The following is a 72,089-nucleotide window of genomic DNA, read 5'->3' on the forward strand; positions in this document are numbered from 1 at the left end:
ATCAAGTTCCAAATTCATAATTCAACGTATCCTAGGTCGTCTAGCCTAAGTTTTCACAAGAAATTATATATTAAATATGAGAAATCAAAACCATACCTTGGCCGATTTTCTTATATAACCCAAAAATAACCCCACTAAGCAAGCTCACAAACTCCACCATCAGGATTTAGCATCCAAAGCTCCCAATCAAGTTTCCATCTCCTTAATTAAGCTCCAATACACATATATACATCACCTATTTCATATCATTGCATCCATACATACACACTTAATACCCAAACACATATAACCCAGAACTCCAATAGACTTTGAGAGTTCTCACCTCACTGACGGAGAATTGGGTCAAGACCCGGCAAGCTCACTAAGCTAGTTTGATCCTAAACATTAATACCAGCAATATCTCAACATCCAATTCATCAAATTTTCGAAAATTAGGGAAGGAATAAATGAGTTTAAAATTGATACTTTCTTACCTAATTATGTACCGGACTTTGTAGAGCTCGACGCTGTGGATGCGTGGCTGCAAACAGTGCGGCGATCGGAGCTCGGAATGAGAAGTTATGGGAGATGGAATCAAGAATAAGGGTTTACAAAGCTCTCCTCCCCCATGGCTGAGTTCTTCAGCATTTTGCATGAAGAAGAGAAAGAATGAGCAGAAGCTCATTGGGTTAGTGGAGTGTGGGTTGGGCCTTGGGACCAATACGCGTCCGATTCGGCCTGTTCAACCTAATTTTGGGATAAATTCTTTAAAATTAGTGTCAAAAGTATTATTTTAATTAGTTCTATCTCATTAAACTATAAAATTCATATTTCTAATTTTTTTATCAAAAATTAATTTATTAACTAATTATTCGCTAATTTTACAGAATTTACAAGAGAGAGGAGAGAAAAAAGAAGAGAGAGAACTGGTTTGGTGGCTTTGAGCTTTTTTTTATTCTGATGGAAAAGTATTGGTATGATCAACAACTATTTTCTTAAAGTTTATAAGTCTGAAACTTGTTATTGGGCCTATTTTACTTTCTATTAATTTCTGCACAATTAACAAATTAATCACACACTTAATTGAATTTTTAACCCAATAATAATGTTTATCCATCATCAATTAATTTATTATTTATTTAAACTCAAAAATGTCCTCCTTGATGACAAACATTATAAAATAAATTATAAAAGTATAAGAGTTTTTAAAGAACTTCCTTTTGATGATTCAATCTTTAATTTGAACTCTCCCTTTCTTTCATTCACTTGACTCCCTCTGAATATGGGCTTTTCTTCAACCTGTGATTATCATTCAAGCAATTTTCATACAGAAAAATATACTCACAAACAAAGCTAATTATCAAAATAATCCCACTAGCTATTTTTTTGAACCATCCTGATAGTTTGTTTTTAAAAAAAATTGCAAGCTATTAATCACCATTCAGTATCAACCAATCATAAATAAAAAAATCAGAAAATATAAATATCCTAACAATTCATTTTTTCAAACTCACTCCCCCTTTTATTATCAAGGAGGGTTAGTTCTCCTTACACAAAAATTTTGTTAGACATTAAAAGTGTATCTATTATAGTTAAAATCCTACAAAGTCACTATTATAGTTATCTAAAACAAACTAAAAAGTATTAAAGTAACATAATTTAAACACCAGTAACCAGATTTTCAAAATCAGCAGTAGTGACAAGGAGCTAGACATCTGATCCCTCATCCTCGATTCCCAAAATATCTTTTTCTTCATGCTCAGACATCATTTGGTCATCTTCTAATAATTTAATATATTTTAGAAATACTTCAACTCTGTTTTGGGACTTTCTTAAAGAGTTTTTATTTTGAATTGCAAGTCTCCTAACTTGTTGGCTAGAGTTGATCATGTGCTTGGTCAAGTTCACAAACTCCTGAAGAACATCTTTTAAAATTCTATTGACCAAGTACTTGTTGGAAGTTAATGTACCGGTAGTAGACAGAGGAGAGATACTTTCATCTTCTTCTTCTTTCATAACTGTATCTCTAGCAACCTTGGTTCCTTTTTTCTTTGTCTATTTGACTGCACCACCATCTTTAAGAGATGAAATTCTATTCTCTTAGGTATCATCGTTCAGTTCAACACTAAAGTGCTCAAAAAAATAAGTAAAAAACATGCCATATGATAGTGAAATTTTTTTATCACTTTTGATGCAATCATACATATGATGCATCATAATATACACAAAATAAATTTTAGCTTTGTTAATAATGGCATAGAAAACCAAGGTGTCGCAAAGAGTAACTCGTTGATATGAACCACTTTGAGGCAAGAGAATGTGAGTTATGATACAGTGTAGCTGGGCTTTGATAGAACCTAGGGAATGGTGGTTAGGAGTAATACCATCCATGAGAGAAATATTCTCACATATTGTTCATGCCCTGGGTCGAGCTGTATGACCCGGGCTAATTGACGGCAAGTCGACCAACCTCTTCAGGTCAGGATCACCCGACCTCTTTCAAAGAGTTCCGCCAAATCACTACAAAGGCCCAAGTAGGCCCAAACAAAGGAACACGGCCCAAATTTAGAGGCAGCCCAAGTCTAGAAAGACAAGGCGGTTCCCCTAAAAAAGATAAGATGACTTCACTCAAAGATAAGATAAAGATAACTATCTTATCTCCAGAAAGGTCACTCCACACTATTATAAATACACTGAAGCACCTAGGTATAACTCATACACTGATTCTACTAAAAACCTGCCTAAAGCACTGGTGCACGAAATTGTGATCTTTACTTTTCACAACTCAAACAATCCCCGGTAATGGCTCCAAAAACTTGGTGCTCAATACCATGGTCTAAACATAATTTCACAACTTCGCACAACTAACCAGCAAGTGCACTGGGTCGTCCAAGTAATAAACCTTACGCGAGTAAGGGTCGATCCCACGGAGATTGTTGGTATGAAGCAAGCTATGGTCACCTTGTAAATTTCAGTCAGGCAGATTCAAATGGTTATGGATGATATATGAATAAAGCATAAAATAAGGATAGAGATACTTATGTAATTCATTGGTGAGAATTTCAGATAAGCGTATGGAGATGCTTTGTCCCTTCCGTCTCTCTGCTTTCCTACTGTCTTCTTCCAATCCTTCTTACTCCTATCCATGGCAAGCTGTATGTTGGGCATCACCATTGTCAGTGGCTACAGTCCCATCCTCTCAGTGAAAATGTTCAACGCGCTCTATCACAGCACGGCTAATCATCTGTCGGTTCTCAATCAGGTTGGAATAGAATCCAGTGATTCTTTTGTGTCTGTCACTAACGCCCAGCCTTCAGGAGTTTGAAGCTCGTCACAGTCATTTGATCATTGAATCCTACTCAGAATACCACAGACAAGGTTTAGACCTTCCGGATTCTCTTGAATGCCGCCATCAATTCTAGCTTATACCACGAAGATTCTTATTAAGGAATCCAAGAGATAAACATTCAAGCCTTGTTTGCTTGTAGAACGGGAGTGGTTGTCAGGCACGCATTCATAAGTGAGAATGATGATGAGCGTCACATAATCATCACATTCATCATGTTCTTGGGTGCGAATGAATATCTTAGAACAAGAATAAGCTGAACTGAATAGAAGAACAATAGTAATTGCATTAATACTCGAGGTACAGCAGAGCTCCACACCTTAATCTATGGTGTGTAGAAACTCCACCGTTGAAAATACATAAGAACAAAAGTGATCATTGGCTTCGGACCCAGAGAGGGAACCAGAAGAACCAAGATCAAAATACAATAGCAAAAGGTCCTATTTGTAGAGAACTAGTAGCCTAGGGTTTACAGAAATGAGTAAATGACATAAAAATCCACTTCCGGACCCACTTGGTGTGTGCTTGGACTGAGCATTGAAGCATTTTCGTGTAGAGACTTTTCTTGGAGTTAAACGCCAGCTTTTGTGCCAGTTTGGGCGTTTAACTCCCATTCCTATGCCAGTTCCGGCGTTTAACGCCGGGCAGTTTTGAGCTGATTTGGAACGCCGGTTTGGGCTATCAAATCTCGAGCAAAGTATGGACTATTATACATCGCTGGAAAGCCCAGGATGTATACTTTCCAACGCAGTTGAGAGCGTGCCAATTGGGCTTCTGTAGCTCCAGAAATCCACTTCGAGTGCAGGGAGGTCAGAATCTAACAGCATCTGCAGTCCTTTTCAGCCTCTGAATCAGATTTTTGCTCAGGTCCCTCAATTTCAGCCAGAAAATACCTGAAATCACAGAAAAAGACACAAACTCATAGTAAAGTCCAGAAAAGTGAATTTTAACTAAAAACTAATAAAAATATAATAAAAACTAACTAAAACATACTAAAAACAATGCCAAAAAGCGTATAAATTATCCGCTCATCACAACACCAAACTTAAATTGTTGCTTGTCCCCAAGCAACTGAAAATCAAATAAGATAAAAAGAAGAGAATATGCAATGAATTCCAAAAACATCTATGAAGATCAGTATTAATTAGATGAGCGGGGCTTTTAGCTTTTTGCCTCTGAACTGTTTTGGCATCTCACTTTATCCTTTGAAATTCAGAATGATTGGCTTCTATAGGAACTCAGAATCCAGATAATGTTATTGATTCTCCTAGTTAAGTTTGATGATTCTTGAACACAGCTACTTTATGAGTCTTGGCCGTGGCCCAAAGCACTATATCTTCCAGTATTACCACCGGATACATACATGCCACAGACACATAATTGGGTGAACCTTTTCAGATTGTGACTCAGCTTTGCTAGAGTCCCCAATTAGAGGTGTCCAAGGTTCTTAAGCACACTCTTTTTGCCTTGGATCACAACTTCATTATTTTTTTTCTTTTTCTTTTTCCCCTTTTTCTTTTTCGTTTTTTTTTGTATTCACTGCTTTTTCTTGCTTCAAGAATTATTTTTATGATTTTTTAGATCCTCAGTAACATGTCTCCTTTTTTCATCATTCTTTCAAGAGCCAACATTCATGAACAACAAATTCAAAAGACATATGCACTGTTCAAGCATACATTCAGAAGTCAAAGTATTGCCACCACATCAAAATAATTAATCTGTTATAAAATTCAAAATTCATGCAATTCTTCTCTTTTTCAATTAAGAACATTTTTCATTTAAGAAACGTGATGGATTCATAGGACATTCATAACTTTAAGGCATAGAGACTAAGACACTAATGATCATAAGACACAAACATAGATAAACATAAGCATAAAAATTCGAAAAACAGGAAAATAAAGGACAAGGAAATTAAAGAACGGGTCACCTTAGTGATGGCGGCTTGTTCTTCCTCTTGAAGATCTTATGGAGTGCTTGAGCTCCTCAATGTCTCTTCCTTGCCTTTGTTGCTCCTCTCTCATGATTCTTTGATCTTCTCTAATTTCATGGAGGAGGATGGAATGTTCTTGGTGCTCCACCCTTAGTTGTCCCATGTTGGAACTCAATTCTCCTAGGGAGGTGTTGATTTGCTCCCAATAGTTTTGAGGAGGAAAGTGCATCCCTTGAGGTATCTCAGGGATTTCATGATGAGTGGGATCTCTTGTTTGCTCCATCCTTTTCTTAGTGATGGGCTTGTCCTCATCAATGAGGATGTCTCCCTCTATGTCAATTCCAACTGAATAACAGAGGTGACAAATAAGATGAGGAAAGGCTAATCTTGCCAAGGTAGAGGACTTGTTCGCCACCTTATAAAGTTCTTAGGCTATAACCTCATGAACTTCTACTTCCTCTCCAGTCATGATGCTATGAATCATGATAGCTCGGTCTATAGTAACTTCGGACCGGTTGCTAGTGGGAATGATTGAGCGTTGGATAAACTCCAACCATCCCCTAGCCACGGGCTTGAGGTCATGCCTTCTTAGTTGAACCGGCTTCCCTCTTGAATCTCTCTTCCATTGGGCGCCCTCTTCACAAATGTCTGTGAGGACTTGGTCCAACCTTTGATCAAAGTTGACCCTTCTAGTGTAAGGGTGTTCATCTTCTTGCATCATGGGCAAGTTGAATGCCAACCTTACATTTTCTGGACTAAAATCTAAGCATTCCCCCCGAACCATTGTAAGCCAATTCTTTGGGTTCGGGTTCACACTTTGATCATGGTTCTTGGTGATCCATTCATTGGCATAGAACTTTTGAACCATTAAGATTCCGACTTGTTGAATGGGGTTGGTAAGAACTTCCCAACCTCTTCTTCGGATCTCATGTCGGATCTCCGGATATTCACTCTTTTTGAGTTTGAAAGGGACCTCGGGGATCACCTTCTTCATGGCCACAACTTCATAGAAGTGGTCTTGATGCACCCTTGAGATGAATCTCTCCATCTCCTATGACTCGGAGGTGGAAGCTTTTGCCTTCCCTTCCCTCTTTCTAGAGGTTTCTCCGGTCTTAGGTGCCATAAATGGTTATGGAAAAACAAAAAGCAATACTTTTACCACACCAAACTTAGAAGGTTTGCTCTTCCTCGAGCAAAAGAAGAAAGAAGAGAGTAGAAGAAGAAGAAATAGAGGAGATGGAGGTGGCTTAGTGGTTCGGCCAAAGGGGAGAAGTAGTGTTTAGGTTGTGTGAAAATGAAGGAGTGAAGATGGATTTATATAGGGGTGGAGAGAGGGGTAGGGTTCGGTCATGTATGGGTGGGTTTGGGAGGGAAAGTGGTTTGAATTTGAATGGTGAGGTAGGTGGGGTTTTATGAAGGATGGATGTGAGTGGTGAAGAGAATAGTGGGATTTGATAGGTGAGGGGTTTTTGGGGAAGAGGTGTTGAGGTGATTGGTGAATGGGTGAAGAAGAGAGAGAGTGGTGGGGTATGTGGGGATCCTGTGGGGTCCACAGATCCTGAGGTGTCAAGAAAAATTCATCCATGCATCAAGTGGCGAGCAAAAATGCTCTTTATGCCAATTCTGGCGTTAAACGCCGGGCTGGTGCCCATTTCTGGCATTTAACGCCAGCTTCTTGCCCTTTCCTGGCGTTTAACGCCAGTCTGGTGCCCCTTTCTGGAGTTAAACGCCCAGAATGGTGCCAGACTGGGCGTTAAACGCCCATTTGCTGCCCTTACTGGCGTTTAAACGCCAGCAAGGTTTTCCTCCAGGGTGTGCTGTTTTTCTTTCTATTTTTCATTCTGTTTTTGCTTTTTCAATTGATTTTGTGACTTTCCATGATCATCAACCTACAGAAAACATAAAATAACAAAGAAAAATAGATAAATATAACATTAGGTTGCCTCCCAACAAGTGCTTTTTTAATGTCAGTAGCTTGACAGTGGGCTCTCATAGAGCCTCACAGATGGTCAGAACAATGTTGGAACCTCCCAACACCAAACTTAGAATTTGAATGTGGGGGTTCAACACCAAACTTAGAAGTTGGTTGTGGCCTCCCAACACCAAACTTAGAGTTTGACTGTGGGGGCTCTGTTTGACTCTGTTTTGAGAGAAGCTCTTCATGCTTCCTCTCCATGGTAACAGAGGGATATCCTTGAGCCTTAAACACAAAGGATTCTTCATTCACTTGAATGATCAATTCTCCTCTGTCAACATCAATCACAGCTTTTGCTGTGGCAAGGAAGGGTCTGCCAAGGATGATGGATTCATTCATGCACTTCCCAATCTCTAGGACTATGAAATCAGCAGGGATGTAATGGTCTTCAATCTTTACCAGAATATCCTCTACAAGTCCATAAGCTTGTTTTCTTGAATTTTCTGCCATCTCTGGTGAGATTCTTGCAGCTTGTACCTCAAAGATCCCTAGCTTCTCATTACAGAGAGAGGCATGAGGTTTATACTTGACCCTAAGTCACACAGAGCCTTCTTAAAGGTCATGGTGCCTATGGTACAAGGTATTGAGAACTTCCCAGGATCCTGTCTCTTTTGAGGTAATCTCTGCCTAGACAAGTCATCCAGTTCTTTGGTGAGCAAAGGGGGTTCATCCTCCCAAGTCTCATTACCAAATAACTTGTCATTTAGCTTCATGATTGCTCCAAGGTACTTGGCAACTTGCTCTTCAGTGACATATTCGTACTCTTCAGAGGAAGAATACTCATCAGAGCTCATGAATGATAGAAGTAAATCCAATGGAATCTCTATGGTCTCATTATGAGCCTCAGATTCCCATGGTTCCTCATTAGGGAACTCATTGGAGGCCAGTGGACGTCCATTGAGGTCTTCCTCAATGGCGATCACCGCCTCTTCCTCCTCTCCAAGTTTGGCCATGTGGGTCATGTTAATGACCTTGCATTCTCCTTTTGGATTCTCTTCTGTATTGCTTGGAAGAGTACTAGGAGGGAGTTCAGTAATTTTCTTGCTCAGCTGTCCCACTTGTGCCTCCAAATTCCTAATGGAAGACCTTGTTTCAGTCATAAAACTTTGAGTGGTTTTGATTAGATCAGAGACCATGGTTGCTAAGTCAGAGTGGTTCTGCTTAGAATTCTCTATCTGTTGCTGAGAAGATGATGGAAAAGGCTTGCCATTGCTAAACTTGTTTCTTCCACCATTATTGTTGTTGAAACCTTGTTGAGGTCTCTGTTGATCCTTCCATGAGAGATTTGGATGATTTCTCCATGAAGGATTATAGGTGTTTTCATAGGGTTCTCCCATGTAATTCACCTCTTCCATTGAATGGTTCTCATGATCATAAGCTTCTTCTTCAGATGAAGCGTCCTTAGTACTGCCTGGTGCAGCTTGCATTCCAGATAGACTTTGAGAAATCATATTGACTTGCTGAGTCAATATTTTGTTCTGAGCCAGTATGGCATTCAGAGTATCAATCTCAAGAACTCCTTTCTTCTGATTCGTCCCATTGTTCACAGGATTCCTTTCAGAAGTGTACATGAATTGGTTATTTGCAACCATTTCAATGAGCTCTTGAGCTTCTGCAGGCGTCTTCTTTAGATGAAGAGATCCTCCAGCAGAGCTATCCAATGACATCATGGACAGTTCAGACAGATCATCATAGAAGATACCTATGATGCTCCATTCAGAAAGCATGTCAGAGGGACACTTTCTGATCAATTGTTTGTATCTTTCCCAAGCTTCATAGAGGGATTCACCTTCCTTCTGTCTGAAGGTTTGGACTTCCACTCTAAGCTTACTCAATTTTTGAGGTGGAAAGAACTTTGCCAAGAAGGCATTGACTAGCTTTTTCCAAGAGTTCAGGCTTTCTTTAGGTTGTGAGTCCAACCATATCCTAGCTCTGTCTCTTACAGCAAAAGGGAATAGCATAAGTCTATAGACCTCAGGGTCAACCCCATTGGTCTTGACAGTGTCATAGATTTGCAAGAATTCAGCTAAAAACTGATGAGGATCTTCCAATGGAAGTCCATAGAACTTGCAATTCTGTTGCATTAGAGAAACTAGTTGAGGCCTAAGCTCAAAGTTGTTTACTCCAATGGCAGAGATAGAGATGCTTTTCCCATAGAAGTTGGGAGTAGGTGCAGTAAAGTCACCCAGCACCTTCCTTGCATTGTTGGCATTGTTGTTGTTTTTGGCTGCCATGGGTTCTTCTTCTTTGAAGATTTCTGTTAGGTCCTCTACAGAGAGTTGTGCCTTAGCTTCTCTTAGCCTTCGCTTCAAGGTCCTTTCAGGTTCAGGGTCAGCCTCAACAAGAATGCTTTTGTCTTTGCTCCTGCTCATATGAAAGAGAAGAGAACAAGAAAATATGGAATCCTCTATGTCACAGTATAGAGATTCCTTGAGGTGTCAGAGGAAAAGAAGAATAGAAGGAAGAGGTAGAAGAATTCGAACTTATCAAGAAAGATGGTGTTCGAATTGTGCATTGAGGAGGAGTGTTAGTCCATAAATAGAAGGATGTGAGAAGAGGGGAAGAATTTTTGAAAATAAATTAAAAAGATTTTAAAAATATTTTGAAAAAGACTAATTGATTTTCGAAAACTAAGAGTGGAAAATAAATCAAGTGATTTTTGAAAAAGATTTTGAAATAAGAAATTAAAAAGATATGATTGAAAACTATTTTGAAAAAGATGTGATTAAAAAGATATGATTGAAAAGATGTGTTTTTTTTTAAAAGATATGATTGAGAAGATATGATTTGAAAAACAATTTAAAAAGATTTGATTTTAATAATTAATGACTTGGCTAATAAGAAAGATATGATTCATACATTAAACCTTTCTCAATAGAAAAGGCAACATGCTTGAAATGTTGAATCAAATAATTAATTGTTAGCAAGTATCTTTGAAAATGAAAGAAATTGATTTTGAAAATATATGATTGAAAAGATATGATTTGAAAAAGATTTGATTTTGAAAAAATTTTGAAAACTTGAAAAAAATTGGCATTAAAAACAAAATCTTCCCTCTTGTGCCATCCTGGCGTTAAACGCCCAGAATGGTGCACATTCTGGCGTTTAACGCCCAAAACACTACCCTTTTGGGCGTTAAACGCCCAGCCAGGCACCCTGGCTGGCGTTTAAACGCCAGTTTTCCTTCCTCACTTGGTGTTTTGAACGCCCAGCTTTTTCTGTGTAATTCCTCTGCTGTATGTTCTGAATCTTCAATTCTCTGTATTATTGACTAGAAAAGACACAAATTAAAAAATTTTTTAGATTTTTAATAATCAAAATGCAACTAAAATCAAATAAACAATGCATGCAAGACACCAAACTTAGAAGTTTGTATACTATTGACACTAACAAAATGAGAATGCATATGAGAAACAACAAAACACTCAAGACAAGAGAACTTAAAGATCAGAACAAGGAAATCATCAAGAACAACTTAAAGATCAATTAAGACACATGAATGAATTCGAAAAATGCAAGAAGAACAGAAACATGCAATTGACACCAAACTTAAAATGAGATACTAGACTCAACAAGAAACATAAAATATTTTTGGTTTTTATGATTTTGTAATTTTTTGTGCTTTTTTGAAAATTGATTGAAAAAAAGAAAATAAGGGTATCAAAATTCTTAATGAGAATTCCAGGAATCATGCAATGTTAGTCTAAAGCTTCAGTCTAAAGAAATTAGACATGGCTAGCCAAGCTTCAGCAGGACATTGCATTCAAGAGCTAAATTGATGAGAATCAATCAGCTTTGGTGATGAAAATAACATCACCTTGAAACACTAGAATTCATTCTTAAGAACTCTAAAGAAAAATACCTAATCTAAGCAACAAGATGAACCGTCAGTTGTCCAAACTCGAAACAATCCCCGGCAATGGCGCCAAAAACTTGGTGCACGAAATTGTGATATCTACTTTTCACAACTCAAATAATCCCCGGTAATGGCTCCAAAAACTTGGTGCTCAATACCATGGTCTAAACATAATTTCACAACTTCGCACAGCTAACCAGCAAGTGCACTGGGTCGTCCAAGTAATAAACCTTACGCGAGTAAGGGTCGATCCCACGGAGATTGTTGGTATGAAGCAAGCTATGGTCACCTTGTAAATCTCAGTCAGGCAGATTCAAATAGTTATGGATGATATATGAATAAAGCATAAAATAAGGATAGAGATACTTATGTAATTCATTGGTGACAATTTTAGATAAGCGTATGAAGATGCTTTGTCCCTTCCGTCTCTCTGATTTCCTACTGTCTTCTTCCAATCCTTCTTACTCCTTTCAATGGCAAGCTGTATGTTGGGCATCACCGCTGTCAGTGGCTACAGTCCCGTTCTCTCAGTGAAAATGTTCAACGCGCTCTGTCACAGCACGGCTAATCATCTGTCGGTTCTCAATCAGGTTGGAATAGAATCTAGTGATTCTTTTGCGTCTGTCACTAACGCCCAGCCTTCAGAAGTTTGAAGCTCGTCACAGTCATTCGATCATTGAATCCTACTCAGAATACCACAGACAAGGTTTAGACCTTCTGGATTCTCTTGAATGCCGCCATCAATTCTAGCTTATACCACGAAGATTCTGATTAAGGAATCCAAGAGATAAACATTCAAGCCATGTTTGCTTGTAGAACGGGAGTGGTTGTCAGGCACGTGTTCATAAGTGAGAATGATGATGAGCGTCACATAATCATCACATTCATCATGTTCTTGGGTGCGAATGAATATCTTAGAACAAGAATAAGCTGAATTGAATAGAAGAACAATAGTAATTGCATTAATACTCGAGGTACAGCAGAGCTCCACACCTTAATCTATGGTATGTAGAAACTCCACCGTTGAAAATACATAAGAACAAAAGTGATCATTGGCTTTGGCCCCAGAGAAGGAACCAGAAGAACCAAGATCAAAATACAATAGCAAAAGGTCCTATTTGTAGAGAACTAGTAGCATAGGGTTTACAGAAATGAGTAAATGACATAAAAATCCACTTCCGGACCCACTTGGTGTGTGCTTGGGCTGAGAATTGAAGAATTTTCGTGTAGAGACTTTTCTTGGAGTTAAACGCCAGCTTTTGTGCCAGTTTAAGGGTTTAACTCCCATTCTTGTGCCAGTTCTGGCGTTTAACGCCGGGCAGTTTTGAGCTGATTTGGAACGCCGGTTTGAGCCATCAAATCTCGGGCAAAGTATGAACTATTATACATTGCTGGAAAGCCCAGGATGTCTACTTTCTAAAGCAGTTGAGAGCGCGCCAATTGGACTTCTGTAGCTCTGGAAAATCCACTTAGAGTGCAGGGAGGTCAGAATCCAACAGCATCTGCAGTCCTTTTCAGCCTCTGAATTAGATTTTTGCTCAGGTCCCTCAATTTCAGCCAGAAAATACCTGAAATCACAAAAAAACACACAAACTCATAGTAAAGTCCAGAAAAGTGAATTTTAACTAAAAACTAATAAAAATATAATAAAAACTAACTAAAACATACTAAAAACATACTAAAAATAATGCCAAAAAGCGTATAAATTATCCGCTCATCACAACACCAAACTTAAATTGTTGCTTGTCCCCAAGCAACTGAAAATCAAATAAGATAAAAAGAAGAGAATATGAAATGAATTCCAAAAACATCTATGAAGATCAGTATTAATTAGATGAGCGGGGCTTTTAGCTTTTTGCCTCTGAACAGTTTTGGCATCTCACTTTATCCTTTGAAATTCAGAATGATTGGCTTCTATAGGAACTCAGAATCCAGATAATGTTATTGATTCTCCTAGTTAAGTTTGATGATTCTTGAACACAGCTACTTTATGAGTCTTGGCCGTGGCCCAAAGCACTATGTCTTCCAGTATTACCACCGGATACATACATGCCACAGACACATAATTGGGTGAACATTTTCAGATTGTGACTCTGCTTTGCTAGAGTCCCCAATTAGAGGTGTCCAAGGTTCTTAAGCACACTCTTTTTGCCTTGGATCACAACTTCATTATTTTTTTCTTTTTCTTTTTCCCTTTTTTCTTTTTCGTTTTTTTTTTTGTATTCACTACTTTTTCTTGCTTCAAGAATCATTTTTATGATTTTTCAGATCCTCAGTAACATGTCTCCTTTTTTCATCATTCTTTCAAGAGCCAACATTCATGAACAACAAATTCAAAAGACATATGCACTGTTCAAGCATACATTCAGAAGTCAAAGTATTGCCACCACATCAAAATAATTAATCTGTTATAAAATTCAAAATTCATGCAATTCTTCTCTTTTTCAATTAAGAATATTTTTCATTTAAGAAAGGTGATGGATTCATAGGACATTCATAACTTTAAGGCATAGACACTAAGACACTAATGATCATAAGACACAAACATAGATAAACATAAGCATAAAAATTCGAAAAACAGGAAAATAAAGGACAAGGAAATTAAAGAACGGGTCCACCTTAGTGATGGCAACTTGTTCTTCCTCTTGAAGATCTTATGGAGTGCTTGAGCTCCTCAATGTCTCTTCCTTGCCTTTGTTGCTCCTCTCTCATGATTCTTTGATCTCCTCTAATTTCATGGAGGAGGATGGAATGTTCTTGGTGCTCCACCCTTAGTTGTCCCATGTTGGAACTCAATTCTCCTAGGGAGGTGTTGATTTGCTCCCAATAGTTTTGAGGAGGAAAGTGCATCCCTTGAGGTATCTCAGGAATTTCATGATGAGTGGTATCTCTTGTTTGCTCCATCCTTTTTTTAGTGATGGGCTTGTCCTCATCAATGAGGATGTCTCCCTCTATGTCAATTCCAACTGAATAACAGAGGTGACAAATAAGATGAGGAAAGGCTAACCTTGCCAAGGTAGAGGACTTGTCCGCCACCTTATAAAGTTCTTGGGCTATAACCTCATGAACTTCTACTTCCTCTCCAATCATGATGCTATGAATCATGATAGCTCGGTCTATAGTAACTTCGGACCGATTGCTAGTGGGAATGATTGAGCGTTGGATAAGCTCCAACCATCCCCTAGCCACAGGCTTGAGGTCATGCCTTCTTAGTTGAACCGGCTTTCCTCTTGAATCTCTCTTCCATTGGGCGCCCTCTTCACAAATGTCTGTGAGAACTTGGTCCAACCTTTGATCAAAGTTGACCCTTCTAGTGTAAGGGTGTTTATCTTCTTGCATCATGGGCAAGTTGAATGCCAACCTTACATTTTCTGGACTAAAATCTAAGCATTTCCCCCGAACCATTGTAAGCCAATTCTTTGGGTTCGGGTTCACACTTTGATCATGGTTCTTGGTGATCCATGCATTGGCATAGAACTCTTGAACCATTAAGATTCTGACTTGTTGAATGGGGTTGGTAAGAACTTTGCAACCTCTTCTTCGGATCTCATGTCGGATCTCCGGATATTCACTCTTTTTGAGTTTGAAAGGGACCTCGGGGATCACCTTCTTCATGGCCACAACTTCATAGAAGTGGTCTTGATGCACCCTTGAGATGAATCTCTCCATCTCCCATGACTCGGAGGTGGAAGCTTTTGCCTTCCCTTCCCTCTTTCTAGAGGTTTCTCCGGCCTTAGGTGCCATAAATGGTTATGGAAAAACAAAAAGTAATGCTTTTACCACACCAAACTTAAAAGGTTTGCTCGTCCTCGAGCAAAAGAAGAAAGAAGAGAGTAGAATAAGAAGAAATAGAGGAGATGGAGGTGGTTTGTGGTTCGGCCAAGGGGGAGAAGTAGTGTTTAGGTTGTGTGAAAATGAAAGAGTGAAGATGGATTTATATAGGGGTGGAGAGAGGGGTAGGGTTCGGTCATGTATGGGTGGGTTTGGGAGGGAAAGTGGTTTGAATTTGAATGGTGAGGTAGGTGGGGTTTTATGAAGGATGGATGTGAGTGGTGAAGAGAATAGTGGGATTTGATAGGTGAGGGGTTTTTGGGGAAGAGGTGTTGAGGTGATTGGTGAATGGGTAAAGAAGAGAGAGAGTGGTGGGGTAGGTGGGGATCCTGTGGGGTCCACAGATCCTGAAGTGTCAAGGAAAATTCATCCCTGCACCAAGTGGCGAGCAAAAATGCTCTTTATGCCAATTCTGGCGTTAAACGCCAGGCTGGTGCCCATTTCTGGCGTTTAACGCCAGCTTCTTAACCTTTCCTGGCGTTTAACGCCAGTCTGGTGCCCCTTTCTGGCGTTAAACGCCCAGAATGGTGCCAGACTAGGCGTTAAACGCCCATTTGCTGCCCTTACTGGCGTTTAAACGCCAGCAAGGTTTTCCTCCAGGGTGTGCTGTTTTTCTTTCTATTTTTTATTCTGTTTTTGCTTTTTCAATTGATTTTGTGACTTCCCATGATCATCAACCTACAGAAAACATAAAATAACAAAGGAAAATAGATAAATATAACATTAGGTTGCCTCCCAACAAGCGCTTCTTTAATGTTAGTAGCTTGACAGTGGGCTCTCATGGAGCCTCACAGATGGTCAGAGCAATGTTGAAACCTCCCAACACCAAACTTAGAGTTTGAATGTGGGGGTTCAACACCAAACTTAGAAGTTGGTTGTGGCCTCCCAACACCAAACTTAGAGTTTGACTGTGGGGGCTCTGTTTGACTCTGTTTTGAGAAAAGCTCTTCATACTTCCTCTCCATGGTAACAGAGGGATATCCTTGAGCCTTAAACACAAAGGATTCTTCATTCACTTGAATGATCAATTCTCCTCTGTCAACATCAATCACAGCTTTTGCTGTGGCAAGGAAGGGTCTGCCAAGGATGATGGATTCATCCATGCACTTCCCAGTCTCTAGGACTATGAAATCAGCAGGGATGTAATGCTCTTCAATCTTTACCAGAATATCCTCTACAAGTCCATAAGCTTGTTTTCTTGAATTTTCTGCCATCTCTGGTGAGATTCTTGCAGCTTGTACCTCAAAGATCCCTAGCTTCTCATTACAGAGAGAGGCATGAGGTTTATACTTGACCCTAAGTCACACAGAGCCTTCTTAAAGGTCATGGTGCCTATGGTACAAGGTATTGAGAACTTCCCAGGATCCAGTCTCTTTTGAGGTAATCTCTGCCTAGACAAGTCATCCAGTTCTTTGGTGAGCAAAGGGGTTCATCCTCCCAAGTCTCATTACCAAATAACTTGTCATTTAGAAATAACATATTCGTCCTCTTCAAAGGAAGAATACTCATCAGAGCATATGAATGGCAGAAGTAAATCCAATAGAATCTCTATGGTCTCATTATGAGCCTCAGATTCCCATGGTTCCTCATTAGGGAACTCATTGGAGGCCAGTGGACGTCCATTGAGGTCTTCCTCAATGGCGATCACTGCCTCTTCCTCCTCTCCAAGTTTGGCCATGTGGGTCATGTTAATGACCTTGCATTCTCCTTTTGGATTCTCTTCTGTATTGCTTGGAAGAGTACTATGAGGGAGTTCAGTAATTTTCTTGCTCAGCTGTCCCACTTGTGCCTCCAAATTCCTAATGGAGGACCTTGTTTCAGTCATGAAACTTTGAGTGGTTTTGATTATATCAGAGACCATGGTTGCTAAGTCAGAGTGGTTCTGCTTAGAATTCTCTATCTGTTGCTGAGAAGATGATGGAAAAGGCTTGCCATTGCTAAACCTGTTTCTTCCACCATTATTGTTGTTGATACCTTGTTGAGGTCTCTGTTGATCATTTCATGAGAGATTTGGATGATTTCTCCATGAAGGATTATAGGTATTTCCATAGGGTTCTCCCATGTAATTCACCTCTTCCATTGAAGGGTTCTCATGATCATAAGCTTCTTCTTCAGATGAAGCGTCCTTAGTACTGCCTGGTGCAGCTTGCATTCCAGACAGACTTTGAAAAATCATATTGACTTGCTGAGTCAATATTTTGTTCTGAGCCAGTATGGCATTCAGAGTATCAATCTCAAGAACTCCTTTCTTCTGATTCGTCCCATTGTTCACATGATTCCTTTCAGAAGTGTACATGAATTGGTTATTTACAACCATTTCAATGAGCTCTGGAGCTTCTGCAGGCGTCTTCTTCAGATGAAGAGATCCTCCAGCAGAGCTATCCAATGACATCTTGGACAGTTAAGACAGATCATCATAGAAGATACCTATGATGCTCCATTCAGAAAGCATGTCAGAGAGACACTTTCTGATCAATTGAATGGGTCTAGAAGGTTGTTTGGATGTCTCTGTGAGAATTCAGATTGCTTGCCACCCGGTGGGAACAATGGTGATCCATAAGAAGACGGATGTAAAAGCAAGGTTTGGGACCCTGGGATTCATTCCCACAATTAACACTCTTGGGGCCTTGTTACTTGCTTCAACTTGCTCGAAGGTGTTATGCGCCTAGTTTGGGATCCCGGTAGCCATTGGAATTACAAACATTGGTGGAGATTCCTGGATCAGTACAAGCACAAGCCACCATGACAAGGAGCTCACCACATGTCCAACTTAAGGACTTTAACTAAAATTGCTTGGTGGGAGACAACCCACCGTGGTATGATCATTCCTTTTCATTCTTAGTTATTTTTCGTAGTAGTAGTTTTCTCACTTATTTGATTTATTGAGTTCTTACTAATTTTTTGATCATGCAGCTATTTTAGAACAGGAACCGGATATAAAAAAATAAAAAAAAGAAGAGCACCCGACGCGCAAGCGTCGCTGACGCATACGCGTCAGATGGGTGTGCGTGAAAAATAAAAATGAACAGAGAGTTGCGCGGGAGTGGCGCAGGAATGAGGCCTTTCGCACAAACATGCCCACGCGTACGCGTACCCCACGTGTGAACGTCATTGGTGATTTTGGCACTCCACGCGTGCGCGTCATTGACGCGTACGCGTGACTTGAATTTCGCCTTAAATACGTGTTGGGCAGAAAGTTGTGCTGGTTTGGGGCTGGAAGTGTGCTAGACGCACAAAATTGACCACGCGTACGCGTCCCTGATGCGTGTGCGTCATTTGACCAAACAGCCATCCACGCGTGCACGTGCATGACGCGAACTCGTCGTATGCCAATATTGGTTCTCTAGCCATGCGAACAGAGAGTTATGCATGCGCGCGGTAGGATTCGTGCGAATCGCACAAAACCAGAGGCACGTGGACGCGTGCCTGACGCTTACGCGTCATTAAGAAAATTTCGCACCCCACGTGTACGCGTGCTGTACGCGTACGCGTCGCTTGCGCCACACAACTCCACTAGTTCGCCGCCCAGTTTTTAATTTTTTTTCTCTCTCTCCCAATCCTAATTCTCTCTTGTTCTTTTATCCTTTTATTCTCCTTTAATTTTAATAATTGTTTCTTTCTGTTCTTAGTTCTTCTTTGCTTAAGGACAAGCAAACCTTTAAGTTTGGTGTTGACGCTTCGCTTAGAAGTTTTCTGTTTATTCTTATGGCACCAAAAGGGAGGCGAATCATCTTTACTGAGGAGCACAATGGTGGACGAAATTGTGATTCATACTTAAATTGTTGTTCGAAATTGATTCCTAGGTAATGGCCCCAAAAACTTGGTGCTCAATACCATGGTCTAAACATAATTTCACAACTTCGCTCAACTAACCAGCAAGTGTACTGGGTCGTCCAAGTAATAAACCTTACGTGAGTAAGGGTCGATCCCACAGAGATTGTTGGTATGAAGCAAGCTATGGTCATCTTGTAAATCTCAGTCAGGCGGATAATAAATGGTTATGGAGTTTTCGAATAATAATAATAAATAAACTGAAAATAAAGATAGAAATACTTATGTAGATCATCGATGGGAATTTCAGATAGGCGTATGAAGATGCTGTGCTCCTTCTGAATCTCTGCTTTCCTACTGCCCTCATCCAATCCTTTTTACTCCTTTTCATGGCAAGCTGTATGTAGGGCATTACCATTGTCAATGGCTACATCCCATCCTCTCAGTGAAAAAGGTCCAATGCTCTGTCACGGCACGGCTAATCATCTGTCGGTTCTCGATCATGTTGGAATAGAATCCCTTGATTCTTTTGCGTTTGTGGTGGCGCGAAATTGTGATCACTACAACTTCACACAACTAACCAGCAAGTGCACTGGGTCGTCCAAGTAATACCTTACGTGAGTAAGGGTCGATCCCACGGAGATTGTTAGCATTGAAGCAAGCTATGGTCATCTTGTAAATCTTAGTCAGGCAAACTCAAATGTATATGATGATGAACGAAAATAATATAAAGATAAAGATAGTGATACTTATGTATATCATTGGTGTAAGAGCTTCAGACAAGTGTATGAAGATGCCTTCCCTTCCGTCTCTCTACTTTCCTACTGCCTTCATCCAATCCTTCTTACTCCTTTCCATGGCAAGCTCGTGTAGGGTTTCACTGTTGTCAGCAGCTACCTCCCATCCGCGCAGTGAAAGCTAATGCACGCACTCTGTCATAGTACTGCCAATCACCGGTTTGGTTCCCTCCCCTACCGGAATAGAATCACTCTTTTGCGTCTGTCACTAACGCCCAGTAGGTTACAGGTTTGAAGCACGTCACAGTCATTCAATCATTGAATCCTACTCAGAATACCACAGACAAGGTTAGACCTTCCGGATTTTCTTGAATGCTGCCATCAGTTCTTGCCTATACCACGAAGACTCTGATCTCACGGAATGGTTGGCTCGTTTGTCAGGCGAGCACTCGGTTGTCAGGCGATCAACCATGCATCGTGCAATCAGGAATCCAAGAGATATTCACTAAGCCTCAGATGCTTGTAGAACAAGAATGGTTGTCAGTCACCTTGTTCATGGGTGAGAATGGTGATGGGCGTCAATCATCACCTTCATCATGTGAAGAACAAGTGATATCTTGGACAAAGAACAAGCGGAATTGAATGGAAGAACAATAGTAATTGCATTAATACTCGAGGTACAGCAGAGCTCCACACCTTAATCTATGGTGTGTAGAAACTCCACCGTTGAAAATACATAAGAACAAGGTCTAGGCATGGCCGAATGGCCAGCCTCCAAAGGTCTAAGATAGCATAAAACAAAGATAGCTACCAAAAGTCCCTAGATTTCAAGCTCTTCATACAATAGTAAAAGGTCCTACTTATAGAAAACTAGTACATAGATGAGTAAATGACATAAAAATCCACTTCCGGGCCCACTTGGTGTGTGTTTGGGCTGAGCAATGAAGAAATTTCGTGTAGAGACTCTCCTTGGAGTTAAACGCCAGCTTTAGTGCCAGTTTGGGCGTTTAACTCCCAATTAGGTGCCAGTTCCGGCGTTTAACGCTGGAATTTCTTGAGGTGACTTTGAACGCCGGTTTGGGCCATCAAATCTTGGGCAAAGTATGGACTATTATATATTGCTGGAAAGCCCAGGATGTCTACTTTCCAACGCCGTTGAGAGCGCGCCAATTGGGCTTCTGTAGCTCCAGAAAATCCACTTCGAGTGCAGGGAGGTCAGAATCCAACAGCATCTGCAGTCCTTTTGAGTCTCTGGATCAGATTTTTGCTCAGATCCCTCAATTTCAGCCAGAAAATACCTGAAATCACAGAAAAACACAAAAACTCATAGTAAAGTCCAGAAAAGTGAATTTTAATTAAAAACTAATAAAAATATACTAAAAACTAACTAGATCATACTAAAAATATACTAAAAACAATGCCAAAAAGCATACAAATTATCCGCTCATCACAACACCAAACTTAAATTGTTGCTTGTCCCCAAGCAACTAAAGATCAAATAAGATAAAAAGTAGAGAATATGCAATGAACTCCAAAAACATCTATGAAGATCAGTATTAATTAGATGAGCGGGGCTTTTATCTTTTTGTCTCTGAATAGTTTTGGCATCTCACTCTATCCTTTGTAATTCAGAATGATTGGCTTCTTTAGGAACTCAGAATCCAGATAGTGTTAGTGATTCTCCTAGTAAAGTATGATGATTCTTGAACATAGCTATTTATTGAGTCTTGGCTGTGGCCCAAAGCACTCTGTCTTCCAGTATTACCACCGGATACATACATGCCACAGACACATAATTGGGTGAACCTTTTTAGATTGTGACTCAGCTTTGCTAAAGTCCCCAATTAGAGGTGTCCAGGGTTCTTAAGCACACTCTTATTTGCCTTGGATCACAACTTTATTTCTTTCTTTTTTTTCTTTTTTTTTTTTTTCGTTTGCTTTTTCTCTTTTTTTTTTTTTTACTTTTTCTTGCTTCAAGAATCATTTTTAATGATTTTTCAGATCCTCAGTAACATGTCTCCTTTTTCATCATTCTTTCAAGAGCCAACATTCATGAACCACAAGTTCAAAAGACATATGCACTGTTCAAGCATACATTCAGAGAACAAAAGTGTTGCCACCACATCAAAATAATTAAACTATTATAAAATTCAGAATTCATGCAATTCTTTCCTTTTCAATTAGGCACGTTTTTATTTAAGAGAGGTGATGGATTCATAGGACATTCATAACTTTAAGGCATAGACACTAAGACACTAATGATCATAAGACACAAACATGGATAAACATAAAGCATAAAAATCGAAAAACAGAAGCATAAAGAACAAGGAAATCAAGGAACGGGTCCACCTTAGTGATGGCGGCTCTTTCTTGCTCTTGAAGATCCTATGGAGTGCTTGAGCTCCTCAATGTCTCTTCCTTGTCTTTGTTGCTCCTCCTTCATGATTCTTTGGTCTTCTCTAATTTCATGGAGGAGAATGGAGTGTTCTTGATGCTCCACCCTTAATTGTCCCATGTTGGAACTCAATTCTCCTAGGGAGGTGTTTAATTGCTCCCAATAATTTTGTGGAGGAAAGTGCATCCCTTGAGGAATCTCAGGGGTCTCATGGTGAGAGGGGTCTCTTGTGTACTCCATCCTTTTCTTGGTGATGGGCTTGTCCTCATCAATGGGGGTATCTCCCTCTATGTCAACTCCAACTGAATAACAGAGGTGACAGATGAGATGAGGAAAGGCTAACCTTGCCAAAGTGGAGGTCTTGTCCGCCACCTTGTAGAGTTCTTGAGCTATAACCTCATGAACTTCTACTTCTTCTCCAATCATGATGCTATGAATCATGATGGCCCGGTCTATGGTAACTTCGGACCGGTTGCTAGTGGGAATGATTGAGCGTTGTATGAACTCTAACCATCCTCTAGCCACGGGCTTGAGGTCATGCCTTCTCAATTGAACCGGCTTTCCTCTTGAATCTTGCCTCCATTGTGCGCCCTCTTCACATATGGTTGAGAGGACTTGGTCCAACCTTTGATCAAAGTTGACCCTTCTAGTGTAAGGATGCTCATCTCCTTGCATCTTAGGCAAGTTGAACGCCACCCTTACACTCTCCGGACTAAAATCCAAGTATTTCCCCCGAACCATAGTGAGATAATTCTTTGGATTCGGGTTCACACTTTGGTCATGGTTCTTGGTGATCCATGCATTGGCATAGAACTCTTGAACCATCAAGATTCCGACTTGTTGAATGAGGTTGGTGAGTACTTCCCAACCTCTTCTTCGGATCTCATGGCGGATCTCCGGATATTCACCCTTTTTGAGTGAAAAGGGGACCTCGGGGATCACTTTCTTCAAGGCCACAACTTCATAGAAGTGGACTTGATGCACCCTTGAGAGGAATCTATCCATCTTTCATGACTCGGAGGTGGAAGCCTTTGCCTTCCCTTTCCTCTTTTTAGAGGTTTCTCCGGCCTTGGATGCCATAAATGGTTATGAAAAAGCAACGCTTTTACCACACCAAACTTAAAATGTTTGCTCGTCCTCGAGCAAAAGAAGAAAGAAGTGAGTAGAAGAAGAAGAAATGAGGAAGAGGGGGAAGGTGGTGTGTTCGGCCAAGAAGGGAAAGAAGGGGTGTTTAGGTTGTGTGAAAATGAAGGGTTGAAGAAGGGTATATATAGGAGAGAGGGGGGTAATGGTTCGGCCATGGAGGGTGGGTTTGGGAGCGAAAGTGGTTTGAATTTGAAGGGTGAGGTTGGTGGGGATTTATGAAGGATGGATGTGAGTGGTGAAGAGAAAGATGGGATTTGATAGGTGAAGGGTTTTTGGGGAAGAGGTATTGAGGTGATTGGTGAATGGGGGAAGAAGAGAGAGATTGATGGTGGGGTCCTGTGGGGTCCACAGATCCTGTGGTGTCAAGGAAAAGTCATCCCTGCACCAAATGTTGCTCAAAATCACGTTTTGAGCTATTTCTAGCGTTAAACGCCGGGCTGGTGCCCATTCCTGGCGTTTAACGCCAGGTTGTTGCCCTTTACTGGCGTTTAACGCCAGTCTGGTGCCCCTTTCTGGCGTTTAACGCCAGTCTGGTGCCCCTTTCTGGCGTTAAACGCCCAGAATGGTGCCAGACTGGGCGTTAAACGCCCAACAGCTAGCATTACTGGCGTTTGAACGCCAGCTTCTTCTTCCTCCAGGGTGTGCTGTTTTTCTTCCTGTTTTTCATTCTGTTTTTGCTTTTTTCATTGTTTTTGTGACTTCTCATGATCATCAACCTACAAAAAAGATAAAATAACAAAAGAAAATAGTTAACTATAAAACATTGGGTTGCCTCCCAACAAGCGCTTCTTTAATGTCATTAGCTTGACAGAGGACTCTCATGGAGCCTCAGAAATACTCAGAACCGTGTTGGAACCTCCCAACACCAAACTTAGAGTTTGAATGTGGGGGTTCAACACCAAACTTAGAGTTTGGTTGTGGCCTCCCAACACCAAACTTAAAGTTTGACTGTGGGGGCTCTGCTTGGCTCTGTTTTGAGAGAAGCTCTTCATGCTTCCTCTCCATGATGATAGAGGGATGTCCTTGGGCCTTAAACACCAAGGATTCTTCATTCACTTGAATGATCAATTCTCCTCTATCAACATCAATCACAGCCTTTGCTGTGGCTAGGAAGGGTCTGCCAAGGATGATTGATTCATCCATGCACTTCTCAGTCTCTAGGACTATGAAATCAGTAGGGATGTAATGGTCCTCAATCTTCACCAAAACATTCTCTACAAGTCCATGAGCTTGTTTTCTTGAATTGTCTGCCATCTCTAATGAGATTCTTGCAGCTTGCACCTCAAGGATCCCTAATTTCTCCATTACAGAGAGGGGCATGAGGTTTACACTTGACCCTAAGTCACACAAGGCCTTCTTGAAGGTCATGGTGCCTATGGTACAAGGTATAGAAAACTTCCCAGGATCCTGCCTCTTTTGAGGCAGTTTCTGCCTAGACAAGTCATCCAGTTCTTTGGTGAGCAAGGGAGGTTCATCCTCCCAAGTCTCATTTCCAAATAACTTGTCATTTAGCTTCATGATTGCTCCAAGGTATTTAGCAACTTGCTCTTCAGTGATATACTCATCCTCTTCAGAGGAAGAATACTCATCAGAGCTCATGAATGGCAGAAGTAAGTCCAATGGAATCTCTATGGTCTCATCTTGAGCCTCAGATTCCCATTGTTCCTTATTGAGGAACTCAGAGGAGATTGGTACATGCCCACTGAGGTCTTCCTCAGTGGCGTCCTCCTCCTCTCTTTCCTCTCCATATTCGGCCATGTCTATGGCTTTGCACTCTCCTTTTGGATTTTCTTCTGTATTACTTGGGAGAGTGCTAGGAGGGAGTTCAGTAACTTTCTTGCTCAGCTGACCCACTTGTCCTTCCAAATTTCTGATGGAGGACCTTGTTTCATTTATGAAACTTTGAGTGGTCTTTATTAGATCAGAGACCATTGTTGCTAAGTCAGAAGTATTCTGCTTAGAACTCTCTGTCTGTTGCTGAGAAGATGATGGAAAAAGCTTGCCATTGCTAAACCTGTTTCTTCCACCATTATTGTTATTGAAACCTTGTTGAGGTCTCTCTTGAGTTTTCCATGAGAAATTGGGGTGATTTCTCCATGAAGAATTGTAGGTGTTTCCATAGGGTTCTCCTAGGTAATTCACCTCTTCCATTGAAGGGTTCTCAGGATCATAGGCTTCTTCCTCAGATGAAGCTTCCTTAGTACTGCTTGGTGCATTTTGCATTCCAGACAGACTTTGAGAAATCAAATTGACTTGTTGAGTCAATATCTTGTTCTGAGCCAATATGGCATTCAGAGTGTCAATCTCAAGAACTCTTTTCTTCTGATTAGTCCCATTATTCACAGGATTCCTTTCAGAAGTGTACATGAATTGGTTATTTGCAACCATTTCAATCAATTCTTGAGCTTCTGCAGGCGTCTTCTTCAGATGAAGAGATCCTCCAGCAGAGCTATCCAAAGACATCTTGGATAGTTCAGAGAGACCATCATAGAAAATACCTATGATGCTCCATTCAGAAAGCATGTCAGAAGGACATCTTCTGATCAATTGTTTGTATCTTTCCCAAGCTTCGTAGAGGGATTCTCCATCCTTCTGTCTGAAGGTTTGGACTTCCACTCTAAGCTTACTCCATCTTTGTGGTGGAAAGAACTTTGCCAAGAAGGCATTGACTAGCTTTTCCCAAGAGTCCAGGCTTTCTTTAGGTTGAGAGTCCAACCATATCCTAGCTCTGTCTCTTACAGCAAAAGGGAATAGCATCAGTCTATAGACCTCAGGGTCAACCCCATTAGTCTTGACTGTGTCACAGATTTGCAAGAATTCAGCTAAAAACTGATGAGGATCTTCCATTGGAAGTCCATGGAACTTGCAATTCTGTTGCATTAAAGAAACTAATTGAGGCTTAAGCTCAAAGTTGTTTGCTCCAATGGCAGGGATAGAGATGCTTCTCCCATAGAAATCAGGAGTAGGTGCAGTAAAGTCACCCAGCACCTTCCTTGCATTATTGGCATTGTTGTTGTTTTCGGCTGCCATGGGTTCTTCTTCCTTGAAGAATTCGGTCAGGTCCTCTAAAGAGAGTTGTGCTTTGGCTTCTCTTAGCTTTCTCTTCAGGGTCCTCTCAGGTTCAGGATCAGCTTCAACAAGAATGCCTTTGTCTCTGCTCCTGCTCATATGAAAGAGAAGAGAACAAGAAAATGTGGAATCCTCTATGTCACAGTATAGAGATTCCTTGAAGTGTCAGAGGAAAAGAGAAATAGAAAGAAGAAGGAGAAGAAGAATTCGAACTTTAATTAGGTAAGGTTCGAATTGTGCATTAAGAAGGAGTAGTACTCCATAAATAGAAGGATGTGAGAAGGAGGGAAGTGGATTTTCGAAAATTCATTTAAAAGATTTTGAAAACATTTTGAAAATTTGATTGATAATTTTCGAAAATTCAAAGTGAAAAAGAAATCAAGTGATTTTTTAAAAAGATTTTGAAATTAGAAGTTAAAAGGATTTGATTGAAAACTTATTTTGAAAAAGATGTGATTAAAAAGATGTGATTGAGAAGATATGATTTGAAAACAATTTGAAAAGATATGATTTGAAAACAATTTGTAAAGATATGATTAAAAATTAATGACTTGCCTAACAAGAAAAGATATGATTCAAACATAAAACCTTCCTTAACAGAAAAGGCAAAAAATGTTCAATCAAATCATTAATTGTTAGTAAGTATCTTTGAAAAAGGAAAGAAGTTGATTTTGAAAACATTTGATTGAAAAGATATGATTTGAAAAAGATTTGATTTTGAAAAACTTTGAAAACTTGAAAAAAAATTGAATTGAAAACAAAATTCTCCCCCTAGCACCATCCTGGCGTTAAACGCCCAGAATGGTATACATTCTGGCGTTTAACGCCCAAAATGCTACCTTTTTGGGCGTTAAACGCCCAACCAGGTGCCCTGGCTGGCGTTTAAACGCCAGTCTACCTTCTTCACTGGGCATTTTTGAATGCTCAGCTTTTTCTGTATAATTCCTCTGCAGTATGTTTTGAATCTTCAATTCTTTGTATTATTGACTTGAAAAGACACAAATTAAAAATATTTTTGGATTTTTAATAATCAAAATGCAACAAGAATCAAATAACAATGCATGCAAGACACCAAACTTAGCAGTTTGTGTACTACTGACACTATATGAGACACATAAACACTCAAGTCAATAGAATTTAAAGATCAAAACAAGAAATATATGCATGGATTCGAAAAAATGTAACAAAAACATGCATTTGACACCAAACTTAAGATGAGACACTAGACTTAAGCAAGAAACATCAAATATTTTTGGTTTTTATGATTTTGTAATTTTTTTTTTGTGTTTTTCGAAAATTAAGTGGAAAAAGGTATCAAAATTCTTAATGAGAATTCCAGGAATCAGTGCAATGCTAGTCTAAGACTCTAGTCCAGGAATTAGACATGGCTTCACAGCCAGCCAAGCTTTCAAGGAAAGCTTCGGTCCAAAACACTAGACATGACCAAAGGTCAGCCAAATCTTAGCAGATCACTGCTCCAAGAGCAAAATTGGTGAGAATCAACAAGCTCTTGTGGTGATAAGTTGAAACCTCGGTCCAATCAGATTAGACATGGCTTCTCAGCCAGCCAGATTTCAACAAATCATCATGAAACTCTAGAATTCATCTTCAAGAATTTCGAAAAAAAATAAATACCTAATCTAAGCAACAAGATGAACCGTCAGTTGTCCAAACTAGAACAATCCCAGGCATTGTTACCAAAAGCTTGCTCAAAACTTGAACAATCCCCGGCAACGGCGCCAAAAACTTGGTGGCGCGAAATTGTGATCACTACAACTTCACACAACTAACCAGCAAGTGCACTGGGTCGTCCAAGTAATACCTTACGTGAGTAAGGGTCGATCCCACGGAGATTGTTAGCATTGAAGCAAGCTATGGTCATCTTGTAAATCTTAGTCAGGCAAACTCAAATGTATATGATGATGAACGAAAATAATATAAAGATAAAGATAGTGATACTTATGTATATCATTGGTGTAAGAGCTTCAGACAAGTGTATGAAGATGCCTTCCCTTCCGTCTCTCTACTTTCCTACTGCCTTCATCCAATCCTTCTTACTCCTTTCCATGGCAAGCTCGTGTAGGGTTTCACTGTTGTCAGCAGCTACCTCCCATCCGCGCAGTGAAAGCTAATGCACGCACTCTGTCACAGTACTACCAATCACCGGTTTGGTTCCCTCCCCTACCGGAATAGAATCACTCTTTTGCGTCTGTCACTAACGCCCAGTAGGTTACAGGTTTGAAGCACGTCACAGTCATTCAATCATTGAATCCTACTCAGAATACCACAGACAAGGTTAGACCTTCCGGATTCTCTTGAATGCTGCCATCAGTTCTTGCCTATACCACGAAGACTCTGATCTCACGGAATGGTTGGCTCGTTTGTCAGGCGAGCACTCGGTTGTCAGGCGATCAACCATGCATCGTGCAATCAGGAATCCAAGAGATATTCACTAAGCCTCAGATGCTTGTAGAACAAGAATGGTTGTCAGTCACCTTGTTCATGGGTGAGAATGGTGATGGGCGTCAATCATCACCTTCATCATGTTGAAGAACAAGTGATATCTTGGACAAAGAACAAGCGGAATTGAATGGAAGAACAATAGTAATTGCATTAATACTCGAGGTACAGCAGAGCTCCACACCTTAATCTATGGTGTGTAGAAACTCCACCGTTGAAAATACATAAGAACAAGGTCTAGGCATGGCCGAATGGCCAGCCTCCAAAGGTCTAAGATAGCATAAAACAAAGATAGCTACCAAAAGTCCCTAGATTTCAAGCTCTTCATACAATAGTAAAAGGTCCTACTTATAGAAAACTAGTACATAGATGAGTAAATGACATAAAAATCCACTTCCGGGCCCACTTGGTGTGTGTTTGGGCTGAGCAATGAAGAAATTTCGTGTAGAGACTCTCCTTGGAGTTAAACGCCAGCTTTAGTGCCAGTTTGGGCGTTTAACTCCCAATTAGGTGCCAGTTCCGGCGTTTAACGCTGGAATTTCTTGAGGTGACTTTGAACGCCGGTTTGGGCCATCAAATCTTGGGCAAAGTATGGACTATTATATATTGCTGGAAAGCCCAGGATGTCTACTTTCCAACGCCGTTGAGAGCGCGCCAATTGGGCTTCTGTAGCTCCAGAAAATCCACTTCGAGTGCAGGGAGGTCAGAATCCAACAGCATCTGCAGTCCTTTTGAGTCTCTGGATCAGATTTTTGCTCAGATCCCTCAATTTCAGCCAGAAAATACCTGAAATCACAGAAAAACACACAAACTCATAGTAAAGTCCAGAAAAGTGAATTTTAATTAAAAACTAATAAAAATATACTAAAAACTAACTAGATCATACTAAAAATATACTAAAAACAATGCCAAAAAGCATACAAATTATCCGCTCATCAGTTTGTCATCACGCCCAACAATCGCGAGTTTAAAACTCGTCACAGTCATTTAATCCCAGAATCCTACTCGGAATACCACAGACAAGGTTTAGACTTTTCGGATTCTCATGAATGCCGCCATCAATTCTAGCTTATACCACAAAGACTCTGATCTCACAGAATGGAAGGCTCGGTTGTCAGGCGAGGGCAACCATGCGTCGTGCATCAGGGATCCAAGAGATACACACTATAGCTTTCGCTTGTAGAACGGAAGTGGTTGTCAGGCACGCGTTCATAGGGACGGATGATGATGAGTGTCACGGATCATCACATCCATCAGGGTGAAGTACGAGTAGTATCTTAAAACAGAAATAAGATTGAATTTGAATAAAAGATCGTAGTAATTGCATTAAAACTTGAGGTACAGCAGAGCTCCACACCCTTAATCTATGGTGTGTAGAAACTCCACCGTTGAAAATACATAAGTGATGAAGGTTCAGGCATGGCCGAATGGCTAGCCCCCCAAAACGTGATCAATAGTCTTCTAAGATGAATAATGGAATAAAACCGAGACCAAAGATGTAACGTGGTCAAAAGACACTGAATACAATAGTAAAATGTTCTATTTATACTAGACTAGCTACTAGGGTTTACAAAAGTAAGTAATTGATGCAGAAATCCACTTCCAGGGCCCACTTGGTGTGTGCTTGGACTGAGCTTGAACTTTACACGTGCAGAGGCTTCTTTTGGAGTTAAACGCCAAGTTATAATGTGTTTTTGGCGTTCAACACTGGTTCGTGACGTGTTTTTGGCGTTTGACTCCAGAATGCAGCATGGAACTGGCGTTGAGCACCAGTTTACATCATCTAATCACGAATAAAGTATGAACTATTATATATTGCTGGAAATATCTGGATGTCTACTTTCCAACGCCGTTAAGAGCGCGCCATTTAAAGTTTTGTAGCTCCAGAAAATTTATTTTGAGTGTAGGGAGGTCAGAATCCAACAGCATCAGCAGTCCTTTGTCAGCCTTTTATCAGAGTTTTGCTCAGGTCCCTCAATTTCAGCCAGAAAATACCTGAAATCACAGAAAAATACACAAACTCATAGTAAAGTCCAGAAATGTGAATTTTGCATAAAAACTAATAAAAACATCCTTAAAAGTAACTATATCCTATTAAAAACTACCTAAAAACAATGCTAAAAAGCGTATAAATTATCCGCTCATCACAACACCAAACTTAAATTGTTGCTTGTCCCCAAGCAACTGAAAATCAATTAGGATAAAAAGAAGAGAATATACTATAAATTCCAGAATATCAATGAATATTAGTCCTAATTAGATGAGCGGGACTTGTAGCTTTTTGCCTCTGAACAGTTTTGGCATCTCACTTTCTCCTTTGAAGTTTAGAATGATTGGCATCTATAGGAACTTAGAATTTCAGATAGTGTTATTGATTCTCCTAGTTAATTTTGTTGATTCTTGAACACAGCTACTTTTATGAGTCTTGGCCGTGGTCCTAAGCACTTTGTTTTCCAGTATTACCACCGGATACATAAATGCCACAGACACATAGCTGGGTGAACCTTTTCAGATTGTGACTCAGCTTTGCTAAAGTCCCTAGTTAGAGGTGTCCAGAGTTCTTAAGCACACTCTTTTTTGCTTTGGATCACGACTTTAACCACTCAGTCTCAAGCTTTTCACTTGGACCTGCATGCCACAAGCACATGGTTAGGGACAGCTTGATTTAGCCGCTTAGGCCTGTATTTTATTTCCTTGGGCCCTCCTATCCATTGATTCTCAAAGCTTTGGATCCTTTTTACCCTTGCCTTTTGGTTTTAAGGGCTATTGGCTTTTTCTACTTGCTTTTTCTTTTTCTTGCTAATTTTTTTCGCCAAATTTTTTTTGCAAGCTTTTGCTTTTTCATTGCTTTTTCTTGCTTCAAGAATCAATTTTCATGATTTTTCAGACTGTCAATAACATTCTCTTTGTTCATCATTCTTTCAAGAGCCAAAAATTTTAACATTCATAAATAACAAGATCAAAATTATGCACTGTTCAAGCATTCATTCAGAAAACAAAAAGTATTGTCACCACATCAATATAATTAAACTAAATTCAAGGATAATTTCGAAATTCATGTACTTCTTGTTCTTTTGAATTAGAAACATTTTTCATTTAAGAGGGGTGAAGGATTTATGGAATTATTTATAGCCTTAAGACATAGTTACTCAATACTAATGATCATGAGGTAGAGACACAAAACATAAACACACATATAGCATAAAAGCCGAAAAAAAGAAAAAATAAAAACAAGGAATGAGTCCACCTTAGTGATGGTGGCGCTTTCTTCTTGAAGAACCAATGATGTTCTTTAGTTCTTCTATGTCTCTTCCTTGCCTCTGTTGCTTGATCCCTAGTGATTTTGGTGCTCCTATCCTTAGTTGCTTCCAATAATTGTGTGGAGAAAAATGTATCCCCTGGGGTATCTCAGGGATCTCTTGATTTGCAGTCAAATGCTCTACTACTGAGCTATGGATCCTTGAGATGAATCTCTCCATCTCCCATGACTCAGAGGTGGAAGTAATTATCTTCTCTTTTTTCTCCTTTTTTTTAGGTTTCTCTGGCCTTAGGTGCTATCAATGGTTATGAAAAAACAAAAAAAAAACTATGCTTTTACCACACCAAACTTAGAATGTTGCTCGCCCTCAAGCAAAGAAGAAAGAATGGAAGAAGAAGAAGAATATATGGAGGAGAGGGAGAGAGGTGTGTATTCGGCTATGTAGGGTAGGTTTGGGTAGGAAAGAGATGATGGATGTGAGTGGTGAAGAGGTAATGGGGAAGAGAGATTGAGGTGATTGGGGAAGAAGAGAGAAGGTGAGTTGAGGTAAGTGGGGATCCTGTGGGGTCCACAGATCTTGTAATGATCCTGTGGGGTCCACAGATCCTGAGGTGTCAAGAATTTACATCCCTGCACCAATTAGGCATGTAAAATGCCTTTGCATACAATTCTGGCGTTTAAACGCCGAAGTGATGCTTATTTTGGGCGTTCAACGCCCAATTGCAGCATGTTTCTGGCGTTGAAGGCCAGTTCCATGCTTGTTTCTGGCGTTCAGAGCCAGCTCTCCTCAGGGTATATTCCTGGCGTTCAAACGCCAGGATGCTGCTTGTTTCTGGCCTTCAACGCCAGATCCATGCTCTGTTCTGGCGTTGAACGCCAGCCAGATGCTCCTTACTGGCGTTTGAACGCCAGCCAGATGCTCCTTACTGGCGTTTGAACGCCAGTAAGTCCTTCCTCTAGGGTGTGATTTTTCTTCTGCTGTTTTTGATCCTGTTTTTAATTTTAATATTTTTTTCGTGACTCCACATGATCATGAACCTAATAAAACATAAAAGAACAATAAAATAAAATTAGATAAATAAAAATTGGGTTGCCTCCCAATAAGCGCTTCTTTAATGTCAATAGCTTGACAGTGGGCTCTCATGGAGCCACACAGGTACTCAGGTCAATATTGTAGACTTCCAACACCAAACTTAGAGTTTGAATGTGGGAATTCAACACCAAACTTAGAGTTTGGCTGAGGCTTCTCAACACCAAACTTAGAGTTTGATTGTGGGGGCTTTGTTTGACTCTGTACTGAGAGAAGCTTTTCATGCTTCCTCTCCATTGTTAAAGAAGAAGATCCTTGAGCCTTAAACACAAGGTAGTCCCCATTCAATTGAAGGACTAATTCTCCTCTATTAACATCTATCACAGCTCCTGCTGTGGCTAGGAAAGGTCTTCCAAGGATGATGCATTCATCCTCCTCCTTCCTAGTGTCTAAGATTATAAAATCAGCAGGAATGTAAAGGCCTTCATCCTTTACCAACACGTCCTCTACCAATCCATAAGCTTGTCTTACTGACTTGTCTGCCATTTGTAATGAGAATATGGCAGGTTATACCTCAATGATCCCCAGCTTCACCATTACAGAGAGTGGCATAAGATTTATACTTGACCCCAGGTCACACAGAGCTTTTTCAAAGATCATGGTGCCTATGGTGTAGGGTATTATGAATTTACCAGGATCTTGTTTCTTTTGAGGTAAAGTTTGCTGAACCCATATATCTAGTTCACCAATGAGCAAGGGAGGTTCACCATCCCAAGTCTCATTACCAAACAACTTGGCATTCAACTTCATGATAGCTCATAGATATTGAGCAACTTGCTCTCCAGTTACATCTTCATCCTCTTCAGAGGAAGAATAGTCTTTAGAGCTCATGAATGGTAGAAGGAGGTTTAGTGGAATCTCTATGGTCTCTATATGAGCCTCAGATTCCTTTGGGTCCTCAATAGGGAACTCCTTCTTGCTTGAGAGACGTCCCATGAGGTCTTCCTCATTGGGATTCACGTCCTCTCCTTCCTCCCTAGGTTCAGCCATTTTGATTATGTCAATGGCCTTGCACTCTCTTTTTGGATTCTTTTCAGTATTGCTTGGGAGAGTACTAGGAGGAGTTTCAGTTACTTTCTTACTCAGCTGGCCCACTTGTGCCTCCAAATTTCTGATGGAGGACCTTGTTTCACTCATGAAGCTTAGAGTGGCCTTAGATAGATCAGAGACTATATTTGCTAAGTTAGAGGTGCTCTGTTCAAAATTCTCTGTCTGTTGCTGAGAAGATGATGGAAAAGGCGTGCCATTGCTAAACCTGTTTCTTCCACCATTATTAAAGCCTTGTTAAGGGTTTTGTTGATCTTTCCATGAGAAATTTGGATGATTTCTCCATGAAGAATTATAGATGTTTCCATAAGGTTCACCCATGTAATTTACCTCTGCCATTGCAGGGTTTTCAGGATCATAAGCTTCTTCTTCAGAAGATGCCTCTTTAGTACTATTGGATGCATTTTACCATCCATTCAGACTTTGAGAAATCATGTTGACTTGCTGAGTCAATATTTTGTTCTGAGCCAATATGGCATTCAGAGCATCAATTTCAAGAACTCCCTTCCTTTGAGGCGTCCAATTATTCACGAAATTCCTCTCAGAAGTGTACATGAACTGGTTATTTGCAACCATGTCAATAAGTTCTTGAGCTTTTACAGGCGTTTTCTTTAGGTGAATGGATCCACCTGCAGAATGGTCCAGTGACATCTAAGAGAACTCAGATAGACTATAATAGAATATATCTATCATGGTCCATTCTGAAAACATGTCAGAAGGACATCTTTTGGTTATCTGCTTGTATCTTTCCCAAGCTTCATAGAGGGATTCACCATCTTTTTGTTTGAAGGTCTGAACATCCACTCTAAGCTTGCTCAGCTTTTGAGGAGGAAAGAACTTAGTCAAGAAGGTCGTGACCAGCTTATCCCAGGAGTCCAGGATATCTTTAGATTAAGAGTCTAACCATGTTCTAACACTGTCTCTTACAGCAAAAGGGAAAAGCATGAGCCTGTAGACTTCAGGATCTACTCCGTTAGTCTTAACAGTCTCACAGATCTGCAAGAATTCAGTTAAGAACTGGTAGGGATCTTCTGATGGAAGTCCATGAAACTTGCAGTTCTGTTGCATTAGAGCAACTAATTGAGGTTTCAGCTCAAAATTGTTTGCTCCAATGGCAGGAATTGAGATGATTCTTCCATCAAACTTGGACGTAGGTGCAGTATAATCACCAAGCATCCTTCTTGCATTATTGTTGTTGGGTTCAGATGCCATCTCCTTTTCTTGTTCGAAAATTTCAACAAGGTTGTCTCTGGATTGTTGTAATTTAGCTTCACTTAGTTTTCTCTTTAGAGTCCTTTCAGGTTTTGGATCAGTTTCAACAAGAATGCCTTTTTTCTTGTTCCTGCTCATATGAAGGAGAGGAGAACAGAAAAAGAAGAGGAATCCTCTATGTCACAGTAAAGAGGTTCCTTATTGTTAGTAGAAGAAGAAGGGGAACAAAGAAAGGAGAATCCAAACACAAGGGTGAGGATAGAGGCAGTGATTTGAGATGAAGAGAAGTGTTTTGAAAAGGAGTTAATGATTTTCAAAAATTAAGATAAGAAATAAAATTAAAATTAAAATTTAAAACAATTAATTAATTAAAAAGAATTTTTGAAAAAGAGGGAGGTATTTTCGAAAATTAGAGATTGAAAAAGATAAGAAACAAACAAAAAGTCAAATAGTTAGTTGAAAAAGATTTGAAAATTAATTTTGAAAAGATAAGAAGATAAGAAGTTAGAAAAGATATTTTAAAATCAAATTTTTGAAAAAGATAAAATTTTGAAAAAGATATGATATAAAAGATAAGATAAAAAAGATATGATTAAAATTAAAATTGATTACTTTACTAACAAGAAACTAAAAGATAAGATTCTAGAATTTAAAGATTGAACCTTTCTTAACAAGAAAGTAACAAACTTCAAATTTTTGAATCAATCATATTAATTGTTAGCATAATTTTTGAAAATAAAGATAAAACTAAGAAAAAGATTTTTGAAAAATATTTTAAAGGATTTTCGTAAATTAATAAGAAAAATGAAAAAGATTTAATTTTTGAAAAAGTTTTAAAAAGATAAGATTTTTTAAATTTGAAAATTTGACTTGACTTACAAGAAACAACTAATTTTAAAAATTTTGACTAAGTCAACCCAAATTTTCGAAATTTTGAAAGAAAAAAGGAAAAGATATATTTTTTGATTTTTGAATTTTTTTTATGATGAGAGAGAAAAACAACAAAAATGACTCACAACATGAACATTATGAATCAAAACTCATGATGCATGCAAGAACACTATGAATGTCAAGAATACTTTGAAGATCATGATGAATATCAAGAACATATTTTTGAAAAATTTTTTATGCAAAGAAAACATGCAAGATACCAAACTTAGAAATCTTTAATGCTTAGACAATATGAATGCAAAGATGCACATGAAAAACATCATACAACACAAAACAAGAAAATTTAAAGATCAAACAAGAAGACTTATCAAGAACAACTTGAAGATCATGAAGAACACTATGAATGCATGAATTTTCGAAAAATGCAAGAACAAGATGAATATGCAATTGACACCAAACTTAAAAATTGACTCAAGACTCAAACAAGAAACACAAAATATTTTTGACTTTTTTATGATTTTATTATTTTTTTTGTATTTTATTTTATATTTTTCGAAAAACATATAGGAAAAAGAAAGTAATGAATCCAAAGTCCTCATTCAAAATCCTATGAATTAGACATGGCTGAATAGCCAGCCAAGCTAAAACATGTTATATGAAACTCTAGAATTCATTCTTGAAAACTCTGAAAACTTTCGAAAATTGGTGATAAAAATTTTTTTGAAATTTTTTTTTTTGAAAATAAAACAAAAGAAAATTACCTAATCTGAGCAACAAGATGAACCGTCAGTTGTCCAAACTCAACAATCCCCGACAACGACGCCAAAAACTTGGTGGACGAAATTGTGATTCATACTTAAATTGTTGTTCGAAATTGATTCCCAGGTAATGGCCCCAAAAACCTGGTGCTCAATACCATGGTCTAAACATAATTTCACAACTTCGCTCAACTAACCAACAAGTGTACTGGGTCGTCCAAGTAATAAACCTTATGTGAGTAAGGGTCGATCCCACAGAGATTGTTGATATGAAGCAAGCTATGGTCATCTTGTAAATCTCAGTCAGGCGGATAATAAATGGTTATGGAGTTTTCGAATAATAATAATAAATAAACTGAAAATAAAGATAGAAATACTTATGTAGATCATCGATGGGAATTTCAGATAGGCGTATGAAGATGTTGTGTGATGTGAGCAGAAATTAGTGAATTAAAAATTATTAAAATGGTTGCATTGTAAGTATAGTTCTTAACTTACCAAAATCTGCCTATCAATTTAAAATGTGTCACAGAAAATTTAAATTAAAAATTACTGGGAGTATGAATCCCACGTCGTCTCCCAACGAGTTGCAGGAAAGTGTGCTATTTTATTAATCAGATGTTTCCAAAAAGTTGAGTTAAGTAGATGAAAAATTAAATTGAGGAAATTGAATAATATAAATAAAAGCCTTGACTGGGAGTTGATTAGTTGGAATCTCTATTATTGATGGAGTGATTTTAGGATTAATTTATAATTAATGGTTATTCTATTTAGTTATTCTTTACTAGGTAAAGGAAAGTCAAACAAGTTGGAATGATAGATCTGTTCACGAGTTGCAACCCACTTAGTTCAAAGGGATTGGTGTTAGTGACAAGATAGCAATCCAACAGTTAACCCAATTACAAATTCCCTTTCAATCCTTCCAACTCAAGAGTTCCTTTCAATCAACTCCCCATCAAGTGAGGAGAATTACTCACTCATTGTAAATAATAAATCCATAACATATGAAAGAGAATTAAAAGAAGACATGATTATTGGAAGGTAAAATGGATTAAAATGAAAGAAATAATTCTTATATTAAATAATCATAAAAGTATTCAAATGACAAAATTGAACAAAGCAAAGAACATGGAAGAAATAAACCAAGTTAAGAGAACGAACTAGAATGACAAAGTCTTGATGAGGAAATAACTCTTCTCAATGTTCCAATGCTAAGACCAATTGAAAATTAAATTCTAAAACCTAAAGAGAAAAAAACCTAGAGGAGGAGTGAAAACTAGATCTAAAACTAAAAACTGTGTAGAATGAATGTTCTGTTTGTTTCTGCATATTCTCTGGTTCTAGTCTACTGTTCCGGGCCGAAAACTGGGTCGAAATAGGGTCCAACATTGCCCCAACGAATTCTGCAGATTATGCAGATCGCACATGTCACGCGATCGCGTCACTCATGCGGACGCGTCACTCGCGCTTTTCCATGCCACGCGTTCGCGTCGTCCACGCTACCGCGTCGCTTGAGCTTTTCCAATCCGTGCAGCCGCGTGATGAGCGGATAATTTGTACGCTTTTTGGCATTGTTTTTAGTACGTTTTTGGTAGTTTTAGTTGAGTTTTTATTATATTTTTATTAGTTTTTAGTTAAAATTCACTTTTCTGGACTTTACTATGAGTTTGTGTGTTTTTCTGTGATTTCAGGTATTTTCTGGCTGAAATTGAGGGATCTGAGCAAAAATCTGATCCAGAGACTCAAAAGGACTGCAGATGCTGTTGGATTCTGACCTCCCTGCACTCGAAGTGGATTTTTTGGAGCTACAGAAGCCCAATTGGCGCGCTCTCAACGGCGTTGGAAAGTAGACATCCTGGGCTTTCCAGCAATATATGATAGTTCATACTTTGCCCAAGATTTGATGGCCCAAACCGGCGTTCAAAGTCACCTCAAGAAATTCCAGCGTTAAACGCTGGAACTGGCACCTAAATGGGAGTTAAACGCCCAAAATGGCATAAAAGCTGGTGTTTAACTCCAAGAAGAGTCTCTACACGAAAATGCTTCATTGCTCAGCCCAAGCACACACCAAGTGGGCCCGGAAGTGGATTTTTATGTCATTTACTCAACTCTGTACACCCTAGGCTACTAGTTTCCTATAAATAGGACCTTTTACCATTGTATTTTCATCTTTTGATCATGTTTTGATGATTGAACCCTCTTTGGGAGGCTGGCCATTCGGCCATGCCTAGACTTTGTTCTTATGTATTTTCAACGGTGGAGTTTCTACACACCATAGATTAAGGTGTGGAGCTCTGCTGTACCTCGAGTATTAATGCAATTACTATTGTTCTTCCATTCAATTCCGCTTGTTCTTTGTCCAAGATATCACTTGTTCTTCAACTTGATGAAGGTGATGATTGACGACCATCATCATTCTCACCCATGAACAAGGTGACTGACAACCACTTTTGTTCTACACGCATCTGAGGCTTAGTGAATATCTCTTGGATTCTTTAATCGGAATCTTCGTGGTATAGGCAAGAACTGATGGCAGCATTCAAGAGAATCCGGAAGGTCTAACCTTGTCTGTGGTATTCTGAGTAGGATTCAATGATTGAATGACTGTGACGTGCTTCAAACTCTAACCTGCTGGGCGTTAGTGACAGACGCAAAAGAGGGATTCTATTCCAGTAGGAGCGGGAACCGAACCGGTGATTGGCCGTACTGTGACAGAGTGCGTGAGCATTAGCTTTCACTGCGAGGATGGGAGGTAGCCACTGACAACGGTGAAACCCTACACGAGCTTGCCATGGAAAGGAGTAAGAAGGATTGGATGAAGGCAGTAGGAAAGCAGAGAGACGGAAGGGAAGGCATCTTCATACGCTTGTCTGAAGCTCCTACACCAATGATATACATAAGTATCACTATCTTTATCTTCTATGTTATTTTCGTTCATCATCATATACAATTGAGTTTGCCTGACTAAGATTTACAAGATGACCATAGCTTGCTTCAATGCTAACAATCTCCGTGGGATCGACCCTTACTCACGTAAGGTATTACTTGGACGACCCAGTGCACTTGCTGGTTAGTTGTGCGAAGTTGTGTAATGCCATGGAATTGAACTACCAAGTTCTTGGAGTTCATGACCGGGGATTATGAGAGTTGTGAAAAGTATTGTTCACAATTTCGCGCACCAAGTTTTTGGCGCCGTTGCCGGGGATTGTTCAAGTTTTGAGCAAGCTTCTGGTAACATCAGTGCCAAGATCCGGCAACAAGCACCAAGTTTTTGGCGCCGTTGCCGGGGATTGTTCTTGTGTATGGACAACTGACGGTTCATCTTGTTGCTTAGATTAGGTATTTTTTTTTTTATAGTTCTTAAGAATGAATTCTAGTGTTTCAAGGTGATGTTCTTATCATCACCAAAGCTGATTGATCATCATCAATTTAGCTCTTGAATGCAAGGTCTTGCTGAAGCTTAGCTAGCTATGTCTAATTCCTTTAGACTAAAGCTTTAGACTAACATTGCATGATTCCTGGAATTCTCATTAAGAATTTTGATACCTTTATTTTCCTTTTCACTTAATTTTCGAAAAAGCACAAAAAAATTACAAAATCATAAAATCCAAAAATATGTCTTGTTTGAGTCTAGAGTCTTGATGAGCGGATAATTTGTACGCTTTTTGGCATTGTTTTTAGTATGTTTTTGGTAGTTTTAGTTGAGTTTTTATTATATTTTTATTAGTTTTTAGTTAAAATTCACTTTTCTGGACTTTACTATGAGTTTGTGTGTTTTTCTGTGATTTCAGGTATTTTCTGGCTGAAATTGAGGGATCTGAGCAAAAATCTGATCCAGAGACTCAAAAGGACTGCAGATGCTGTTGGATTCTGACCTCCCTGCACTCGAAGTGGATTTTCTGGAGCTACAGAAGCCCAATTGGCGCGCTCTCAACGGCGTTGGAAAGTAGACATCCTGGGCTTTCCAGCAATATATGATAGTCCATACTTTGCCCAAGATTTGATGGCCCAAACCGGCGTTCAAAGTCACCCTCAGAATTCCCAGCGTTAAACGCCCAAACTGGCACAAGAATGGGAGTTAAACGCCCAAACTGGCACCAAAACGGGAGTTAAACGCCAAGAAGAGTCTCTACACGAAAAATGCTTCATTGCTCAGCCCAAGCACACACCAAGTGGGCCCGGAAGTGGATTTTTATGTCATTTACTCATCTCTGTACACCCTAGGCTACTAGTTTTCTATATATTGGACCTTTTACTATTGTATTTTAATCTTTGGACATCTAGTTCTTAGATCAGATCTTGGTTCTTCTGGTTCCCTCTCTGGGGCCGAAACCAATGATCACTATTGTTCTTATGTATTTTCAACGGTGGAGTTTCTACACACCATAGATTAAGGTGTGGAGCTCTGCTGTACCTCGAGTATTAATGCAATTACTATTGTTCTTCCATTCAATTCCGCTTGTTCTTTGTCCAAGATATCACTTGTTCTTCAACATGATGAAGGTGATGATTGACGCCCATCACCATTCTCACCCATGAACAAGGTGACTGACAACCATTCTTGTTCTACAAGCATACGAGGCTTAGTGAATATCTCTTGGATTCTTTAAAAGGAATCTTCGTGGTATAGGCAGGACCTGATGGCGGCATTCAAGAGAATCCGGAAGGTCTAAACCTTGTCTGTGGTATTCTGAGTAGGATTCAATGATTGAATGACCGTGACGTGCTTCAAACCTGTAACCTACTGGGCGTTAGTGACAGACGCAAAAGAGTGATTCTATTCCGGTAGGGGAGGGAACCAAACCGGTGATTGGCAGCACTGTGACAGAGTGCGTGCATTAGCTTTCACTGCGCGGATGGGAGGTAGCTGCTGACAACAGTGAAACCCTACACGAGCTTGCCATGGAAAGGAGTAAGAAGGATTGGATGAAGGCAGTAGGAAAGCAGAGAGACGGAAGGGAAGGCATCTTCATACGCTTGTCTGAAGCTCTTACACCAATGATATACATAAGTATCACTATCTTTATCTTTTATGTTATTTTCGTTCATCATCATATATATTTGAGTCTGCCTGACTAAGATTTACAAGATGACCATAGCTTGCTTCATACCAACAATCTCCGTGGGATCGACCCTTACTCACGTAAGGTATTACTTGGACGACTCAGTGCACTTGCTGGTTAGTTGTGTGAAGTTGTAGTGATCACAATTTCGCGCACCAAGTTTTTGGCGCCGTTGCCGGGGATTGTTCTTGTGTATGGACAACTGACGGTTCATCTTGTTGCTTAGATTAGGTATTTTTCTTCAGAGTTCTTAAGGATGAATTCTAGTGTTTCAAGGTGATGTTCTTATCATCACCAAGGCTGATTGATTCTCATCAATTTAGCTCTTGAATGCAATGTCCTGCTGAAGCTTAGCCGGCCATGTCTAATTCCTTTAGACTAAAGCTTTAGACTAACATTGCATGATTCCTGGAATTCTCATTAAGAATTTTGATACCTTTATTTTCCTTTTCACTTAATTTTCGACAAAGCACAAAAAAATTACAAAATCATAAAATCCAAAAATATTTTTTGCTTGAGTCTAGAGTCTCATCTTAAGTTTAGTGTCAATAGCATGTTTCTGTTCTTATTGCATTCATGCATGTGTCCTCATTGATCTTCAAGTTGTTCTTGATGATTTCTTACTCTGATCTTTGAATTCTTTTGGCTTGAGTGTTTATGTGTCTCATATAGTGTCAGTAGTACACAAACTGCTAAGTTTGGTGTCTTGCATGCATTGTTATTTGATTTTAGTTGCATTTTTATTATTAAAAATCCAAAAATATTTTTAATTTGTGTCTTTTCAAGTCAATAATACAGAGAATTGAAGATTCAGAACATGCTGCAGAGGAATTATACAGAAAGAGCTGAGCATTCAAAAATGCCCAGTGAAGAAGGCAGACTGGCGTTTAAACGCCAGCCAGGGTACCTGGTTGGGCGTTTAACGCCCAAAGAGGTAGCATTTTGGGCGTTAAACGCCAGAATGTATACCATTCTGGGCGTTTAACGCCAGGATGGTGCTAGGGGGAAGATTTTGTTTTCAAATCAATTTTTTTTCAAGTTTTCAAAGTTTTTCAAAATCAAATCTTTTTCAAATCATATCTTCTCAATCAAATGTTTTCAAAATCAATTTCTTTCCTTTTTCAAAGATACTTACTAACAATTAATGATTTGATTGAACATTTTTTGCCTTTTCTGTTAAGGAAGGTTTTATGTTTTAATCATATCTTTTCTTGTTAGGCAAGTCATTAATTTTTAAAAATCATATCTTTTCAAATTGTTTTCAAATCATATCTTTTAAAATTGTTTTCAAATCATATCTTTTCAATTACATCTTTTTAAAACCAATCATATCTTCTTAACCACATCTTTTTCAAAATAGTTTTCAATCAAATCTTTTTAATTTCTAATTTCAAAATCTTTTTTCAAAAATCACTTGATTTCTTTTTCACTCTTATTTTCGAAAATCAATTAAGTGTTTTTCAAAATGTTTTCAAAATCTTTTACTTAAATTTTCGAAAATTACTTCCCTTCTTCTCACATCCTTCTATTCATGGACTAACACTATTCTTTAATGCAAAATTTGAACTCCATCTTCTTTGATAAGTTCGAATTTTCTACCTCTGTCTTCCATTTCTCTTTTCCTCTGACACCTCAAGGAATCTCTATACTGTGACATAGAGGATTCCATATTTTCTTGTTCTCTTCTCTTACATATGAGCAGGAACAAAAGACAAAGGCATTCTTGTTGAAGCTGACCCTGAACCTGAAAGGACCTTGAAGAGAAAGCTAAGAGAAGCCAAAATACAACTCTCTTTAGAGGACCTGACCGAATTCTTCAAAGAAGAAGAACACATGGCAGTCGAAAACAACAACAATGCCAACAATGCAAGGAAGGTGCTGGGTGACTTTACTGCACCTACTCCCAACTTCTATGGGAAAAGCATCTCTATCCCTGCCATTGGAGCAAACAACTTTGAGCTTAAGCCTCAATTAGTTTCTCTAATGCAACAGAATTGCAAGTTCCATGGACTTCCAATGGAAGATCCTCATCAGTTTTTAGCTGAGTTCTTGCAAATCTGTGACACAGTCAAGACTAATGGGGTTGACCCTGAGGTCTACAGACTGATGCTATTCCCTTTTGCTGTAAGAGACAGAGCTAGAATATGGTTGGATTCTCAACCTAAAGAAAGCCTGGACTCTTGGGAAAAGCTAGTCAATGCCTTCTTGGCAAAGTTCTTTCCACCTCAAAAATGGAGTAAGCTTAGAGTGGAAGTCCAAACCTTCAGACAGAAGGATGGAGAATCCCTCTATGAAGCTTGGGAAAGATACAAACAATTAATCAGAAAATGTCCCTCAGACATGCTTTCTGAATGGAGCATCATAGGTATTTTCTATGATGGTCTCTCTGAACTATCCAAGATGTCTTTGGATAGCTCTGCTGGAGGATCTCTTCATCTGAAGAAGATGCCTGCAGAAGCTCAAGAATTGATTGAAATGGTTGTAAATAACCAATTCATGTACACTTCTGAAAGAAATCCTGTGAACAATGGGACTAGTCAGAAGAAAGGAGTTCTTGAGATTGACACTCTGAATGCCATATTGGCTCAGAACAAGATATTGACTCAACAAGTCAACTTGATTTCTCAAAGTCTGTCTGGAATGCAAAATGCACCAAGCAGTACTAAGGAAGCTTCATCTGAGGAAGAAGCCTATGATCCTGAGAACCCTTCAATGGAAGAGGTGAATTACCTAGGAGAACCCTATGGAAACACCTACAATTCTTCATGGAGAAATCACCCCAATTTCTCATGGAAGAATCAGGAGAGACCTCAACAAGGTTTCAATAACAATAATGGTGGAAGAAACAGGTTTAGCAATGGCAAGCCTTTTCCATCATCTTCTCAGCAACAGACAGAGAGTTCTAAGCAGAATACCTCTGACTTAGCAACCATGGTCTCTGATCTAATCAAAACCACTCAAAGTTTCATGACTGAAACAAGGTCCTCCATTAGGAATTTGGAGGCACAAGTGGGACAGCTGAGCAAGAAAATTACTGAACTCCCTCCTAGTACTCTTCCAAGCAATACGGAAGAAAATCCAAAAGGAGAGTGCAAGGTCATCAACATGGCCGAATTCTGGGAGGCAGAAGAGGCAGTGAATGCCACTGAGGAAGACCTCACTGGACGTCCACTGGCCTCCATTGAGTTCCCCAATGAGGAACCATGGGAATCTGAGGCTCAAAATGAGACCATAGAGATTCCATTGGACTTACTTCTGCCTTTCATGAGCTTTGATGAGTATTCTTCCTCTGAAGAGGATGAGTATGTCACTGAAGAGCAAGTTGCTAAATATCTTGGAGCAATCATGAAGCTAAATGACAAGTTATTTGGAAATGAGACTTGGGAAGATGAACCTCCCTTGCTCACCAAAGAACTGGATGACTTGTCTAGGCAGAAATTACCTCAAAAGAGACAAGATCCTGGGAAGTGCATGGATGAATCCATCATCCTTGGCAGACCCTTCCTAAGCCACAGCAAAGGCTGTGATTGATGTTGATAGAGGAGAGTTGATCATTCAAGTGAATGAAGAATCCTCGGTGTTTAAGGCTCAAGGATATCCCTCTGTCACCATGGAGAGGAAGCTTGAAGAGCTTCCCTCAAATCAGAGACAAACAGAGCCCCCACAGTCAAACTCTAAGTTTGGTGTTGGGAGGCCACGACCAAACTCTAAGTTTGGTGTTGAACCCCCACATTCAAACTCTAAGTTTGGTGTTGGGAGGTTCCAACATTGCTCTGAGTATCTGTGAGGTTCCATGAGAGCCCTTTGTCAAGCTAATGACATTAAAGAAGCGCTTGTTGGGAGGCAACCCAATGTTTTATAATTAACTATTTCCTTTTGTTATTTTATCTTTTTTGTAGGTTGATGATCATAAGAAGTCACAAAATCCATTGAAAAAGCAAAAACAGAATGAAAAACAGGAAGAAAAACAGCACACCCTGGAGGAAGATGCTGCTGGCGTTCAAACGCCAGTAAGCCTAGCAGTTGGGCGTTTAACGCCCAGTCTGGCACCATTCTGGGCGTTTAACGCCAGAAAGGGGCACCAGACTGGCGTTAAACGCCAGAAAGGGCAAGAACCTGGCGTTAAACGCCAAGAATGGGCATCAGCCCGGCGTTTAACGCCAGAAATGGCTCAAACGTGGATTTGATGCTATTTGGTGCAGGGATGACTTTCCTTGACACCTAAGGATCGGTGGACCCCACAGGATCCCCACCAACCCCACCACCCTCTCTTCTTCTTCACCCATTCACCAATCACCTCAATACCTCTTCACCACTCACATCCCTCTCCTCCATTTCTTCTTCTTCTACTCCCTTCTTTCTTCTTTTGCTCGAGGACGAGCAAACCTTTTAAGTTTGGTGTGGTGAAAGCATTGCTTTTTGCTTTTCCATAACCATTTATGGCATCCAAAGCCGGTTCAACTGAGAAGGCATGACCTCAAGCCCATCACTAAGAAGAAGATGGAGCAAACAAGAGACCCCTCTCATCAAGAGATCCCTGAGATACCTCAAGGGATGCACTTTCCTCCACAAGACTATTGGGAGCAACTGAACACCTCCCTAGGAGAATTGAGTTCCAACATGGGACAACTAAGGGTGGAGCACCAAGAACATTCCATCCTCCTCCATTAGAGAAGATCAAAGAATCATGAGAGAGGAGCAACAAAGACAAGGAAGAGACATTGAGGAGCTCAAGCACTCCATAGGATCTTCAAGAAGAAGAAAGAGCCGCCATCACTAAGGTGGACCCGTTCTTTAATCTCCTTGTTCTTTATTCTTCTGTTTTTCGAAAATTATGCTTTATGTTTATCCATGTTGTGTCTTATGATCATTAGTGTCTTAGTGTCTATGCCTTAAAGCTATGAATATGAATCCATCACCTTTCTTAATGAAAACTGTTTTATCACAAAAGAACAAGAAGTACAGGATTTCAAATTCATCTTTAAAACTAGCTTAATTAGTTTGATGTGGTGACAATACTTTTTGTTTTCTGAATGTATGCTTAAACAGTGCATATGTCTTTTGAATTTGTGATTCATGAATGTTAAAATTGTTGGCTCTTGAAAGAATGATGAAAAAGGAGACATGTTACTGAGGATCTGAAAAATCATAAAAATGATTCTTGAAGCAAGAAAAAGCAGTGAATAAAAAAAAAAAGAAGAGAAAAAGAAGGAGAAAAAACGAAAAAAAGGGAGAAAGAGAAAAAGAAAGAAAAAGAAAGAAATAAAGTTGTGATCCAAGGCAATAAGAGTGTGCTTAAGAACCCTGGACACCTCTAATTGGGGACTTTAGCAAAGCTGAGTCACAATCTGAAAAGGTTCACCCAATTATGTGTCTGTGGCATGTATGTATCCGGTGGTAATACTGGAAGACAGAGTGCTTTGGGCCACGGCCAAGACTCAATAAATAGCTGTGTTCAAGAATCATCATACTTAACTAGGAGAATCAATAACACTATCTGGATTCGGAGTTCCTAAAGAAGCCAATCATTCTGAATTTCAAAGGATAGAGTGAGATGCCAAAACTGTTCGGAGGCAAAAAGCTACTAGTCCCGCTCATCTAATTTGGAGCTATGTTTCATTGATAATTTGGAGTCTATAGTATATTCTCTTCTTTTTATCCTATTTGATTTTCAGTTGCTTGGGGACAAGCAACAATTTAAGTTTGGTGTTGTGATGAGCGGATAATTTGTACGCTTTTTGGCATTGTTTTTAGTATGTTTTTGGTAGTTTTAGTTGAGTTTTTATTATATTTTTATTAGTTTTAGTTAAAATTCACTTTTCTGGACTTTACTATGAGTTTGTGTGTTTTTCTGTGATTTCAGGTATTTTCTGGCTGAAATTGAGGGATCTGAGCAAAAATCTGATCCAGAGACTCAAAAGGACTGCAGATGCTGTTGGATTCTGACCTCCCTGCACTCGAAGTGGATTTTCTGGAGCTACAGAAGCCCAATTGGCGCGCTCTCAACGGCGTTGAAAAGTAGACATCCTGGGCTTTCCAGCAATATATGATAGTCCATACTTTGCCCAAGATTTGATGGCCCAAACCGGCGTTCAAAGTCACCCTCAGAATTCCCAGCGTTAAACGCCCAAACTGGCACAAGAATGGGAGTTAAACGCCCAAACTGGCACCAAAACGGGAGTTAAACGCCAAGAAGAGTCTCTACACGAAAAATGCTTCATTGCTCAGCCCAAGCACACACCAAGTGGGCCCGGAAGTGGATTTTTATGTCATTTACTCATCTCTGTACACCCTAGGCTACTAGTTTTCTATATATTGGACCTTTTACTATTGTATTTTAATCTTTGGACATCTAGTTCTTAGATCAGATCTTGGTTCTTCTGGTTCCCTCTCTGGGGCCGAAACCAATGATCACTATTGTTCTTATGTATTTTCAACGGTGGAGTTTCTACACACCATAGATTAAGGTGTGGAGCTCTGCTGTACCTCGAGTATTAATGCAATTACTATTGTTCTTCCATTCAATTCCGCTGTTCTTTGTCCAAGATATCACTTGTTCTTCAACATGATGAAGGTGATGATTGACGCCCATCACCATTCTCACCCATGAACAAGGTGACTGACAACCATTCTTGTTCTACAAGCATACGAGGCTTAGTGAATATCTCTTGGATTCTTTAAAAGGAATCTTCGTGGTATAGGCAGGACCTGATGGCGGCATTCAAGAGAATCCGGAAGGTCTAAACCTTGTCTGTGGTATTCTGAGTAGGATTCAATGATTGAATGACCGTGACGTGCTTCAAACCTGTAACCTACTGGGCGTTAGTGACAGACGCAAAAGAGTGATTCTATTCCGGTAGGGGAGGGAACCAAACCGGTGATTGGCAGCACTGTGACAGAGTGCGTGCATTAGCTTTCACTGCGCGGATGGGAGGTAGCTGCTGACAACAGTGAAACCCTACACGAGCTTGCCATGGAAAGGAGTAAGAAGGATTGGATGAAGGCAGTAGGAAAGCAGAGAGACGGAAGGGAAGGCATCTTCATACGCTTGTCTGAAGCTCTTACACCAATGATATACATAAGTATCACTATCTTTATCTTTTATGTTATTTTCGTTCATCATCATATATATTTGAGTCTGCCTGACTAAGATTTACAAGATGACCATAGCTTGCTTCATACCAACAATCTCCGTGGGATCGACCCTTACTCACGTAAGGTATTACTTGGACGACCCAGTGCACTTGCTGGTTAGTTGTGTGAAGTTGTAGTGATCACAATTTCGCGCACCAAGTCTCATCTTAAGTTTAGTGTCAATTGCATGTTTCTATTCTTCTTGCATTCAAGCATGTGTCTTCATTGATCTTCAAGTTGTTCTTGATGATTTCTTTGTTTTGATCTTTGAATTCTATTGACTTGAGTGTTTTGTTATATGCATTCTCATTTTGTTAGTGTCAATGGTATACAAACTGCTAAGTTTGGTGTCTTGCATGCATTGTTATTTGATTTTAGTTGCATTTTAATTATTCCTTATTATTAAAAATCCAAAAATATTTTTAATTTGTGTCTTTTCAAGTCAATAATACAGAGAATTGAAGATTCAGAACATACTGCAGAGGAATTATACAGAAAAAGCTGGGCATTCAAAAATGCCCAGTAAAGAAGACAGACTAGCTGGGCGTTTAACGCCCAAAAGGGTAGTAGTTTGGGCGTTAAACGCCAGAATGTGCACCATTCTGGGCGTTTAACGCCAGGATGGCAAGGGGGAAGATTTTGTTTTCAAAATCAATTTTTTTCAAGTTTTCAAAGTTTTTCAAAATCAAATCTTTTTCAAATCATATCTTTTCAATCAAATGTTTTCAAAATCAATTTCTTTCCTTTTTCAAAGATACTTACTAACAATTAATGATTTGATTGAACATTTTTGCCTTTTCTGTTGAGGAAGGTTTTATGTTTGAATCATATCTTTTCTTGTTAGGCAAGTCATTAATTTTTTTAAAATCATATCTTTTCAAATTGTTTTCAAATCATATCTTTTTAAAATTGTTTTCAAATCATATCTTCTCAATCACATCTTTTTAAAACCAATCATATCTTTTTAACCACATCTTTTTCAAAATAAGTTTTCAATCAAATCTTTTTAATTTCTAATTTCAAAATCTTTTTCAAAAAATCACTTGATTTCTTTTCCACTCTTATTTTCGAAAATCAATTAAGTGTTTTTCAAAATGTTTTCAAAATCTTTTAACTTAATTTTCGAAAATTACTTCCCTTCTTCTCACATCCTTCTATTTATGGACTAACACTATTCCTTAATGCAAAATTCGAACTCCATCTTCTTTGATAAGTTTGAATTTTCTACCTCTGTCTTCCATTTCTCTTTTCCTCTGACACCTCAAGGAATCTCTATACTGTGACATAGAGGATTCCACATTTTCTTTTTCTCTTCTCTTTCATATGAGCAGGAGCAGAGACAAAGGCATTCTTGTTGAAGCTGACCCTGAACCCGAAAGGACCCTGAAGAGAAAGCTAAGAGAAGCCAAAGCACAACTCTCTTTAGAGGACCTGACCGAATTCTTCAAAGAAGAAGAAGACATGGCAGCCGAAAACAACAACAATGCCAACAATGCAAGGAAGGTGCTGGGTGACTTTACTGCACCTACTCCCGACTTCTATGGGAGAAGCATCTCTATCTCTGCCATTGGAGCAAACAACTTTGAGCTTAAGCCTCAATTAGTTTCTCTAATGCAACAGAATTGCAAGTTCCATGGACTTCCAATGGAAGATCCTCATCAGTTCTTAGCTGAATTCTTGCAAATCTGTGACACAGTCAAGACTAATGGGGTAGACCCTGAGGTCTATAGACTGATGCTATTCCCTTTTGCTGTAAAAGACAGAGCTAGAATATGGTTGGACTCTCAACCTAAAGAAAGCCTGGACTCTTGGGAAAAGCTAGTCAATGCCTTCTTGGCAAAGTTCTTTCCACCACAAAGATGGAGTAAGCTTAGAGTGGAAGTCCAAACCTTCAGGCAGAAGGATGGAGAATCCCTCTATGAAGCTTGGGAAAGATACAAACAATTAATCAGGAAGTGTCCCTCAGACATGCTTTCTGAATGGAGCATCATAGGTATTTTCTATGATGGTCTCTCTGAACTATCCAAGATGTTTTGGATAGCTCTGCTGGAGGATCTCTTCATTTGAAGAAGACGCCTACAGAGGCTCAAGAGCTAATTGAAATGGTTGCAAATAACCAATTCATGTACACTTCTGAAAGGAATCCTGTGAACAATGGGAATAATCAGAAGAAAGGAGTTCTTGAGATTGACACTCTGAATGCCATACTGGCTCAGAATAAGATATTGACTCAACAAGTCAATTTGATTTCTCAAAGTCTGTCTAGAATGCAAAATGCACCTGGCAGTACTAAGGAAGCTTCATCTGAGGAAGAAGCTTATGATCCTGAGAACCCTTCAATGGAAGAGGTGAATTACCTAGGACAACCCTATGGAAACACCTATAATTCTTCATGGAGAAATCACCCAAATTTCTCATGGAAGAATCAAGAGAGACCTCAACAAGGTTTCAATAACAACAATGGTGGAAGAAACAGGTTTAGCAATGGCAAGCCTTTTCCATCATCTTCTCAGCAACAGACAGAGAGTTCTAAGCAGAATACCTCTGACTTAGCAACAATGGTCTCTGATCTAATCAAAACCACTCAAAGTTTCATGAAGGAAACAAGGTCCTCCATCAGAAATTTGGAAGGACAAGTGGGTCAGCTGAGCAAGAAAATTACTGAACTCCCTCCTAGTACTCCCCCAAGCAACACAGAAGAAAATCCAAAAGGAGAGTGCAAAGCCATAACCATGGCCGAATATGGAGAGGAAAGAGAGGAGGTGGACGCCACTGAGGAAGACCTCAATGGGCGTGCACCAACCTCCTCTGAGTTCCCCAATGAGGAACCATGGGAATCTGAGGCTCAAGATGAGACCATAGAGATTCCATTAGACTTACTTCTGCCTTTCATGAGCTCTGATGAGTATTCTTCCTCTGAAGAGGATGAGTATGTCACTGAAGATCAAGTTGCTAAATTTCTTGGAGCAATCATGAAACTAAATGACAAGTTATTTGGAAATGAGACTTGGGAGGATGAACCTCCTTTGCTCACCAAAGAACTGGATGACTTGTCTAGGCAGAAATTACCTCAAAAGAGACAAGATCCTGGGAAGTTTTCTATACCTTGTACCATAGGCACCATGACCTTCAAAAATGCCTTGTGTGACTTAGGGTCAAGTGTAAACCTCATGCCCCTCTCTGTAATGGAGAAGCTAGGGATCTTTGAGGTACAAGCTGCAAGAATCTCATTGGAGATGGCAGACAACTCAAGAAAACAAGCTCATGGACTTGTAGAGAATGTTTTGGTAAAAGTTGAAGACCATTACATCCCTACTGATTTCGTAGTCCTAGAGACTGGGAAGTGCATGGATGAATCCATCATCCTTGGCAGACCCTTCCTAGCCACAGCAAAGGCTGTGATTGATGTTGATAGAGGTGAACTAATCATTCAAGTGAATGAAGAATCCTTTGTGTTTAAGGCTCAAGGATATCCCTCTGTCATCATGGAGAGGAAGCATGAAGAGCTTCTCTCAAGACAGAGCCAAGCAGAGCCCCCACAGTCAAACTCTAAGTTTAGTGTTGGGAGGCCACAACCAAACTCTAAGTTTGGTGTTGGGAGGTTCCCACATTGCTCTGAGTATCTGTGAGGCTCCATGAGAGTCCTCTGTCAAGCTACTGACATTAAAGAAGCGCTTGTTGGGAGGCAACCCAATGTTATATTTTATATATTTTCTTTTGTTATTTTATGTTTTTTGTAGGTTGATGATCATAAGAAGTCACAAAATCCATTGAAAAAGCAAAAACAGAATGAAAAACAGGAAGAAAAACAGCACACCCTGGAGGAAGAACTCACTGGCGTTTAAACGCCAGTGAGGTTAGCAGTTGGGCGTTTAACGCCCAGTCTGGCACCATTCTGGGCGTTTAACGCCAGAAAGGGGCACCAGACTGGCGTTAAACGCCAGGAAGAGGCAAGAACCTGGCGTTAAACGCCAGAAATGGGGCACCAGCCCGGCGTTTAACGCCAGAATTGGCTCAAAACGTGATTTTGAAAGCCATTTGGTGCAGGGATGACTTTTTCTTGACACCTCAGGATCTGTGGACCCCACAGGATCCCCACCAACCCCACCACTCTCTCTCTTCTTCTTCACCCATTCACCAATCACCTCAACATCTCTTTCTCTTCACCACTCACATCCATCCTTCATAAAACACTACTTCTTCCCCTAATGGCCGAAACACAAAGCCATTCCATTCTTCCTCATTTCTTCTTCTTCTACTCTCTTCTTTCTTCTTTTGCTCGAGGACGAGCAAACCTTTTAAGTTTGGTGTGGTAAAAGCATTGCTTTTTGTTTTTCCATAACCATTTATGGCATCCAAAGCCGGTTCAACTGAGAAGGCATGACCTCAAGCCCATCACTAAGAAGAAGATGGAGCAAACAAGAGACCCCTCTCATCAAGAAATCCCTGAGAAACCTCAAGGGATGCACTTTCCTCCACAAGACTACTGGGAGCAAATTAACACCTCCCTAGGAAAATTAAGTTCCAACATGGGACAACTAAGGGTGGAGCACCAAGAACATGCCATCCTCCTCCATGAAATTGGAGAAGATCAAAGGATCATGAGAGAGGAGCAACAAAGACAAGGAAGAGACATTGAGGAGCTCAAGCACTCCATAGGATCTTCAAAAAGAAAGAAAGAGCCGCCATCACTAAGGTGGACCCGTTCTTTAATCTCCTTGTTCTTTATTTTTCTGTTTTTCGAATTTTAGTGCTTTATGTTTATCCATGTTTGTATCTTATGATCATTAGTGTCTTAGTGTCTATGCCTTAAAGCTATGAATATGAATCCATCACCTTTCTTAAATGAAAACTGTTTTTATCACAAAAGAACAAGAAGTACAGGATTTCAAATTCATCTTTAAAACTAGCTTAATTAGATTGATGTGGTGACAATACTTTTTGTTTTCTGAATGTATGCTTGAACAGTGCATATGTCTTTTGAATTTGTTGTGCATGAATGTTAAAATTGTTGGCTCTTGAAAGAATGATGAAAAAGGAGACATGTTACTGAGGATCTGAAAAATCATAAAAATGATTCTTGAAGCAAGAAAAAGCAGTGAATACAAAAAAAAAAAAAAAAGAGAAGCAGAAAAACGAAAAAAAAGGGAGAAAGAAAAAGAAAAGAAAAAGAAAGAAATAAAGTTGTGATCCAAGGCAATAAGAGTGTGCTTAAGAACCCTGGACACCTCTAATTGGGGACTTTAGCAAAGCTGAGTCACAATCTGAAAAGGTTCACCCAATTATGTGTCTGTGGCATGTATGTATCCGGTGGTAATACTGGAAGACAGAGTGCTTTGGGCCACGGCCAAGACTCATAAAGTAGCTGTGTTCAAGAATCATCATACTTAACTAGGAGAATCAATAACACTATCTGGATTCTAAGTTCCTAAAGAAGCCAATCATTCTGAACCTCAGAGGATAAAGTGAGATGCCAAAACTGTTTGGAGGCAAAAAGCTACTAGTCCCGCTCATCTAATTTGGAGCTATGTTTCATTGATAATTTGGAGTCTATAGTATATTCTCTTCTTTTTATCTTATTTGATTTTCAGTTGCTTGAGGACAAGCAACAATTTAAGTTTGGTGTTGTGATGAGCGGATAATTTGTACGCTTTTTGGCATTGTTTTTAGTACGTTTTTGGTAGTTTTAGTTGAGTTTTTATTATATTTTTATTAGTTTTTAGTTAAAATTCACTTTTCTGGACTTTACTATGAGTTTGTGTGTTTTTCTGTGATTTCAGGTATTTTCTGGCTGAAATTGAGGGATCTGAGCAAAAATCTGATCCAGAGACTCAAAAGGACTGCAGATGCTGTTGGATTCTGACCTCCCTGCACTCGAAGTGGATTTTTTGGAGCTACAGAAGCCCAATTGGCGCGCTCTCAACGGCGTTGGAAAGTAGACATCCTGGGCTTTCCAGCAATATATGATAGTCCATACTTTGCCCAAGATTTGATGGCCCAAACCGGCGTTCAAAGTCACCTCAAGAAATTCCAGCGTTAAACGCCGGAACTGGCACCTAAATGGGAGTTAAACGCCCAAACTGGCATAAAAGCTGGTGTTTAACTCCAAGAAGAGTCTCTACACGAAAATGCTTCATTGCTCAGCCCAAGCACACACCAAGTGGGCCCGGAAGTGGATTTTTATGTCATTTACTCAACTCTGTACACCCTAGGCTACTAGTTTCCTATAAATAGGACCTTTTACCATTGTATTTTCATCTTTTGATCATGTTTTGATGATTGAACCCTCTTTGGGAGGCTGGCCATTCGGCCATGCCTAGACTTTGTTCTTATGTATTTTCAACGGTGGAGTTTCTACACACCATAGATTAAGGTGTGGAGCTCTGCTGTACCTCGAGTATTAATGCAATTACTATTGTTCTTCCATTCAATTCCGCTTGTTCTTTGTCCAAGATATCACTTGTTCTTCAACTTGATGAAGGTGATGATTGACGACCATCATCATTCTCACCCATGAACAAGGTGACTGACAACCACTTTTGTTCTACACGCATCTGAGGCTTAGTGAATATCTCTTGGATTCTTTAATCGGAATCTTCGTGGTATAGGCAAGAACTGATGGCAGCATTCAAGAGAATCCGGAAGGTCTAACCTTGTCTGTGGTATTCTGAGTAGGATTCAATGATTGAATGACTGTGACGTGCTTCAAACTCTAACCTGCTGGGCGTTAGTGACAGACGCAAAAGAGGGATTCTATTCCAGTAGGAGCGGGAACTGAACCGGTGATTGGCCGTACTGTGACAGAGTGCGTGAGCATTAGCTTTCACTGCGAGGATGGGAGGTAGCCACTGACAACGGTGAAACCCTACACGAGCTTGCCATGGAAAGGAGTAAGAAGGATTGGATGAAGGCAGTAGGAAAGCAGAGAGACGGAAGGGAAGGCATCTTCATACGCTTGTCTGAAGCTCCTACACCAATGATATACATAAGTATCACTATCTTTATCTTCTATGTTATTTTCGTTCATCATCATATACAATTGAGTTTGCCTGACTAAGATTTACAAGATGACCATAGCTTGCTTCAATGCTAACAATCTCCGTGGGATCGACCCTTACTCACGTAAGGTATTACTTGGACGACCCAGTGCACTTGCTGGTTAGTTGTGCGAAGTTGTGTAATGCCATGGAATTGAACTACCAAGTTCTTGGAGTTCATGACCGGGGATTATGAGAGTTGTGAAAAGTATTGTTCACAATTACGCGCACCACCGCGCGATCCATGCGGTCGCGTCACTGTGATTTGCTCTCCTTCGTGCGGTCGCGTGAGCCATGCGACCGCGTCACTTTTCGCTGGTTATCTCCTCAAATTCTTGTGTTCCTTCCATTTTTTGCTAGCTTCCTTTCCAATCTTTAACTCATTCATGCCCTGTAAAGTCTGAAACACTCAACACACAGATCACGGCATCGAATGGGATAAAGGAGAATTAAAAGTACACAATTAAAGTCTTTAGGAAGCAGTTTTCAAACATGTAATGAATTCAGGAAGGAAATCTAAATGCATGCTATTTTAATGAATAAGTGGATAAGGATCACGATCAAACCACACAATTAAACATAATATAAACCATAAAATAGTGGTTTATCAACCTCCCCACACTTAAACATTAGCATGTCCTCATGCTTAATTGAAAGAGATAAAGTAGATAAATATGAACATGTAGAAACTCATGAAATGCAATGCAATCCTATATATATATATATATATCTTGCCCACTTGATCAAAAGTAAATAAGCTCTCCAAAACAATTACAAATCAAATTCCACTAATTCTATCATTATACAATAAAGCAGATAAAAATGCAAGAAGATAGCTCATGAAAGCAGGGAACATGAAAATTCAAGCATTGAACCCTCACTGATAATGTATGTACGCTCAAATCTCTAGTGTATAGGGTAATCACTCTATCCTTCTCTAATCATGCTTTCTAACTTTTGTTTTTCTCCTAACTAATCAACAACAGTTAATATACCAATGCAAACATCATGAGGTCTTATCAAGGTTGTAATAGGGCCAAGGTGAGGGTATGGATATACATTTGGTTAAGTGAGCTGATAAATTGAATCTTTAATTAACCCAAGCTTCAACCCAACCTATATATTTTAATGTAATCTTAAAGTTCATACCTAGCTACCCAGAATTTCCTTTTCCAATCCATACTCATGTTTCAACTTATATTTTGGTTCTATCATATGTGCATTGATCTTTGAATTCTGAATTCAACATTGGGGAAATTTTGTCCCCTTATTTATTCATTTATTTATTAGTATTTGTATATATATATATATATATATATATATATATATATATATATATATATATATATATATATATATATTGAAAGATTAAAATAAATATATCTTATCAATGCACATGGATTTTCGATTCTTGTAGTTTCACATGAGTAGGTATCCAAATTCCTATTAAATGACACATTTCTTTAACAACCTTTGTTCCCACAATTTCCCATACTTAACTAGCACACACAATTTTATCTTAAGCTAACCAAAGATTCAATCTGGGATATACAATTGTTTTTCAGCTTAAGGTTATTAATGTGGTAGAATATAGAACAGATGGGATTTAAAGGCTCAAAGTGGTTAACAAAGGTAATTGAAAAGGGTAGGCTTAATTTGGATAAATGAGTTTAAACAAATAATGGCCTCAATCATGTGCAAGCATGCAAATATAATAAATATTGGACATATAAGATAAAACAAAATATAGATTACAATCATAGAGAAGTAAACACACAAGAATAGAATAATTATGGTTAAATAATGTAACCATACATAAAGGCTCAAATCTTTCATAGGTTGTGTGTTCTTTAGCTCAAACATCATGTTCCAAATACAACTCAAGCAAGTTTATCATAAAAAATTTTGAAAAATTAGTGAAATTTTTGTTCCAAAGATAGAGTCTTAGAAGAAACTTATTGTCTTTTCAATCAAGTAGAACATGCATGCAACTATCCTAACCTATGCAAATTATACTATTCTATAAAAGAAAGAAAATCTAACTAAAAATATCCTAATTATTGGTGCTAGGGAACAGAATTTACCTCCGGAAGTCAGGTACTGACCGACCTCCCCATACTTAAGGCTTTGCACTGTCCTCGGTGCCATCTGTCAAGAACAATGGTGGGCTGGTGGCAGTGTCTCCGCAGTTGGGGCCGTCATGGCTCCCGGTGTTTGTGAAGGATGTGGAGTCCGGGGTGTCTGAGTCTTTGCAATCTCCTCTAATTAGCTCCCTGAGGTGTTTGAATCTTCGGTTGTTGCGGCGCTCTCTCAACTTAGCTTTGCGTTCTTGCCGATCCAACCTTTGGATTATCTGCTGGAGCAATTCATCAGTTGTAAGTGCTCGTGGGGTCAAAGAAGGATTATCTTCAACTGGAGCAGTAGGAAGACTTGTAGTGGCTGCTGGAAGTCTGAGGTATTTCCCGTTAGGGACAAACTGATCATTCCGTGGAAGCATGGCCTTGGTGTCCCCAGCTCTGTAGGAGACTCCGGCTGCTGAGACAATATCGGAGACCAAGGCGGAAAAAGGTAAATTGCCCACAATTTGTACGTGTCCCATAGCATTCCAGATATGGCATGAGAGATTCAGAGGTTGGTCTGTAAGGATGCACCATAGCAGAACGGCCATGTCTGCAGTGAAGGAGGACTCGTGAGTGCTCGGAAAGACGTAATGGGACATGATCTGTGCCCATACGCGAGCCTCCAAAGTAAGTGCTGAAGCCAAGATTCCTTTAGGGCGGGTACGGTGGTATCCGTAGATCCAACGGCTGCCAGGTAAAGCGATAACTCCGAGAACGGCGTCCCAGTCAAATTAGTACCTCTGGCGCTTAAGTGCGGCTTCTTGGAAGGCGTCCATTCCTTCTGGAATAGGGGGAAGACACAGAGCTTGCTGAATAGCCTCTTCTGTAATGGGGACTTGTTTCTGCCGGACATAAACAGATTGCAGGGTTGGCATGTAGAAGTTAGAATAGAACTCAACCACCCAAGAAAGATTGACCTGTCTTGGCTGTCTCCGTAGCAAACCCCATTGTCTTCGTTCAATTTGCGGCTCAACAGAGGAAGCAATATTGGACGGGAGGATAAGAAGGTATTCATTGTTATAGTTCCTTTCTGCGAGGATAGGGAACATCTGCTCACAGTAACGATTGGGAAATCGCGCAGTGTCCTTTGCTGGAAAGGCTTTCTCCTTTTCATCAACTTTTATTATCCTCTTAACTCTCTTTATTGAGGGCTTGACTGCGGTTGAAGGGGGCTCTGCCACTAATGCTCTTTTAGTTCCTCTTCTTGCTGGGGGTTTAGGATTTTCTTTCTCCTTTCCTTTCTTTGTGGCCATCTTGAAAAAGGAAGGAGAAAGTAAATTAAGTTCAAATAGATAAATAGCAAGGGAGAAGATGGGGTGGGTAATAAATAGTGCACGGTAAAAATGAATGAACTAAACACATGGTCTAGACAACATGTGAAAAGATCAAGAAAGGAAATAGGATAGGTGCACAAAAAGGGAAGTAGATGCAAGATGATTATTGGCATGCTGGCAAGGGCATGAGTAGCATAGATCAAGCACCACTTCGTAACAAAGTAATAATTTGTATTGGCAATTAAATTCGATTAATAAAACAGTAAAAGAATGTTGTGAAAAACATGCATGGAATAGTATGGTAGGATAATGTAGAAAAGTGCATGATGCCATACGGGCCTTTTCACAAACACATAGCATGCATGGTAAATAAGGCATAGAAAGTATTAAAGTAAACATGCACGCAATCCTTTAGTGAGAATAAGATATAAGTGCCAAACAATATAGAATAAACCACAAGCAAATAATGAGGAATGATGACTCAAATAATATGCTAGCACCATGGAAAAAGGAAAGAAGAAGAAAGAAAATAATGATAAAGAAAAGAAAAAGAAAAGAAAATAACATCTAAAATAAGAAGAATAATAAAAAAAAGGAAGAAGAAAAGAAAACCTTGTTAATGGAGGTGAGAGAAAAAGAGTGTGAAGGGTGGGATAGAAGGGGGAAAGGGAGAAGGGAGAAATAAGGGGGGGAAAGAAAAATTAGGATTTGGAGGAGAGAAAGATAAGATAATGTGGTAGTTCTGGTAGGGCTGTGCGACGCAAGCGATGCGGCCGCGTGGGGCACGCATTCGCGTGGATGCGCTTTAGGGTATGGTCGCGCGATCGCGTCAGGCACGCGATCGCGTCAGGCACGCGGTCGCGTGACTCATAGTAGGCTTCTGGCGCGAGTACAGCCTCGCGGCCGTACAACTCTCTGTTCAAATTAATTTATTTTCCAAAATAGGGTGACGCGATCGCATGAGGCATGCGATCGCGTGAGTGGGCCTTTAGGGGAATGTGACGCGGTCGCGTGGGTCACGCGGCCGCGTGGGTAGGATTGTGCGTTCAGCACCAATCTAGCACCACTCTCGCACAACATTCGGGTGTGCATCCTTTTACGTCGAAAATTCAGGGCACGCGGCCGCGTGGGGTACGCGGTCGCGTGGGAGGCCATAATTCCCATGCGACGCGAACGCGTCAGGGACACGGTCGCGTGGGTTGATCCATGCCAAAGGCACGCCTCCAGCCACGCTCCAACGTGACTCTCTGTTCACTTTTATTTTTCTTCGCTCTCCAGGCGACGCGGACGCGTCGCTGATGCGATCGCGTCGCGTAGCGAAATATATTTCTATTATTTATTTATTTATTTATTTATTTATTTAATGAAACATGTAAATGAAAATGCATGAAAATACTAATAAAGAGAACAGTTATTGAATAGGAAAGACTAAAAATAAGGAAAAGAACGATCATACCATGGTGGGTTGTCTCCCACCTAGCACTTTGCTTTAACGTCCTTAAGTTGGACGCTCCACTAGCTCAGTCTTCTGCTATGTAGGGATCTTCCAAGAGAAGGATCTCAAACTCCTTGTTTCTCTGCCTCTTCTCACCATGGTATAGCTTCAGGCGTTATCCATTAACTTTAATGAGTTCAGAGCTTGAAGGATGGCTTAGGTGATAAACTCTGTATGGTTCTGCCTTCTCTACTCTATATGGATCTTCCCATCTTGATCTCAACTAACCTGGCATGAGCCTTAGTCGAGATTTGTAAAGGAGGACTAAATCTTCAGGTTGGAACTCTTTCTTCGTGATGTTTTGATCATGTACAGCCTTCATCTTCTCCTTGTATATCCTTGAGTTCTCATAGGCTTCTAGGCGAAGGCTCTCCAGTTCTTGCAGTTGCAACTTCCTTTCAGCTCCAGCTTGCTCAATTCCCATGTTGCACTCCTTGACTGCCCAAAAGGCTCTATGTTCTATCTCAACTGGGAGATGACAAGCTTTTCTGTAAACTAAGCGGAAAGGGCTCATTCCAATGGGTGTTTTGTATGATGTCCGGTATGCCCATAGTGCATCTTGCAGCCTGGTGCTCATGTCTTTTCTATGAGGTTTGACTATCTTCTGCAAGACACGCTTTATCTCTCTGTTTGACACCTCGGCTTGCCCATTGGTCTGAGGATGGTATGCTGTTGCAACCTTATGAATTATCCCATGCTTCTTCATCAATCCTGCTAGTTTCCTGTTACAGAAATGGGCGCCTTGATCGCTCACGATTGCTCGTGGTGATCCAAAGCGGCAAATAATATGTTTTCTCACAAAGGAAACTACAGTGTTAGCATCATCAGTGCGGGTGGGAATTGCTTCCACCCACTTGGAAACATAATCCACAGCTAACAAAATATAAAATTGACCATTAGAATTTGGGAACGGACCCATGAAGTTAATGTCCCAAACATCAAAAATTTCACAAAAAAGCATAAATTGTTGAGGCATCTCATCCCTTCTGGATATATTATCAAATTTTTGGCATGGAAGACAAGATTTACAAAACTCAGCAGCATCTCTAAAAAGAGTAGGCCACCAGAATCCACAGTCTAAGATCTTTCTAGCTGTTCTTTGAGGGCCAAAATGTCCTCCACTCTCAGATGAGTGACATGCCTCCAAAATGGACTGGAATTCTAATTGGGGTACACAACGTCTAATTACCTGATCAGCACCACATCTCCACAAATATGGGTCATCCCATATATAATATTTAGACTCGCTTTTCAGCTTGTCCCTTTGATGCTTAGAAAAATGTGAAGGAAATGTGCGGCTAACTAGATAATTAGCTACAGGTGCGTACCAAGGTGCTACCTCAGATACTGCTTGCAGGTTATCAAATGGAAAATTATCATCTATAGGAGTAGAATTATCCTTAATGTGCTCAAGGCAACTCAAGTGGTCTGCCACTAGATTCTGATTGCCACTCCTATCCTTTATTTCTAAATCAAATTCTTGTAAAAGCAGTATCCAACGTATGAGCCTTGGTTTGGACTCCTTTTTGGCTAATAGATACTTCAAAGCTGCATGGTCCGAATACACTACTACTCTAGTACCAAGTAGATAAGCTCGGAATTTATCCAGAGCAAAAACAATAGCAAGAAGCTCTTTCTCAGTAGTAGTATAATTAGACTGGGCAGCGTCTAAAGTTTTAGATGCATAAGCAATAACAAAAGGATCCTTACCTTCATGCTGAGCCAGCGCTGCTCCTACTGCATGGTTGGAAGCATCGCACATGATTTCAAATGGCTGGCTCCAGTCTGGTCCTCTCACAATTGGAGCTTGAGTCAGAGCAGTCTTCAGCTTATCAAACGCTTGTTTGCAATCATCACTGAACTCGAACTCAATATCCTTCTGCAGTAATCTGGATAAGGGAAGTGCTACCTTACTAAAGTCCTTGATAAATCTCCTGTAAAAACCTGCATGGCCAAGGAACGAACGGACTTCCCTCACAGAAGAGGGGTAAGGTAAACTAGAAATAACATTCACCTTTGCTGGGTCTACAGAAATGGCATTATTAGATACCACATGTCCTAATACAATCCCTTGTTTTACCATAAAGTGACATTTTTCAAAATTTAATGCAAGGTTTGTATTAACACATCTATCTAATACTCTAGATAATCCATCTAAGCAAAGGTTAAAAAAATCACCATAAACGCTAAAATCGTCCATAAAAACTTCCATACAATCCTCAATAAGGTCAGAGAAAAGACTCATCATGCACCTTTGGAAGGTAGCTGGTGCATTGCACAAGCCAAAGGGCATTCTCTTATAAGCATACGTTTCGAAGGGACATGTAAAAGTGGTCTTTTCCTGATCCTCAGGGGCTATATGAATTTGGAAATAACCTGTGTAACCATCTAAAAAGTAATAATGTGATTTACTTGACAGGCGATCCAGCATTTGATCAATGAATGGAAGTGGGTAATGATCCTTACGGGTAGCTTGGTTAAGACGCCTGTAATCAATGCAGACTCTCCAAGCATTCTGAACTCTAGTTGCTATGAGCTCTCCATGCTCATTCTTCACTATAGTAACTCCAGACTTCTTGGGCACCACCTGTACTGGACTTACCCATTCACTGTCTGAAATGGGATATATGATACCTGCTTCCAATAGTCTGGTCACTTTCTTTTTGACAACTTCCAGGATGGTGGGATTCAGTCTTCTCTGGGGTTGGCGAACAGGTCTTGCTCCTTCCTCTAAAAATATTCTGTGCTCACATACCTGAGGGTCGATGCCTATGATGTCTGCCAAACTCCATCCAATTGCTTTCTTGTGCTTCCTCAGCACATTAAGTAGCTGCTCTTCCTGTTCAAGAGTGAGATCCTGTGCAATAATAACTGGAAACTTCTGCCCTTCTTCAAGATAAGCGTATTTGAGATGTGGAGGTAGAGGTTTCAACTCAGTCTTCTGGTCATGGGTAGGCTCTGGATTGTCTGGAGCTTGTGAAAATCCAGAAGTGTCCTTATTGTTAGCTAATAGAGTCCCCACACTTGGACTTTCTTCTGTGTACTTCTCTTCCAGTTTTTCCTGGTGAATTTCAGCTACAGTTTCATCTATGACATCACATTGGAAGATGGAATGATCTTCTGGAGGGTTGTTTGTGACTCCATTCAAATTGAAGATTGCTATTCGGCCATCTATTTCAAAGGAATATGTTCCGAAAAAGGCATCTAATCTGAATCTTGATGTCTTCAGGAATGGTCTGCCAAGTAAGATTGATGATGGCTTATCTGAGTCATTATTGGGCATCTCCAATATATAGAAATCAGTGGGAAATGTGAGCCCTTTAATGTTTACTAAAACATCTTCAGCAACTCCAGCTACTGTAATAATGCCTTTATCTGCCAACACAAAACGAGCTGCTGACCTTTTCAAGGGAGGGAGCCTTAAAACATCATATACAGATAAAGGCATAATACTAACACATGCTCCCAAATCACACATGCAATCATAAATTACTACACCACCAATAGTACAACTAACTATACAAGGGCCTGGGTCACTACATTTTTCAGGTAAACTTCCCATTAAAGCAGATATGGAACTTCCTAAAGGAATAGTTTCTAATTCATTAATTTTGTCCTTAAATCCTTTAGAAACTTTGCATATTTAGGTACCTGTTGAATGACGTCAAAAAGGGGAATAGTTACCTCAACCTTTTTGAAGATTTCTACCATTTTGGGGTCAGGTTCCAACTGTTTCTTGGGCTTCCTTGCAAGTTGTGGAAATGGAATAGGAGTGGTGTTTTCTGCAGTGTCTGCGCCTTTCGGTGCTTTCTCCTGTGGTTGAGCCTCTTCTTTCTCAGCTATGTCCTGTATGTCCTCTTCCTCTTCAACATCTTCTAATTCCACAACCTCTTCAGCTGAGGCGTGTTCTGTGGGGCGTGGTTCCTCCTGACTTCTCTCCTGCAGTGTGGTTCCAGACCTTAGGGTGACGGCATTAAAACCACCCTTCGGGTTGGGGAGTGGTTGAGAGGAAAGTCCACCAGAGCTTGAGGACTGGTTATTGGAAATTTGCATTGATCCCATCTGTGAGACAAGAGTTTGTAAAGTAGAAGTGACAGTAGAAGTGAAAGTATCCAGGGTTGTTTTAAGATGATCCTCCATAGCCTGATGTCTCTGAACAATGGTTTGTAGTAAGTCAGCATTAGGAGATGAAGAGATGCTGGTGGCCTGAGAGGTTTGCTGAGGGGCTTGAGGTTGTCTTAAATGAGGTGCTCTGTAAGGTTGATTCTGCTACCTGTTGTGATTGTTGTTCCACCTCTGGTTTCCATTGTTATCTCTGCCTCCTCTGTTAGAATTTGTCTCTCCAGCCTTGGTTAAAATTATCTCTCCAGCCATGGTTGGAATTATTCTGCCATCCTTGAGTATAGTTGCCACCTTGACTGTACCCTTGATTGGGGCGGTCATAAAAATTGTGAGTGGCTGCTACAGTATTGTCTTCTTGTTAGAGCAGCGGACACTCATCGGTATAGTGACTATAATCTGCACAGACGCCGCACACTCTTTGTGGGACTAACTGCTGGCTGTGCTGTGGTGGAGAAGGCTGAACTTGCTGAGATTGTTGTTGATTCAGTTGCATCTGCTTCAGCAAGTTAGTAATTTCACATAGACTCTGGGTTATAGCGGTAGTCTCTGTATTAGTGGATACCTCCGTAACAGCTCTTGATCGACTTTGTCTTTGTCTATAATTCCTAGTAGAGTCAGCTAAGTCTCTGATCAATTCCCATGCTTCGTCTGTAGTCTTGTGCTTTTTCATAGAACCATTGCAAGCACCTTCCAGTGTGGTTCTATCCTGAGGTTTCAGACCCTGTGTAAAGTAACCGAGTAAGACGACCTTGTCAATCATATGATGGGGACATGCATTTCGAAGTGTATTGAAGCGTTCTAAGTATTCATAGAGGGTCTCAGATTCATCCTGGACGATCATAGACATGTCCTTCCTTAGCTTGTCAGCAACTTCAGCTGGAAAGAATTTATCCAAAAATTCTCTCCTAAGTGTATCCCAGTTGGAAATAGTTTCTCTGGGCTGAGTGTAGTACCACTCCCTTGCCTTTCCCTCCAGAAAAAATGGGAAGGCTTTTAATAGAATAGAGATTTCATCAGCTCCATCACGCTTAACAGTAGAGCAAGCGGTGTGGAAATCCCTAAGATGCTTGATAGGCTCTTGAGCAGGTAAGCCATGAAATTTGGGCATCAAGTTGAGTAGTGAAGATTTTATTTCAAAATCTACAGCTACTGCTGGGTAGTGCCCCTGGAATGGTTGGAGCGTAAAATCAGGGGCTCCTTCCTCCTGGATGGTAACTCTTCTGGGTGCTGCCATGTCACCTACACGTAAATGAACTGGATCAGTAGAAAGGGGGGTTGTTTCTTCCTTAAATGACGGTTCTGGTTCGTCCTCAAAGAGGAGTCGCCTACGCCTAGCTCGCCTTATATGTGAAAGAGTTCTTTCAATTTCAGGGTCAAATGCTGGCAAGCTTGGATCAGGAAGCGAACGCGTCATTTAACAAAAGAAACGTGCAGTTCATAGTGATAAAACGAAAAGAAAAAAAATTGCAATTAAAATAAATACCAATCAATAAATTAACACACTATTGCAACTCCCCGGCAACGGCGCCAAAAATTGATGTGAGCGAAAATTAGTGAATTAAAAATTATTAAAATGGTTGCGTTGTAAGTATAGTTCTTAACTTACCAAAATCTGCCTATCAATTTAAAATGTGTCACAGAAAATTTAAATTAAAAATTACTGGGACTATGAATCCCAGGTCGTCTCCCAACGAGTTGCAGGAAAGTGTGCTATTTTATTAATCAGATGTTTTCAAAAAGTTGAGTTAAGTAGATGGAAAATTAAATTGAGGAAATTGAATAATATAAATAAAAGCCTTGACTGGGAGTTGATTAGTTGGAATCTCTATTATTGATGGAGTGATTTTAGGATTAATTTATAATTAATGGTTATTCTATTTAGTTATTCTTTACTAGGTAAAGGAAAGTCAAACAAGTTGGAATGATAGATCTGTTCATGAGTTGCAACCCACTTAGTTCAAAGGGATTGGTGTTAGTGACAAGATAGCAATCCAACAGTTAACCCAATTAAAAATTCCCTTTCAATCCTTCTAACTCAAGAGTTTCTTTCAATCAATTCCCCATCAAGTGAGGGGAACTACTCACTCATTGTAAATAATAAATCCATAATATATGAAAGAGAATTAAAAGAAGACATGATTATTGGAAGGTAAAATGGATTAAAATGAAAGAAATAATTCTTATATTAAATAATCATAAAAGCATTCAAATGACAAAATTGAACAAAGCAAAGAACATGGAAGAAATAAACCAAGTTAAGAGAACGAACTAGAATGACAAAGTCTTGATGAGGAAATAACTCTTCTCAATGTTCCAATGCTAAGACCAATTGAAAATTAAATTCTAAAACCTAAAGAGAAAAAAAACCTAGAGGAGGAGTGAAAACTAGATCTAAAACTAAAAATTGTGTAGAATGAATGTTCTGTTTGTTTCTGCATATTCTCTGGTTCTAGTCTGCTGTTCCGGGCCAAAAACTGGGTCGAAATAGGGTCCAACATTGCCCCAACAAATTCTGCAGATTATGCAGATCGCACATGTCACGCGATCGCGTCACTCGCGCTTTTCCATGCCACGCGTTCGCGTCGTCCACGCTACCGCGTCGCTTAAGCTTTTCCAATCCGTGCGGCCGCGCGATCTATGCGGCCGCGTCAATGCGATTTGCTCTCCTTTGCGCGGTCGCGTGAGCCATGCGACCGCGTCACTTCTCGCTGGTTATCTCCTCAAATTCTTGTGTTCCTTCCATTTTTCGCTAGCTTCCTTTCCAATCTCTAACTCATTCATGCCCTGTAAAGTCTGAAACACTCAACACACAGATCACGGCATCGAATGGGATAAAGGAGAATTAAAAGTACATAATTAAAGTATTTAGGAAGCAGTTTTCAAACATGTAATGAATTCAGGAAGGAAATCTAAATGCATGCTATTTTAATGAATAAGTGGGTAAGGATCACGATCAAACCACACAATTAAACATAATATAAACCATAAAATAGTGGTTTATCACTGTGCTCCTTCTGAATCTTTGCTTTTCTACTGCCCTCATCCAATCCTTCTTACTCCTTTCCATGGCAAGCTGTATGTAGGGCATCACCGTTGTCAATGGCTACATCCTATCCTCTCAGTGAAAAAGGTCCAAATGCTCTGTCACGGCACGGCTAATCATCTATCGGTTCTCGATCATGTTGGAATAGAATCCCTTGATTCTTTTGCGTTTGTCATCACGCCCAACAATCGCGAGTTTGAAGCTCGTCACAGTCATTCAATCCCGGAATCCTACTCGGAATACCACAGACAAGGTTTAGACTTTCCGGATTCTCATGAATACCGCCATCAATTCTAGCTTATACCACGAAGACTCTGATCTCACGAAATGGAAGGCTCGGTTGTCAGGCGAGGGCAACCATGCGTCGGGCATCAGGAATCCAAGAGATACACACTCTAGCTTTCGCTTGTAGAACGGAAGTGGTTGTCAGGCACGCGTTCATAGGGATGGATGATGATGAGTGTCATAGATCATCACATCCATCAGGGTGAAGTACGAGTAGTATCTTAAAATAGAAATAAGATTGAATTTGAATAAAAGATCATAGTAATTGCATTAAAACTCGAGGTACAGCAGAGCTCCACACCCTTAATCTATGGTGTGTAGAAACTCCGCCGTTGAAAATACATAAGTGATAAAGGTTCAGGCATGGCCGAATGGCCAGCCCCCCAAAACATGATCAATAGTCTCCTAAGATGAATAATGGAATAAAACCGAGACCAAAGATGTAACGTGCTCAAAAGACACTGAATACAATAGTAAAATGTTCTATTTATACTAGACTAGCTACTAGGGTTTACAGAGAAGTAAGTAATTGATGCAGAAATACACTTTCGGGGCCCACTTGGTGTGTGCTTGGGCTGAGCTTGAGCTTTACACGTGCAGAGGCTTCTTTTGGAGTTGAACGCCAAGTTGTAACGTGTTTTTGGCGTTCAACTCTGGTTCGTGACATGTTTCTGGCATTTGACTCCAGAATGCAGCATGGAACTGGCGTTGAGCGCCAGTTTATGTCGTCTAATCACGAATAAAGTATGAACTATTATATATTGCTGGAAAGCTCTGAATGTCTACTTTCCAACGCCATTAAGAGCGCACCATTTGGAGTTTTGTAGCTCCAGAAAATCCATTTTGAGTGCAGGAAGGTTAGAATCCAACAACATCAGCAGTCCTTTGTCAGCCTTTTATCAGAGTTTTGCTCAGGTCCCTCAATTTCGGCCAAAAAATATCTGAAATCATAGAAAAACACATAAACTCATAGTAAAGTCCAGAAATGTGAATTTTGCATAAAAACTAATAAAAACATCCCTAAAAGTAACTATATCCTATTAAAAACTACCTAAAAACAATGCCAAAAGCGTATAAATTATCCGCTCATCACACAACCTGAAGAATAAAGCGACCGCTAGGATAACTAAAGTGGTTGAGTTCCTTTCATTTTTTATTCCTCTCTTCTTTTTCTATGTTATGTTCCGATTTTCTGCTATTTTGCTTTGTTTGTTGCATGATCGTTTATTAGTTAGAATCCTAGGATTAGTTTAGTTCTCCCAATTGCTTTAATTCTGAAAAGATGTCTCATGTATTACTCACTGAGCTTGAATCCAAATAAAAAAATACAAGAGTGATATATTGCATGAGAAAGTGGGTATATATTGAAGAATAGTCTTATTTACTTAAATGTGGTGGTATTTTCTGTGATTTTTGAATGCATGATATGAACAGTGCATATTTGAATTCGAATCAAGGGATGTTGATATATAAGGAACAGGAATTTAAAGAATTATTATGACTTCTCTGAGATAAACTTAAATTAATCCTTGAAGCAAAAGAAATAGCAAAAAATAAATAAATAAATAAATAAATAATAAAAACAAGGTCCAAGGCTCTGAGCATCAATGACTAGGGAGGTCAGACATGATTAAAAGCTCAAAGAGTTGTTTCCCTAGTCATATGCTTGTGGTGTGATTGTGTTAAATAATCCTTGAGGCAGAACACTTAGAGTGGAGACCAAGTGCATTTAACAGAGTATGCCAAAGGCTTTGAGCACCACTGTCTGGGAGTAACTAAAAGAAAAATCAGGACTCAAAGAGAGTCCTTCAGTTAAGTGCTTGTGGTGTTTCTGTGTCAAGTAACTCTTGAGACAAAACATTTAAAGTCACGGCTAGGCTCAAGGTGCAAAGCACCAAAGAAAAATAAATTAAAGTAAATTTTGCTATGTTCAAGGATTAAACTGAAATATAAAAGATCAGAGAATTCATAATATTATCCGGATTCTAATTCCGAATGACATTAACATTCTTCTGATTCAAAGGAGAGTGAGATGCCAAACCTATCCAGGATTACAGTTATAAACCCCACTATAAAAAGAGACATGAGCTTAATCGAACTCTCATTCTCATGCAAATTCACATCCTAAGCTTATATTAGTTTTGGTTGCTTGAGGACAAGCAACAGTTTAAGTTTGGTATTGTGATGCGTGAGCATCTTTTCTATCTTTTCCTAGTGAACTTGCATCTAATTTGTTGAGTTTAATTAAGAATTAATTATATTTTAGCCACTATAGATGCTATTTTGAGTTTTGTGTAATTTTATTTATTTTAGGTAGCATTCGGCTTGATTTGATGGAGTTTCTGCAACACAAGCATCAAAGGAGATAGCTGCGAGGAGCGACGCGCACGCGTGCCTGACACGTGCGCGTGATCTGGAAGTATCCATGGTGACGTGTATGCGTGACTGACGCGTACGTGTGATTTGAAGATTTGCTCAGCGACGCGTACGCTTGACCGACGCATCCGTGTGACTCGCAGAAAAGACCATCGACGCGTACGCGTGACTGACGCGTACGCGTGACATGCGCCACATGCAGAAAACGCAGAAACCGCTGGGGTGATTTCTGGGCCCCATTTTAGCACCCAAGTTAGGCGCAGATCCAATGAAGCCAAGTGGTCCCCACGTTACAAGACGCGGAGTAGTTAGTTAATTCTGATTTAAATTCAAATTTGATTTTAAAATAGGAAAAGATATTATCTTAATTTAAAATATTAGATTTTAAATTAATTAAGATTAGTTATAAATAGGAACTCTGTACATTTAGACAAGGGAGATGGTTACCAGAACCCTTATTTTTCCTCTCTGAACCATGAGCAACTAATCCTTCATTGTTAAGATTAAGAGCTCTGTCTATTTTCATGGATTGATTCGTTTGATCTTTTTTTAATTTAATTCATGTCTTGATTTATATCTCAATAATTGTTTTCGTTCTTTATTTTATGAATATGGGTGGAACAGAAGTATGACCCATGTTCTAATTGAGTTATTGCAAAACTTGGAAAAGCTCTTTACTTGAACAACAACTTGAAAACATATTATACTGAATTTCTAATTGTTTGTATTTAACGGGATACGTGACATATAATCCCCTTATTTTTAGATAATTAGGATTCTTTTGGCATAGAAACTAGAAATTGATCATCACCCTCTAATTGGAATTAATTGACCAAGAAATTGGCAATTAATGAATTTTATAGGAGATTAGGAAGGTCTAAGGAATTAGGGTCTAGTCACATATAGTTTGCAATGAAATTAAATATTGCATGATTAAATTAATTAGTAATAAAAGTTAATCCCGAAATTAGATAACTCTGAAACCTTAATTGCTTTCTCAAATATTTTATTCCCAACTCATTGCTGCTTGCTTTTTGAATTTTTTAAAGTACTGTTTAATGCTCTTTAAATATCTCAAAACCATTTTCTGCTTGCCTAACTAATCCTATCAAACGCTATTGTTGCTTGATCCATCAATCCTCGTGGGATCGACCCTTACTCACGTAAGGTATTACTTGGTACGACCCGATACACTTGCCGGTAAGTTTGTGGGTTGTAAAATACCGCATCAATTGTTGAGATGAATGTTCATATTTCTTGCAAGTTTGACAATGATTCTTCTATGCTGAGTTTTTAAAATTAAATAATGTGAGGTTTAAAGTCTTTTATTTTTGGAAGTTGAGACTTCATTTTTTTGACTTGATTTTTGAAAAGCAGATTCATGT

The 72,089-nt window shown here is 39.6% G+C and overlaps 2 non-coding genes across 2 annotated transcripts; one reads left to right on the forward strand and one right to left on the reverse strand.

The window, feature by feature from the left end:
* Positions 1 to 34,603: 34,603 nt before the first annotated feature.
* LOC130977264 (small nucleolar RNA R71) lies at positions 34,604 to 34,707 on the forward strand. Its single transcript, XR_009084964.1, has one exon. It is a non-coding gene; the product is annotated as a small nucleolar RNA R71 (small nucleolar RNA).
* A 9,349-nt stretch (positions 34,708 to 44,056) lies between these two features.
* On the reverse strand, positions 44,057 to 44,164 carry LOC130977584 (small nucleolar RNA R71). The gene has a single exon (XR_009085270.1). It is a non-coding gene; the product is annotated as a small nucleolar RNA R71 (small nucleolar RNA).
* Positions 44,165 to 72,089: the final 27,925 nt, after the last annotated feature.

The sequence above is a fragment of the Arachis stenosperma genome, chromosome 4 (genome assembly GCF_014773155.1).
Source record: "Arachis stenosperma cultivar V10309 chromosome 4, arast.V10309.gnm1.PFL2, whole genome shotgun sequence".
NCBI classification, from domain to species: domain Eukaryota; kingdom Viridiplantae; phylum Streptophyta; class Magnoliopsida; order Fabales; family Fabaceae; genus Arachis; species Arachis stenosperma.